The sequence below is a fragment of the Stylophora pistillata genome, chromosome 13 (genome assembly GCF_964205215.1).
Source record: "Stylophora pistillata chromosome 13, jaStyPist1.2, whole genome shotgun sequence".
NCBI classification, from domain to species: Eukaryota; Metazoa; Cnidaria; class Anthozoa; order Scleractinia; family Pocilloporidae; genus Stylophora; species Stylophora pistillata.
In genome coordinates this window covers 16,494,356-16,566,052 of record NC_142531.1, presented here as the reverse complement: position 1 = coordinate 16,566,052, position 71,697 = coordinate 16,494,356, and the positions used below count along the sequence as shown (strand labels likewise).

Sequence of the window (71,697 nt, the reverse complement as noted above, 5' to 3'; positions counted from 1 at the left end):
TTTATGCCATAGCATGCCACCCCTATACAAAGCTTCTGATTGAACCTTTTTCGACAAGAACATTCACAGGATAAAAGGAATTTATGGTGACCAACTTTAGTCCTAGTCACTATCAGTGTAAACAAATCACAGCTACTTGATACCACTTTGGCAAAAATACTGTTCAAAATATCTTAATTTAAAGCTTTTTCTCGTCATTCCCAAATAAGGCCTGACAAAATTCCTAACACATATGACGGCTTAAGAAAGAAAAACACAATTCAGTCTCGTTAATTACTACTGTCAGTTTCGTGTTTCATCGAATTGCGAGACAAGAACGGATAACTCGCAATACACAATCATTTCCGTGATCTACATATCAGATAACATAATATTAATGTTTCTAAGCTGACGAGAATATCTTTTCAAAACAGCTTAAGAATATTTGGACTAATAAAACTGTTCTGAAGCCACAACTAAACAAGCGTCAGTAATTAGTAATCTAAATTTCCCACTTGAGCAAACGATGCGCGACGACAAACCTTTTTTAAAATTTCATTTCTTTCCTTAAGAAAAAGTACAACAAAACTATACAATGTTCACATAAAATGTCTGACCCTTGAAACCGATAATACATAACAAAACAATTGTACAAGAATTACTGATACCTGGTTCCTTCCCATTCAGCTGTGAAGAGGGAACTACTCCTTTCGGCGTAGCTGTTCTTCCCTCCATCTCCTCGCACTCCTTGCTCATCCACTGCCCAAATTTCTGTTCTGTGAAGTTTTGAATTAAAAACTGAAGCGCAACAAACGGTCACTCCAACAGGAGAAAAGACGTTTTCGACCAATTCTTGCATAAACATGGCGCAAAATTCTCACAAAGCCATAATGAAACTGACGAAGCTCAAATGGTACTTTTTCGTTGTTTGTGTCCAAGGTTTTGGGAAATGTTAGGTTAAAAATGTACAAAAAACAACAAGGGAACGTTTGCTCCCTTGTAACACAGGTATTGTGTCCCTTACAGGGACTTTGCAGATGAAATAAAAGTAGTAACGAAAGCTCTCTGGGCTGCTGTAGCCAGCGCCAAAATACTAATGGTGGATGACGTGGATCAGGTGATCAAGTGGCACGGTTTGGATGAGAAAGGACTGAAAACCACTCGTTTCATTCTCAAGTCAAAACAAAAATAACAACATGGCGGACGAATGTGGCAAATCGCATACATTCAGCGAATTACAAATCACTTAGGAACCATTAAGCATCAAATCTTTCGATGTCATTTTCAGAGGCATGACCGCAGACACGTCATGGATGAACGAAACTGCTTAAGAAGGGTTAGGAGTTGGTGGAAATAATTTTGAAGTTTATCTTATGGTCATCCATCGTCATAAATCATATCGATCACTTTACGTACACTTGTTTACCACACTTTAATACTGATCTGAAGAAATACCTCAATGTGTTACACCAAGAAAAAAACACGAGCAATGAAATAATCATACTCTGAAAAAAGTCTTCAGGAGGAAACGGAAACAGAATCTCAACAAGTTTACCTTCGTGCCGAAGTAATTTTCAGGCGCTAACCTAAAGTTATCCTTGCGGTGGTTTTAGATGGCACGGGAAGATATGGAAATAACCGATCAGGAAATTTGCGTTTTAAATCATTTTCAGGGCGAAACTGTTTGCTACCCTTTAGTGCTACTAGAGGGGATAATATGTCCAAACAGCGAAACATCCGGACCCAAAAGAATTCGTCGACTGTCCAACACTAGATCAGATGCTTCCAGTAACCCTGAGTCAGAAATGGGAAATAAGATACAAGCTCTGGATTCAAAATGGATTGGGAAAGAATTGGAAGGTGCTCTAGATGATTTGTCTATACTGATTAAATGTGGTGATCACGAAATGTCATGGCCAGTAGTTAGTAAAGGTTTCAAGGTGGTTGTTCCTCTTAACACTGGAGAAAACTTGATTGTGTTGAAAGTGCCGCATAGAACAGAAATGAATGAACTTAAACTCAAGTTAACATATACACCAGTCACAATATCAAGGTATGCATATAAATCTTTTGATTGTGATCACTTTCTTTATTCTTATGACCCTAAAGTCAAGGATGTTATCATAAAGAGAAGTAAGAAGCTATAGCTAGTCACTCCTAGGAGTCGAAGGTGTAATATTATAGGAAGAAGCAGGACGAGACAAACATAAATGTCAACAGAACGACAGGTCTTTTTTAATCAAGATGGTGGAGATCTCCTCAGGTGCTAGTCACGTGACATATGTACACATAATACACAGGGATACCATACTACAACAAAAGGGTTATTAAGTATTGGTTGTTATGTGCTATAATTTCCTTAGGAGACTTGTTGATGTTAACTATTGTTTCTATGACAGATTTGTTCGTGTGGTTTACATCAAGTGTGCTGATAGTGATGGATCATTTGATGCTCCTGCAAATGTTCCATGTGGTGTAGATTCTGCTATCAAAAGACTTGCTTTTAATTCCCGACTTCTTCAGACATTTACGGCTGAAAGTTCGTACCAGCATGGTCTAGGACGCCAGACATTCTGTATTGAGGAAGATGACACTGGATCACCCAAGGTTCACATATTCACCAGTAAACTGAAGACTTGTGAAGCTCTTGGTATGACAGGGGATCAGCTGTATGCATTTTTTAACAAGGGTAAGGATAGATGGATCCTTTTTTTTAATCAGTTATTATTTAGTTCTTAGTAACCGAGTGGGAGGTCTGTATGGGAGAATCTTGACCGATGTCGCCAGTACAGACCGAATGCAGTGAGGTCTGTACCAGCGACTGAGGTCAAGATTCTCCCATACAGTCTGACCTAGCTCGGGTAATAAGACGTTTATTATATGGCTGTGTCTTATATGCCAATTTTTTATATTCTTTGTACCTTTTTTTCTAGACCGGTCTAGATGCCGGTCTAGATAGGAAAATCTAGACTGCTTTCAATATTGATTTCAGCTAATCAAATTCATGAATTCGGTAGTTCCCAGTCCTTGTGAGACACAGCCATTATAATAAAAGTTTTAAAAGCACGCATCTCTTATACATAGGTTTTTTCGCATGCAGTGACTGTGTTACTGTGTTATAACTTGTCTTGAGGTATATTAAGTCCTTGAATGACCTTCATAGTCATTTTTAACATTATTTTCAGAACTGAAATCATCAAGCCTCTTTGACCCCATGTGTAAGTTTTGGACTTTCATGTCCTGCACCCATTATGAGCCACCTTCCCCACATCTGTTTGATGAGAAGCATGTTACAAAGTACATCAAAGCTCACACAGCTCTTGGAGGGAGTCACCTTGCTCTCTTTGGTACGGGAGGGCTCCACACTTGGGCCCCAAGTATTAAAGAGTTGGTGCCATGTTTTACTGATGGACAGATGATTGACAAATTACAACTCTTTGATGACAGTGGTGGAAGGCAAGTCAAACATAATGTGATAAATCATAGCTCATTATCATTCTCATAATTATTGATTTCTACTAATCAAAGAATTTCTTGGAGAAGAATTAGCAATATATGGGTGAAGTGAGGACCTGTCACTATATATCTTGAGGGGGGGGGGGGTTGGGTGGATGTAGAGAATTTTTTTTTTTTTAAGGGGATCGCATGATTTCTAGGGAGAATGAAGGGGTATCTGTTGCCACTAACAGAGTATCAAGGGGGGATAATTGAAAACTGGCTGCCAATGCGAATAATGGTTGGTTTTTAAGGTAAATAGGAAAAAAAAAAGAAGATGAAGTGAACAGAATTGAACAGAAATACAAAGGTTTAAAATTTAGGCACAGCTAGCCAGCTTAAACAAGACTCACTGAAAACTGAAATGATATATTTTGGGAGTTTTAATCAGTAAATTGAGATCTTTCTTGCCCGAAAGCAGGGTACAACATAACATAATGTTAAAACAGTGGTCATTAATTTGGTCATTTGCATTCAAGACTTATGCATGTATATGTATCTCAGTTAGAAAAATAAATATCTTCTTATTAGGAATTGCTTATAACAATATGCAATTCTTCAAAAGTACCGAAAGCATGTTTTTAGCCTTAGTAATATTTGACTGTTGTATTCTGTTCAGAGGAACTTACTGGGCAAATTATGCCACTGGTTTGGGTGCCTCTATACATGAACTTGGTCACTGCTTTGACCTGGCGCACACACCAAAAGGTATTATGGGAAGGGGATTTGATGATATGAACTGTGTGTTTACCATGTGGAAGCAACCCACATCTCCAGGAAAGGACACTTTAACGACAGAGAAATCAGGTCAGATTTTCTTGAACTATGACAAAACTCTGTCAATATCGCACTGTCTTGTCTAATCAAGTAGCTTACAATAGTTAATTTTCCTGATTTCTGCCTTGACTGCAGTCATTCCTCCTTTTTTATCTTTGTCCCTTCAACTTCCTAGATCTTATTGTTATTTCTCCCCTCTAGCTGCTAGACATTTCCTTGTAAATTAATTATGAGAATTAGGTGTTAGATCAGGATACAAACTTCTACCTGATAAGTTTGAATATTCTTATTACCTGTTTGCTAGAAAACGTATCAACATGATAGGGAGAAGTTTCATGTTGATCACTTCAGAGAGTTAAAGGGTTAAATGAGGGTTACAATTCAACTACATTATCCCTCTAAAATAGAGCTATAAAAGCAGCACTGTTTGTAGTATTCAGTCATTCACATCTGTAAAATTTCCTGTTGACATCAAAAGGACCAAATAGTAGAAAATTTCTCACTACTTTTAATGATTTTTTTATAGTCACCACTAAATTAAATGTTTTTGAAAGTGTTTACCTGCTTAGTCAAAAAATTATATATCTATGAACAGGTTGAAATTGAAATTTTAAATTCTGTTCTCTTGTAAGAATTTAAATCACTCTTAGAAAGTTACTGTGTAGTGTGGATTCAGATGCTGACAATGAAACTTGATACACCAGTGAACATTGCATTGCACCTATGGGTATAACCAAGTGTTTGTTAACCTACAGCTGTTGATACTGCTAAAGAAAAATCTGCTGACCAAGCTATAGCTACTGCTGAAGTATTAGCCACAGGAATCCCAGGTGCTGAGGGTCTTGTGCCCAAATCAATGAGCTGTACTACCAGTTCCTCCAGTGGCAACACTGACCTTGCCACACCCAATGAATGGTCACACGGTGCACACTGGTACAGATCCTCAGCTGTTTTACTCAGATATCACAAGTAAGTTAACAGTGGCTTGGCCTACAACTAGAGATATCATTTTTCCACTAAAGGGAACAATTTTTTTAGGATTTTTGTGACAGATATTTCAAACAGGTAACTTGATTGTGTAATGTTGAAAACTTTATTTGGCATATTTTCTAATAGTATTATGATGACACCTTTTACCTATAATTACTTATTTTTGTAGGTGTTGTGCCTTTTTAAATGTAGCACATTAACCATAATACCATGTAAAATTATGAGTTGATTTCAATAAAAAATAGTTGCAGCCTGTGTGGGAGCATTCTCACAGGGGCATGAAGGGGGAAATGGCACATGTAGTGAAATCCTTTCTTCCACAAGCTGCATTCATGGAACTGTCGAAACATATACTTAATATCCAGACTATCAGGGACTTAAACCTTGAATTATTCAATTTGTCTTAGTGGCAACTTCTCTTCACCTTTTCAAAACATTATTCAGCAAACTCAGTGGTATTAGGATCAGGTGGAGGGCATTATCTTGATGTAAAACCAAATTCTCCTAATCATTTAGAAAGATAATATACAGGAGCCAGAAGGGAGAATCGCTTACTTGATCATGGTAGTCAAAGGGTTACACACAGCAACTGCTTTGCTTTTTCAGATGGTTCTCCACTTCAAATGTGAGAGATAATGACATCCCCTCTAAAAAGCCCATAGTACACTGGTCAAGCACTCTCTGTGGTCCTGTTGGTAATTGTGGGGGCTGTCATCAGAAGAATCAGCTGTCATTCAACAGCGTCAAGTGGCTTGAGTCCCAGGGTGCAGTTCTAGGGGGTTTTATTATTCACGCCGAGGAGTATGTGAATTGTATACAGGTCTTAGGGAGTCAAGAAAAAGCGGAAAGTGGTATGGTTGATGGATGACTAATCCATGAGTGACTGAGAGATCATTTTTCCTTACAATTTCAATATGATAGGCAATACTAAATTTATCCAATACTAAATCATTTCTCAGAACTAACATTATAAGAATTTTATAGCAGACAGTAAGGAGAAATACTAATGAGATCTTGGAAGTGAAAGGGTTAGTTGAAAATGAGGAACACAACACTTTCTTCTACTCTCTAGATCAGCAATTCTTTACTTACAGTTTACAGTTTTTGTTTGTTTTCTTGGAATGATGTAATTAAGTCAACAATCATTTGCTTCTTTTTACATACTCAATCCATGGGTGTCTTTAAGAAATGTGATGATGAGAGAATTAACACTGTTTTAAAGTAAATTAGGGAGAGTTTTCTCCATGTTTGTCTGAACAAAAGATAGCCAAAGCAGTCAAAATTTAGGTGAATAAAGGAGGTAGGTTTCTAAAGAAACTGTGGTGCTGTGTGGGTGGGGGTAACAAGGTAATTTGGTAATATCAACTAAGTTGAAATTGTAAATTGGCTACCATAAAGAGTTAAAAAGCTGACGTTTCGAGTGTTAGCCCTTTGTCATTCACTCTGATGAAGGGCTAATGCTCGAAACGTCAGCTTTTTAACTCTTTATGGTGGCCAATTTACAATTTCAACTTAGTTGATATTACCAAATTACAAAATTTAGGTGGATAATTTGGCATGGTAAGTGGTGAATTCTCCTTGGATTTTCATTCTCTATAGACAGTATGTAATGAAATCCTGTGAATCAGGAATAACAGTGACAGCCAGATTCCAACTGAACTTTTATTGTGTTCCCAAAGCAGGATCTTGAATGCTTTGCTAATTTGCCTTTCTTGCGTTTTAACCCAGGTGAGTGTCAGGAAGTTCTTTCTGAACCCCATGGAACAGATGGCGTGGGTAAGCGGTATATATTCACCATCAACTCTCCAGAGGAATACATCACAGCTGTTGATGTCAGAGCTGGTGGATGGATCGATGCTATTAGATTCCATACAAACTACAAATCCAGTGTTTGGATGGGAGGCATGGGTGGAGATGAATGCTGCCTGAGACCCTCCCCTGGGAGAAACATTCTTGGTTTAATGGGAACAAGTGGAATGTATGTTGGATCGCTTGGAGTACTGCTTAGCAGGTTTGTTTATGTTAACTGATCAAATGTAATAGTTATGTATTACAAAATAAGCTGTGTTATTTCTCTCTTGTCCACCAGTATGGCAAAAGAGTACCATAATGTACCTTTAATTAATGCCGCCTTTTTCTTCATTTTAACGATGAATGAGAAATGGGATATTTTTCTCAGTCAAGGTGGTTCCAAAAAGATGAATTTTGATGCTAGTTGTAATTCAGCAATAAAAGAAAATGGAGGTGACCCTGCTCGTTCTTGAGTTGCAGGCACATAAAGCCCAAGTTACGGTCAGGGTTAGAGTTGCTATGGTAGCCAACGGTGCCAAAAGCATGACCAAAACGTGTTCAAATGCAATTGGGAATTATTTAGAATAATATTATATTAATATGTAATCGACACGTTTCTCATACTACCTGCCTCGATTAGCTTCGCTATATTGTAGGTAGTCTTAATCTAGAAGTTAAATTGTTGTATTTGATCAGCCTTACCTGACAGTGGGCCAGTACCCAATTATCCTCCTGGGTGGAGAGAGGCAATATGAGAGTAAGGTGTTTTACCCAAGAACAAAACATCCGGCCAGCCCTCGAACCCAGACCTCTCAACCCATAGTCCAGCGCACTGACCATCGGGCCATCGCGTCTCTGGGCCACATGTACTAATATTTTTCTTTCCTTTTCAACTCTGCACCGTAATTTTTTAGTGATTTAGATAAGGAAATAACACCAACAGATGAGTTAGACCAACTAGTTATAGAAGCACCCCTCGGGATTCGGCTGATTGAGCTCTGGGATAAGAAATACAGTGAAGTGTACCAACATTGGGAATTCCTACAGCCACACCCACCCAACACGTTCACCCTGTCCAGATCAGATGCCAAGGACCAGGCTTCAACTCTCCTAGTTGAAGATGACCAGGGAAACATCTTTCGCACAGCTTTCGTATACAATTACAATGACTTCATTTGATGCAACGATCTGCAATCTGCGATTGTATTGGTTATAAACTAATAAACTCTTCGATTTGTCAAGGAAATTCACTACGTTGTGAGCAGTGCGTGGAAAAACGTGCCGGTAGTTTTAACTGGAGTAGATAGAGGGAAATTAACAAAAGAGGGGGGCGGTTCTGATCCCGTTTCACGCACAAAGTTTAGAGAAAATCACGCGACAGATGTCATTTCACGCGTCACGAATTTAAAAGGAAAAGCTTCAAATCTCAGCTTACTGCCTTTCTGTTAAATTCATGCTTCTTAAGTTTGGGTTGAATCACGCGTCTGTCGCCAATGGAAAGGTCACGGTGCTTTAATCACTAGAAATCGTGATTGATTGTTCATTCTCAAAATTTACAATGCTGTTCACTTCCTCGATCTACACAAGTAGTAGTCCTAATCCCTCTCTAAAAACCAATTGACATTGATCTTGCGAAATTTTTCATAATAACAATAATAATTATAATAATAATAGTGTATTAGACTGAATGACGCTGGTAATACTATGAAATATCAAATGAAAATTATAAATTTCTAATTGAAGCCATAATTATGGAATTTTCAAAACGGTCGGTACGATAGCGGGGTTCAGTAGAGAGTATGGTGTTTCTTAATGGTATCTTGACATATTAATCAATTTAAACGCCACTTACAAACCGTTAACCGCCTTCTAAATATGGTGACGACTGGTAGATACGAGTCGCAGAGTAGATCACTTTGTCAAGAAGACACAGAGTACGAGAGGCGTGCAGTAGGTGACGACGTGATGTTTGATGGAAAAAAAAAACGTGCAAGAATTACTCTTCCTTTTTAGTGAGCTAGGACACTACGACCCAATTTCTTTGACAAATTTTAATTATTCAAAAATGTTCCGCTAGGGAATGATTCATTTCGACACCAAAAAGACTACGGCCATTTTTTTTTTTAACTGGAAAAGTCTTGAAGCAGTCAAATCTCTGGGTGTGCATATAGACGAAAACCTTTCATGGAATATGCACATTGAAAAAATAGCCAAGAAAATTGCATCGGGCATTGGAGCAATTAAACGTTGTAGGCCTTTTGTTAATCGAACCACGCTTGAGTCCGTTTTCAATGTCTTAGTTCAACCGTACTTTAATTACTGCAGCGAGGTCTGGGGCATTGTAACAAGGGTCTTTCGAATAAGCTCCAAGAGTTGCAAAACCGGGCTGCCCGTATTCTGACCTCCAGTTATGACACAAGCGCTGATCCTCTTTTTGTGCAACTTAACTGGAGACGGGTGGATACTCAGCGACAAATACAAGTGGCCACCATGGTCTATAAATCTATACATGGTCTTGCGCCCGACTATCTTGGTTCTCTTTTCACTAAATATGATCCTCCATATAATCTAAGGAACTCTGAAAACAAACTAGCTGTTCCATTGCCCCGCACCAATTTCCTGAAAAATAGCTTTAGCTATAACGGTGCGGTTATCTGGAATAGCTTGTCCCCTGAATTGCGGCAAGCAAAATCACTTCAATCCTTTCGAAATGGTTGTCGCAATTTCTTCGTCTGAATTGACAAAACGCACACGGCATCTATGTAAAGCAGAATTTATTTACTTTTTTCTATTACACTTTTAAATTTTAGATCATGTTTACATAGATTAAAGTAGATTGTAATTGTAATAATAGATTGTAATATTATTATTTTATCTGGTAGATTTACCGTGTCTAAATAAAAAATAAAGTTCAAAGTTCAAAGGGTAAAATGATAAGGGTAAAACTGTAAGCGTAATACTCAAGATTGTCAAAGGGATTGTTTGAGCCACACAAAAGTTAGAACTACAGAACGTTTGTTCTGTGCGTACTTTGCGTGTAAATTGAAATGTGTGTTGTCATTATCTATCTTGAGTAAACTTACTCTCTAACCCATGAATGACTGTTATGGTAACCTGTACAAGAACTTTTTTCTATTTTTCACTAATTTTTGGGTAAATTTTCGATGGATTATCGAAAGTAACACGGGATTGCCTTGCTTTTTCTTCACTTCGCTTTTTTATTGGTCTAGAAAACCCGCGCAGTTGCAACGGTCACAAACAATCAGATTCAAAACTAGAACCAATCGCGACTTGGCAACTTGCGTTTCCCGCGCTAATAGTTGTTTGTTTTACTTTGAGTTACTCCTCCTTGTTATTTTACTTTGTTCTGATTGCTCGCTTCACCAGACATTTGCACACGACGGATTGCAAGGGAAAGGACAGTCAATATGTTGATGTTGTGTTGTCCGCTCAAACATCCAATTTCCAACAGCCTCAGCCACGCTAAAACCATTCACAAAGATTCCAGTCCAAGTATCGTCATACAAGCTCTGCGAATGTTCTAAACACGAGCTTAAAAATAATCCTGAGTTTGGTGAACGCAGCACTGGCCGCAGTGCATACAGACTCACATTCCTGTATTGCATAATTGCTGCCATTTCGTTGCGTGTGCATTCCGGTGGTCGACAATAAATGCCATGAATGTGTTTGTAGTTCCAGTTACGATCTGGGCTGGGCTTGCTCGGAGAAACGTCTTTGGTAGATCTGCGAAAAAGACTTCGTTTCGTGGTGAAATTATCGCTGTAGTCAGGAACCTGGCAGTTGATTCCGCGAATGTGGATTAGTTGCCACTCATCATAAGCCGATTGAAGAACGAAAAGAGGCGTGCTTATGAAATTGAAAGCGTGCTGGGGGAACAAACATTTCCAACGGATCGACGGTTGAAAACCTCTCGCACAATCTTCGTCAACGCCACCAACGGAGCTATGCACGTCAAACATTTGCTTAAAATGCTTGTTGATCATATTTTCACCACTCAGTGCCGCTACATCAACGAAGTAACCCGAATCGACCAGTGCACGAACATCTATCGATTTAGGAATACGACTACGGACGTAGTCGGCGTTCATCGTTACTGCTAAACTCCCGGCGGAAGTCCCACTGAGGAGTAAGCGCTTTGCATTTCGAAATTCGCTTTGCAGTAATTGATCAATGATCACCTCTAGGATTTTTTTACCACGCATATAAATATATTGTCCGTTTACATTAACTGGGTCTGACCGATAACCAGTAAAGGAAGCTCCATCGCAATAACACAACAAAACTACATTCCAATCGTAGAAATCCGGGTTGGTTTTATCGTTGTCGGAGAGGATTCCCTGCAGTGTTGGAGGATGAGGTGGGAAGAAATTGCTTGATCCCAAACGTGTTTTACTGCGTTGAAGACAGGACTCCTCGTCAAAACACCACGCTCCACCAAAGAAGTGAATAATCCAGTTACTAGCCCCCGCGCCACGTCCTTGTCTGAAGTAATATCCGGGGGGTGATCCGTCCAAGCAGACTGCACCTTGTTTGACAGCGAAAGGCAACATTACTAGCTCGACGTTCTTAGCATACGATCGTCGTTCCTGTTCATGTTTATTAGTCTGGGTCGGAGCGGTATTCGGGATGTAGATGTTAACAAACGCGGTGTTTCGTAATAGGAACGAAATTATCAAAACTGTAACCAAACAGCTAAGACCACTTGAGATAAAAACAGTCCGAAAATGTCCATAGCTTGAAGAATTGTGACTTCTTTGTTGTCTGAGAACGTAACCATCGTTATCAACGGTAGACATACTTTGTGTTTTTAATCCGTGATCTATCGCATGGTGGAAGAAGTTTTGCGCACAAATTTAAAACCAAAACAACTCCTCATTCTTTCGTAAAGAATTTCCTCTCATCCCATCACGCCGATCAGCCAGGCCAGAATTTTCCTATTTCATTTTCAGTTCGATCTATTGAACCGTTCTAAGGCGTTTAAAATGAAAAATGAAAGAAAATTAATTCCTCTTGCCTCGAAACGTCTGAGCAAACAATGGCAGCAGGTTGTGCAGGTGACAACTTCACTTCGTTAATCGCTGGCTACAATTCCCAACAGTCTTCAGTAACACTGCAGTGAACAGATGAAAAATTATGCTCAGTCGCTTTCCTCTAAAGAAATTTTTATACCCATCTTAGATTCAGACTTCAATTAATTTGAAAACAATGGTGACATCAGCTAGATTGTAAGTAGAAGTTTGTAGGGGGTACCTCCCTTTTTCCCCTTAATTTCCCCCTTATTTAGTTTGTTGAAAATTCACATCAGTTGAGGGGGAGTCTAATACATTCAGTAGAACTCCGCTAACTCCAACTCCTATGGGAAACCAAAAATGGTTGGAGTTAGCGGGGACTCGAGTTATCGGGATTGGTGTTTAATTTTGATTAACCTGTTAATCATTTGGGAAGTCTAGCGAAATGTATTACGGTTTTATTAATGTTATCACGTTCGCATCAATCGCGATTAGAGATTGGGGCATGTCAATAAAATATGTTCTGACACTTTGACGTTTATCGACCAAGGTATTTGGTGAAAGTTCGAGTTATCAGAGTAACTTTGAGCCAAGGGAAAGTAAAATGAGTTAAAGTTAACGTGAAGTTTGTGTCAGCCGAGTTTGAATTAGCTGCTTTAACTGACTGACTGATAAAACAGGGTCAAATCCAGGGGGAAATCGGATCTTGTTCGAGTTAGCAGGGGTTGAGTGAACCGAAATCGAGTTAGCGGGGCACTACTGTGAAGGTTTGACTGGAAAGTACAACACCAAGAACTACGAGTACGACAAAAGCATCAAGAACAGTCGGGGATTGAGGAGACTGACACAGATTACGCAAATACGTACAAACGATGACTTAGTTAATTACTCTAACAACAGGTGCGCTTTTTAGTGTTACCACCACTGGAAGTTCGTTTTTCTTCGAATCGGCCCCACCCCCACCCCCCTGCGATATATAATGACAGCCTACATGGTGCCACTACTCCTAGATTCTCTCATAGTGCAATAACAAAATTGACTTTTAGGACTTTGTAAGCGAATTGATATAATTTACTTCAAAAAGCTTTTAATGATCATAATAACGTTAAAAACTACAAAGATAAATAAGAAATACCAGAGGAATTCTGTCACGGACTTAGCACGTGCTCCTTCCAAGCAATCAACTTGCGTCATGGATTCAAGTTTTCCTTGGAAAGTAAATTGCATCATGTTTTCCACCGAAACCCAACTTGGTAGATGGAAAGAATTCAATCAAAAAAGGCTTGCATCGCATGCAGAGGTTTTCCTGTGCGCTTGATTTTATTTAACTTATAGAAAAGGAAATTATTGTAGGCTTTTCTATATCAGAGTTGCTCAGAACGTTTGGAACACTATTTACAATTCTGCATTTTGTGCGTAAACCAATTTTTTTTTCGATTTGACATTTCTAGATCCCATCCCTTTCAGACAAAACGTGATTTCACCAATAACAAATACAATGCACCATTATTCTAAGTTACAGTAAAACTTGCACAAAGCGGACACTTGTGACTCACTGGCGGGGCTAACTTGCGAGGCTCACTCGCGAGAATGTGGCTTATGTTCGCTCAGTACCACGCGGTGTCCGCGAAAGACAGGTTGACTAATTAATACGAAGATTTACTACTAGACAACACACTGAAAACAGTGATACGACGATTTACTACTAGACAACACAGTGAAAAGAGTGAAGAACAATTTCTCGAGTCTGACCAATTCGAGTAGATACATTAGACCTAAATGCCGAAACTAATCGCCTCAGAAGAAAAAATCAATTGTTATACAAATATCTTTTTTATACCAAATCGCGATCGCATAAAATTGAGTCACAAATGTCTCGTGACACTGATCGTAGCGAATTTGATCGCAGCGAAAATCGCCGACATTTCATATACCAGATATCGGCGATTTTACACGCCGATCCAAGCGATCAGCGAAAATCGCAGCGTTGGACAAACCTGGCTACTTAAAACACGATCGGCGAATAAAATCGTCCAGCGTGTCGCTTGATATGAGGTCCGCTTAGCACAGGTTTCACTCTATCTCAGTGTGGCGACTTAATCCATTAAGCTTCATACTTTCATGAGCTGTTCATGTGTTAGTCGTGCCATGAAGATCACCAGTATCATTAGAGAGAAGGGACGATCGAGCCTTTTAGGTTTTTCTTCCCTTTTCTCTTGGTTTCCTTTACACAGCCGGTTTCTTAGGCTCTGATTATACCCAATTCCACCCCCACTCCCCCAACACACACACACACACACACACTGAAGTGTTTGTTGTGCCTAGTAATCCCGCATCGTATTAAACATGTGTACGAACTGTTGTGAGAAGAAAAGTTTTCAAATGGTAATAAAATATTGGAAAAAGGTATTCGTCCTGGCTAAACCCCTGTCCCCTCCGGTTTTCTGAAGGGTAAGCTAAAGCAAAAAAAAATCAGCCCAACACGTATTAAAAATCGTAAATTAAATTGTAACTGGATCGCAAGAGCAGGAGCACTTCCCGGATCTAACGTGGAGATGACACTGATGTACTTTTAAACAGCTTGTAAGAGAACAAACATTTAACAGCTGTAAATGAGACCACAATGTTTTACAATGTGGTCAATATCCAATTTAAAATAGAGCTTTACCCACGTCATCACACTATTTTCTTTCTCGTTGAAGAAGTTTTCCTCGGCGCAGCGGAAGCTTGGGGATTACTTGCTCGAACAGGTTCAAGATATCCTTGAGAGCGTGGTTTCCCCCTATTTGGGCGACTTTCTCGCTCTGGTAAAAGAGGTGTTGGTGGGTTTCTACGTGGGTTAGAAGACAATGATTGAGTTGACGAGCTAGTAACACTAAATGAAGCCTGATCAAGTGGTGGGAGTGGTCCGGTAGGCTTAGATCTACTGCTGCGGGAGCCTGCTACTCGCATCAAAGACGCACTTGAGTCAGTATGTCGCGGTTTACTCCGTGTTTCTTCGGATCTGTGGTTTTGAATACCCACTTTGTGCTCAAAATATCTCCTGTTCCTTTCAGTAGAATGATGATCCGTTCCAGTTTGGCGGGATTTCTGAAAATTTTAAATAAGGGTATCACAATATGTCACACACAACTGGGTGTAAAGGTAAAAATATTGCGGCCATCCGAAAAAAATATAATTATAAACCTTAAAACAAAATGATTTGGGGAAAAAAAAAACACAAATCATCTATTCAGCAGTTCCTCTCCAACGCCACGAAATGTCTTAAGGCAGCGGATAAAAAAAAAATCGGAGTCTGGAAATATTTCCGGTCACTTTTTAATCATAGTATGATAAAACTAGAAGCAAAAGAAAACGCGATTTTCCTTTTTCGTCAATAAATGATGTTAATCAAGAACAGAAGGGTTCCCTTGCCTGTTTAACAAAGACTCTCGTATTATTCTGCTCGGAAAAAATAAGACAATGTTAGGTAGTTCAAGTTCATTTACAACTGATTCATTTCAAGGAGAATGAATCTATGAGACTCAGAATCCCTCATTCGGATACAGGTCTTATTCTAAATAAATCCCTCTTGAGTTCTTGGGGACGTTAAGCAAACCAAGACGGCCTCAGTAACGAGAACGTGGTGAAATACAATATTTAATTGGCAGAAACAAAAGCTCTTACCATACTTTGTTTTGGTACATTTCATAGCTGTCCAATACAACACAATAACGCGAAATCGTCAAAACTGAGATTCAGAACTCAAGGACAAATTAGTTAGGTTTCTATTTGGCACTGAACGCCTTCGTCTCAAGTTCTGCTGAAGTCGAGGTCTGGCGCCGCAAGAGACCGTTAGCACGTCTAGCAATTCACAAAATTCTTGAGAATTAAATAAATCTATTCTCATTCAACGCTTTTCTTGGCATTACGCTCCTGACTTTCTTTGACCCCTTAGAGTGACCAGCATCTAATTTCTCCTTGCAATGTCACCCCTGAATCACACATTAAGGTCAGGAGAATAGAGGAAATGATCAGCGTAAGAGTGACCAGCATCTAATTTCTCCTTACAATATCACCCCTGAATCACACATTAAGGTCATGAGAATTAAGGAAATGATCACCAACTGAAGAAGCTATTGATCGTTAAACAAATTCTCCTCGTCAGCACCTTAGGAAATATGCATAATGATCTTGGGATGTAAAGGGTTAAAGTCAGTTATATTGAGGTATTAACATCGCGTTTTGGTTGAAAACTTAGGGGTGAGTCAATAAACACTGCATATGCTGTCCATGTGAGCACAGTCCGCTATTCTGAAAAATGGAAACAGTTATTCTGCTCTAGGTTAACTTATACTTACCACGTAAGCCGTGCTTTCACTCTGCCGAATATGAGAAGGTTTTGTCACTTCTGTCGTCAAACTACTCCTGGATTCTGAACTTGTTTTTCCCTGATAAAGGCCATCCTCTTGCGATCTCGCTGTAAATGTCTTGTGGAATGTGCTTGCATCGCCTCTCGACTCAGGCTGTCTTTTTGGTTCCTTGCCGTGAGCCGTTCGATTTTTGACATGATGCACTGAGTCTCTTACAGGTTTGTTAGTAACCAAGTCGTTGTTTCTTACCACCGGCTGTCCAAGTATGGGACGAGGTTCACCTGTCTTGCGTTCTGGTCTTTTGAGTGCATTATTCATTGGAACGTTGTCTGGTTCTCTTGGCCGATCATCATATTTCTCAGACTTATGCCTAACATCTCCTCTTGGTACACTGTTATCATCCGGCATAAAATTCACCTTAGCGCTGAAGTTTTCAGGCGTTACCTCTCTACTGTCGAGATCGCCTGGAATGAAATCGTCCCAGGACTTTGAGCTTCTTCTCTTCGATTCGTACACCGGTCTACTAGGGCGACTTTTGGAGCCAATTCTTGCTATTGGCCTTGTTTTGCTCGGAAGAGGTCCAGGTGTCAAGCCATCGAATAGCGCTGAAGGCGAGTTGTTGAGAGGAGGTACTGTCGAAGAAGGACGGCTCTCTGGACTTGCGTCACATACAGCCTGGGAAAGTTAAATTTGTGGCCAATTACAAAAGTGCAATTTTCAATTAGAGCGGATGGGCTTTACCGCGCCAGGGCTCGACACTAGCGGTAGCCAACTAGCCACCGACTAGTAGAAATTCAGTTTTGGCTGATGGTTTTCGATTTCCACTACCCAGTTTGGCTAGTAAACAAACTGAAATTGTCGTGACATCTAAGTTGTCACTAGCCACGTGGATAGTAAGTTGAAAAGTTAGTTTCGAGCCCGGCGCGTTCTACGATTCGTCAAAGATTTCATTTCGATTATGTGTCACATAACCAAAACTGTGGTGATCGTCACAGCCAATCAGAAGAATAGAAAGCTATTAACAGCAGCCACTACATGAAAACTAAGACTAGAGGCAACTAGAATGCCCAGGTCTCGATTGGTTTTAATTTGAAATTTTATTGGTGAAGAAGGTGGCGCGACTTGTCTCGACCAGTAAGAGACCAAAACAAATCAAACCCAGTGCAGTCCAGGATAATTCTCAAAACCCAATTGATTTTTTTTTTAACTGGTTCTAAAAACGTGTGCAACTCTGTCGTCTAACCACATACAACATTTAAGTACTCGCAGCTGGTTCACCTTCTGGCCGTCTGCTATGGCGATCACTGAACCTTCCTTAGCTGTTTGGTTGGCTGGGGTGCTTTGGTTTGGTTTTTTGTTTAGTTTGCTTTATTACCTTGATCATCTTTTAACCGGTATCAACTCGAGTTAAAACACTTGCACATGCATTGGTGGCAATCGCTGTCTATTTTGCTGGCTTGTTCTGGCTTGTTCAAGAAGGGTGCAGGCTCCACATACACGCGTGAGAGGAGCCTGGAGTTGGTATCAATCTAAGGATAATTCCTTTTCCGAGTTCAGTGGCTCACAGTCACTTTGAACAGTTTTCATATTATGTTTGCAACGGCCTTTGAGATAACTATGGTTCAGGTTTAACGACAATAAATCGTAGAGCGCTCTTAAAGTATCACTTAAGTTATACTAAGTGAAATTTCATTCAAATCAGACAGCATTCTGCATGACAGATACCATATTTAGGACTCACCTGATGTAAAATGAGGTTATCAAAGGGAAACAACTCTTGGCAGAACTCACAAGGCAAAAATGTTTCATCTTCTGTCAAGGACAAGAGAGTGATATGACTTGTCAGTTAGGCAAGTAGAGCAATTTTCAATCGAGTGTCGAAAGTAATCCGGATTTGTTCTTTGCTCTGTGACTGGTCCTGAAAACCCGCGCCATCCTCTCAACCAATCAGATGCAAAAATAAAAACAAACGCGACTTGATCGCCCGCGTTTTTTGCGCGCTTCAATCTTTTCACTTTGAGTTTTCATTGGCTGATGATGATGTAAAACCTTTGTTCTGATCGGTCGCTGAGATTATTTTGGTTTTGGTTTTTTCGTCACTCAACTGACAGCTGCTCTAACAATGAACTCATGTAAAAAAGAATCACATACCTGCACGTTTCCTTCCATTCTTGTCAAGCTCTGCGCGGTTGTTTTGTGATTGCCTCTCCTAAACCACAAGAAAATCACCACAGTTATGTAATTCTAAGAAAAATATTGTAAGCAAGTGAAGGTTTATTGGCCTTCTAACAGTTTGAAAGATACCTTCCTGACTAACTAAATAAAAAAAATTACTTTTCATAATTCTTTTAAATAATTATTGCAGGTGGAATGCAATTTTAGCAACTGAAGAAAACAAGCCTGATAAATTCAGGCTTCAACGGGATTCAAACCTATGTCCCTCTAATAGAAGTTGAGCCTTACTACCAACTGAGATACAAAGCCATCTGTTGGGAGCAAGGGTAATATTTGATGGTTCTTCTTTCCCGTGGAGGAACTTGATAACAGCAAGAGAGTCAAGTTTAAATCATGAACTATGTAGCTCTTGTTGCTTAAGTCTTTCCCAGTTTCAGTGGCATTAAACATCTGGGTTACTCCCCCCGTAATGAAATGTTAGCCAGATGCTGGTAAGCCTTGTCAGCAGTTTGTCAGACTTCCCTGACCATTCACTCATTACCACTAGCTTGGGTGGAGAAGAAAGGCAATGTGAGAGTTAAGTGTCTTGGCCAAGAATACAACACAATGACCAGCCAGGGCTGCCCACACCTCTCAACCTGTACTTACCACAGGACCACCAAATCTCTCAACTGCACAGGAATACAAAAAAAAGTAACTCTTTACTCAGCTTGACTCCTCAAGTACAAACAAGCTGATCTTAATTAACGTCATATTATAACATAGCTAGCAGAGCCACGCAATCAAATTCAGTATAAGTGAGCGTGCTCAAAATCCCCATAGTGCACGCTGATAGCGTCAGCAAATCGCTTCGCCAGAAATTTTTTTTACGCGAGAGCGGCCATTGTTAGCGCGGAGAAAAATAACATATTTCGCGACAATAATGGATACAAACAGAGACTCGGCCAACCAGTCCCAAAACGAAGACAATTTTCCGATCTTTTCCCTTTGAAAATTTGAAATAAAACCAATTTCTATTTTGCTTAATATTTCGCTTACCGGGAACAATCACTTTTGATATTGTTGTCCGTTTTTCGCGTCGGATTTAAGGCACAATTCCGCTATGTTATAAAACAATTGGTTCATGTTCAAGAAGCTAGAGTTTCCCTCGGCTATTGCCTCGGGCAACTCTTACGCTTCTTTCGTGCTCTCCAAACTTCCCACGAGTTCCATAACTCGATCGTGCACGCTAAAGCATGAACCAATTGTTAATTAAAAGATTTTCATCTCCGTCATCCAACTTACAAAGAAATTTCTTCTCTCCACCCCAGAATACATGGAGTCATCATGTTGCGGCAGGTTATGCCTGTTCCTCCGGTTGCCGCCAAAATGTGGAGCCACGCCTGCTACTGAATCCAAGGATCTCAGCTGACAACCACTCTATAAACCACAACAAATAAATACCTTTACACCATAACATCAGTATGCATATTCTTCGTACTGTTCTCTATAAATTTCCTAAGGTGCTGACAAGGGGAGAGTTTGTTTCACAATCAAGAGCTTCATTAGTTGGTGATCATTTCCTTTATTCTTGTCACCTTCATGTGTGATTCAGGGGCAACTTTGCAAGTAAAAATTAGATGCTAATCACTCTTAGGGATCAAAAGGACATTCATTTTGATTCCCAAAAAATGCATATCATTGGCCAGCTGGCAAAGAAAAAGTTGAACTTATTTTATCAGTAATATGTAATTAACATGTGTTTATTAATTTTCGGAGTGTTTTTTTAAATTTCTGGAGTGAAAAAATTCAACGATTAATTGTCATAGGGTCCCAAAATTAAGATTATTAATTGCAAAGGACTTCATATGCGATTATTAGTCGCAAAAAGTGTTTTATTGTGATTAATAATCATGGAAAGTACGGTTATTAATCACGATTAAATCATTAATAGTCATGTTTGACAAGCTTTTAGACTTAATAATCGCGCATCGTTCGGTTAATAACCGCATCTGACAACAAATGTTCTTATTCATCGTTATTCATCTACTCCTCTCCAAAGAAAGTTCAAGCCGAACTTTTGTAGACGGCCACCATTATGACCAAAAATTCAAAATTTAGTATTTCTTCACACATGGCTTTTTAATAATTATCCTTTATTTTCAGGTTCATGGTGCAAGGAGAAAATAAAGTCTCCCGCTGAAATTAGTCGGAGGAGTGGCGGAGGAGAGCTTTGAGGAAGATGTCTTATCCTGTGTTACTTACACGAAGATGTTACCATTGTACATCTTGTCTTTCCAACATGACGTTGTTTACCACCCCATAAGATGTGGGAACTTTGCACATGTGTAGGTCGTGAAGTGTTCTGTTGTAAACTTATGTATTGAGGGTCCCAATATTGGCGACGAGGATTTTTCGGGAGTATTAAGGAGAGAAAAGCGAGCATTATGCCTGCAGAAGAAGCAGAGCAAGGCCAAGAAGCGGCACAAGCCATTCGTGTCGTCACAGAGACGAAAAACCTTCGAATACAGCCATTCGTCGTTCCGGACGGAACAAATCACGTTGGCAAGGCGTGGGAAGAATGGCCAGAAGGAATGGAGCGAGAATTCCGATACTTTCGAATTACAGAAGCCGTCGACAATAAAGATGCCATAATTATTTACGGAGGGAAGGAGATAGCCCGACTAGAGAGAGAAAAGCCTACCGGACCCAGAAATGGAAGACGTTTACTTGAAGCTGCGTACGAAGTTGAACGACTGTAAGTAAGTAAGTAACTTTATTTAACCACATATCGCATATGAGCGATAGCTCGTTTAAATGCAAATGTTGCCCTCTGAACATCCACCCATCCCACCCCAGGGGAGGACATCCATCACACAGTAATCTCGTGCGTGGGAAATTCACGTCTCCTACCCCAAACCCTGCAGGAGACGGGGCTTACGGTTTATTCGTCCTTATCTGAGAAGACTAGAATATCTATCCATTTCTTGATATTATAGAAAGGCAGCAAATTCTCCTCAGTTATTTTAAGACCCTGACTGTTGGTCCGGCCGGGGCTTGAACCCTCGACCTCCCGCACAACAGTCCGGCGCTCTACCAATTGAGCTAACCAGGAGGCGGTATAGCTGACCAGGAGGTATTTATTTTCGAAAATGAGGCCACATGTTGGCGAAACCACATGTACATACGCGGCGAGATTGCGAGAGAAAGCCAAGGAATGCGAATTTGGAGCCACATTTGACAAGAGAATCTTGGAGCACATCGACAACAAGAAGTTGATTGAAAAAGCTATCAGCAAAACGTGGGACCTGACGCGATTCCTGACCGAAGCAAGTCAGACGGAGGATATCGCAAAGCAAATGAGAGACAAGGGGAGTGGACAGAGGAATGCTGACGATATTTCCCGTGTTTATGCTGAACAGAGAAAACTCAAGCAAGAGCATGGCGAGGGACTCGATCGGACTCCGCGACCTGGCAAGAAACATAAATGTCAATTCTGCGGAATGACTGGAGTCCATGAGAAAGGAAAAGATTGCCCTGCAATCGGAAAGAAATGCCACAAGTGCCATAAATGGAATCACTTTTCCTCTGTGTGCAAATCTGGGGATACGCGTAACTACATGGCCAGAAAACAGAAGCCAGGCAGAGCGGGGAAAAGAAGAATTAAGAAGTTAACCACCGACAATGTTGAAGCCACAAGCCGGGATGACGAATTTTTTAGTCAGGCAGCAGAACACCTGGCACGAGCCGTGAAAATTAGACAGATTGGTAAGGATGGCGGTAATTATCGAACAGTTGTAGTAAGATTGAATGATGTTGATATGGTAATGGAGACTGATAACGGTGCTGATGTTAACATCATGGACAAACACCAATTCAAGGCATTCATCCATAGAAAGAATGATAAGCCTGCCCTAACAGACAGTAATGTCAAGCTGCGGACTGTTCAACACATACAGCCACTTATTTCAAGGTATTGGTAAGATGGAAGACATGAAGAATGGCAGCGAAATCCTAGGTCGATTCCATATGAAACCTGAAGCAGTTCCAGTTGCACAGAAACCTAGACAGGTACCATATTTTCTTCAAGAACCACTAAAGAAATGGTTGGAGCAAGGCGTAAATGAAGATATCTTTACCAATTTGGCAAGGGTGGTCTCAAACCGACACCAGAGAAAGTACAAGCCATCCATGAGTGCCTAGCCCCCGCATCAAAGGCAGAAGTAAGAAGTTTCTTCGGCATGACTGGGTGTCTCTCCAAGTTTATACCCCCGGTATGCTTTGCTCATGAAACCATTGAGAGAGTTGACACATAAGGACACTAAGTTCCACTGGGGACCTGAAGAGGACAATGCTTTTGAAGAATTGAAGGCTAACATCTCTAACAAATACACAATGGCATTCTTTAACCCAAAGTTGCCAATCATGGTGAGAGTCGAGGCTAGTTAAAATGAGGGACTATCGGGCGGCCTTTTCCAACAATCCACCAGGGGCTGGCAACCAGTGCATTTCATAAGCCGCAGACTGACTGATGTGGAAAGAAGGTACAGTCAAACAGAGTAGGATGCATTATGTGTGAAATGGGCTAAAGATCGATTTTCTATCTACCTACTTTAGGCACCTAGGTTCACGATTGTAACAGCACATAAACCACTCCCACCACTGTTCAATAAACCTACTGCAGAGCTTCCACCCCGCAGAGAGAAATGGGTCTTGGACATGCAAGATGTGGACTTTGAAATGAAATATGAGCCTGGAAGAGACGAAGCTGACCCTCTACCAATCATTGGTAACAACAGCACTGAGAAGATTCTGAAGGCAACTATAGAAACAGAGCATGCAGTTGTGCATGCTCTGTTAAAAGAGGAAACGTGTCGAGATACTGCACTGCGGAAGCTGAGCACTACCATCAAGAAATGGAACTGGGAAACAAGCAAGAAGGATGTTGATCTAGCTCTATTCTATCTAATCAAGGATGAGCTATATGAAGCACAAGGCCTGATATTTAGGATGGAAAGAATTGTTCTACCAACAAAATTATAGCAGAAAATCAAAACAGCTCACGAGTTAGGACATCTTGGTATAATGAGGATGAAACAAATGCTCAGAGCCAAATACTGGTTTCCCGGTGGGAATGGTATGATTAACCAAATGGTGGGACATTGCTATGATTGTCAAGTCACCACACAAGACCGCAGACAGGAGCCTATCAGACCATCAGCGTTCCCGAAAGAACCATGGGAAGAAATTTCAGTTGATTTTGGAGGACCCTGTATGGATGGTCACTACAATTTGGTAGTTCTGGATCAGAGAACCCGATACCCGAGGTGGAAGTAGTGCTCTCAACGGTGATAAAACCAACCAAGGAAAAATTAAAGAAAATGGCCGTTTTCACACTAGAGACGGATTATCCGTCTTAGTGTGAAAGCGGGACGGTGTTCATTTTGGACGGATAATCCGTCCGATCATCCGTCTACATAGACGGATTTTGAAGACGAATTATCCGTCAAAGACGGATATAGTCCTCTCATTTTGCCCTGAAAAGCCTGGAACTAGAAAGAACGCACTAAGTTCTGGGAAGGAAAACAGGGCGTCTAAAGTGGCGAAAAGGAAAGCAGGAAAGAAACTAAAAAAGAACACGTGGAATGAAGTCTTCCTTTTTGCCACCGTTTTGTCTTCTTTGGAAGACAGAGACAAACCCTGGACATTTATTCTAGAAACCTTAGCCCTGAAGAAGACTGCAAACGAACGTATTTTTATTAAGATACTGGAGGAGTTTGATGATGTATTGGCGAAAGTAGGTAAAGAGAAAGACGAGAACTACCGGTTTACTGTGGCACAACTTAGAGCAAAGTACAAGTGGTTAAAAAAGGAATGGAGGAGGATAGACACGCTGCCATATTGTGGAATTGTAACCGCGCCAAAGAAAAAACCCGCGCTCTATCCGTCTAATGTGAATTCAAGACGAAGATATTCAACAGTTGATCTGTCTCGAATTCAGACCAAGACGGAAAATGGAGCAGACGGATTATCCATCTCTAGTGTGAAAATGGCCAATCTTCACTCATCATGGCATACCAAAACAAATACAATCCGACAATGGTCCGCTATTTAATTCAAAAGACTTTGCGACCTTTGCAGAAGAAGAAGGATTTCAACATCAGAGTGACACCTCTGCATCCCAGAGCTAATGGACAAGTTGAGTGCTTCATGCAGATTCTTAATAAAACAGAACAAATTGCCCATCTTCAAGTGAGGACTGGACTTGACAGAAACATGGCTGTCCATGACGTGTTGGTGGCCCACAGGGACACATCACACCCAGCTATTGGCGTAACCCCTTATTAAGCAATGTCTAACAGGCCAATCCGGACAAAATTGAGCCATACAACACTGAAAGAAAGGAGTGAGCAAGATGATGACTTGATCGATGAGAAAGACAAGCTCTACAAGGAGAAGATGAGACACGGTGGTACAAATACCAGGGAGTACACCTTTATCGTGGATGACTATGTCCTGTTGAAACAGAAGGTCAACAAAATGGTCAACTGCATATGAACCTATCCTCTATACAATTATCAGAATTAGTGGATCTACAATCACGACAAGGCGAGTTACAGATGGTCGAAAAATTTGCAGAGATTCGAGCCATTTTAAATTGGTCAATGCCCTTATGCATGAAGAAGGTGGAAAAGGAGAACATTGTGAAGACTGGAGGGAGACTCTACTTATGAACACTGGCAGCGCTGACCAACCATCATAGGAATCGATACAATCTCAAGGGGAGCAGTTACAACCCCAAGATAGCCTTGAGCAGAGAGATTCCCTTGATGAGAATGTTCTAAACTAACCACCTAAAGATGCCAATCTACAATTGAAGGATTATCAACCACTGGCTATGACACCGGCAAAAGAGACTCTAAGACCGGAACAAGACATGGCTAGACCAACAAAACACAGGCCTAGACCAGCACAAAACGTGCCCATAGTAGAATCATCGTCTAGACTGAGAAGGGAGCGGTGCAGACCTGCTTATTTGACTGATTACGTCACATAAATGTTAAATGAAACAGTTAGCTTTAAGAGGACTCTTGACAAGTGCAATAGACATTCAAGAGACATTCATGGTCAATGAGTGATATTTTCATTGAGTGATATTTCATTGGTGCTATTATACTAACCTACTAATCTAATGTGTTAAGTTCAGGAACTTTGGCCACGAACTATTGCCATTGAACTATTATTATTCCATTAACTTAGGGCTTGCATGCTGGCATCCTTAAAAAAAAGGGAGATGTCATATCCTGCGTTACTTACACGAAGATGTTACCATTGTACATCTTGTCTTTCCTACATGACATTCTTTACCACCCCATAAAATACGGGAACTTTGCACATGTGTAGACCGTAGTATATTCTCGGAATGTATTAAACAGCTCGTGGTCGTGAAGTGTTCTGTTGTAAGCTCATGTATTGACGGTCCCAACAGAAGAAAAGTTTCTGGACCTATTCCTGCAGAGTCCTGCCAGCTAAGCAACAGAGTCGAATGTGTCTCACAAGCTAAATACTACTTTCATAACAATTTTGCTCTTATATGTATCCATGGAGTGTTTTCTTACCTGATGAAGTATAAGGGATTCCACTGCAAATAAGTTACCACAAAACTCACAAGGCAGCTGTGTTTTATCTAAATTATCTAAACAAAGAATGAATTCAACACAGACTACAGTTCATAATATATTCTCTTACAAACTACTGTCAACAATGTTCATGAACTATGAATGATACTGGTATGGCACTGATATAATAATCAAAACCATTATCAAAACAGTCAAACCTGCAATAAGTGGCACCTTATCAAGCAGTCACCCTGATTTAGTGGTCAGGTTAAAAACTTCCCCCAATTTTTTCCCTAATTACAACTTTAATTTTCATTACAATTAAGTGGTCACCTCTACTGAGCAGTCATCCTCACCCTTTTAATAGTGAGTCTCAATGGTCTGTTTGCATTATTGTCTTTCATCCATACCCATTGGTCATTTAAAGCACTATTGTTCAAATGAAACTTGAACAATCTTGGAGTAAAATTCATACCTGTTTATCTCCTGAAATCAATGTTAGTAGTGTTTTAAATGAGTGAGTTTTTATACATTAAGTGGTCGGTTATGGCATAAAATAGTGTTTTTTAGGCCCCTATTCTGTGGAATCTGTTTTAAGTGGTCAACCTGGATTTTAAGACAGCTTAAAAGCTGTCATCCCTCCATCCCCAAGGGTAACTCAGGGCTCCACACTAACTTTTCAACTTACTAGCCAATTGGCTAGCCTGTGACAACGCAATGTTACAACAATTTCAGCTTGTTTACTAGCCAAACTGGCTAATGGAAATTGAAAACCACTAGCCAAAATTGAATTTCTACTTGTCTGTGGTTAGTAAGCTACCATTAGTGTCGAGCCCTGGTGACTGCCTTATACAGGTTTGACTGTAGTTACTTAATGCTATCATACACTTACAAAAATACTTGTTCGTTATATAGTTAATATTCTTCATAGAGATACATTAATGTTTAAATCATATTACGAAGCACCGCCCTTACCATTTCCTGATTCAGGCAGTAATGTAGACTTTGTGTGTGGAACATGCTGATCAACCTCTGCCGAAGACATCCACTCACTGTCGTCATGAACATATCCAAACTCATCAGCTTGAAAAGCTGCTGCAAGAATCTCATCATCATCAATGTCCACTGCATACTCATCATTAAACTCATCAAAATCTTGAAAGTTGCGATGATCAGCTTCTGGTTTTTGGGGAACTCTTCCTTTACTGGCTCCTCGAGAAATAACACCACGTTTTCCAATCATACCTTTTCCATCAACACCATAGTGGGCTGCACCACCAGGATAATTCATGTGGGCATCATTAAAAGGTGGAGTTCCAAGTCCTGTGTAAAGGATCTGTTCAAACCCATTTATGGCAGCAGCAAATGGATTAAATCCAAAATACTCTGCCTCTGGAGAGTCTATTTCACCCATCCCATGAAAGATATCAATTGGTACGCCACTGAAGATTTCATGTCTTGGCTTGGACTGTGGTGGCTGTTTACTCTCTTCTTTTATTGGGTATTGACAACCACTGTTTTCATGCTCTGCTAAGTCTTTCATTTGAATAAACCTGTCACATGCATCACACTTTTGGGTTCTGCTGCCACAGTATTCCACATGAGAACTCATTTTATTGAATGGAAGACTCAACTCACAATATTCGCACTCCACTTCACGATTTAGACAGTCTTTCTCCTGTCAATTTGATAAAAAAGTGGCTAGTTGGTTACTGTTGATGATGACGATGATGAAATTTTATTTATGTGTCTGTTAGGGATCTAGCTCTTGACTAGCAAGGTGCTAATTGGTGACACAGTATAGTTATACAATAAACATCTTAAAATGTACTAATTAATACACTAATTATATGATAACTTACTATAATAAAACATTATACAATAAAAATTATCTTAAAATGTACTAATTAATACACTAATTATATGGTAACTTAAGCTATAATAAAACATTACACAATAAAAATTATCTTAAAATGTACTAATTGATACACTAATTATACAGAAGTGTCGTTAGTGTCCAGCCCTGATATTGTAATATCTGGGTCACTCACATACGGGAGTTTAAGGGTTAACAGTCACTTTACTTTGTTTACCAAGTTGTCATGTGACAAGAAAAAAAAGTGCAAAGTTGTACTTGCTGTTTCATATACCAGTAAGTCAAAGGTTCAAAGCTAAATCAATTCTAAAGTTTCCATTTGGTATCCTTAAATCATAAAAATGGTTGTCGGAAAAAAATTTAATAACTGCATGGCCAGGGAAAAATTCCAAATGCACTTTGGGCAAATATTACACAACAAACCATATCCTGACCACAATGTTCATCATCATATTGCACAACTAGAAACATAACCGTCAGTGTTACTGTGGGTTGCCCAAATGGGTGATTTCTGCTACAGATTTAGTCAAAAAATTGTTTTACTGTTCTGATAGTGAAACATGGACTGGAAATACTTTAAGTTGTCCCTGAGGCTACATAATTATACTAACAATTTTCAGACTCTTGAAACGCAATGGAATAAACAGAGGATAAACTAGTGTGGAATAGTTTTAAACATACCTTGTGCTCATCAAGATTCATTTTCTCCACAAGCTCACCACATTCACATTGTTCCTGTGAAACAACTACATGTTAATAATTTGAATATATCAACAAAGTTGAAATGGTAAATTGGCCACCATTATGATTATAAAAGCTGATGTTTCGAGCATTACCCCTTCGTCGGAACGAATAGAGGAATTGTGGGTTGTGTGTGCTTTTAAAGGCAGAAAATGGAGCTACGTTATTGGTGGGAACATGGCAACGAGAAAAACATGAATAAATTAGTGGAATGAAAAGCGTTTGTTGATACCCGTGGGATTTAGACTGCCAGTTTGAAAGATGAGCTTTTGTTCAAGAGTTTTACAGCTTTCTGTGATAAGTTAAGTTAAAAAAGTTATCTCAAACTACAAAATACTGTTCCCAGGCAACCATCACTTGGCAACATTCCTGGTTCAATACCAATCCAAATTTTTAACAGTTAAAGCACTCCCAATGCAACAACCATTTCCCTAGAATTACCAGACAGTTCTGGTCTAGAGAAGATCCACTCATTTTACCATGGAGGTTAAGGTCATTCCTCAAGAATAAAGTTGTAGTCTGAACTATTGTTTTGAAACTTTCTTGGAACGTTTCCTACCAATCTCTGTTTTGGCAAATTCCAATAAAAAATAAAGGTCACTATATAGGCCAATCTTACCCCATTTATACCTGAACTGTTAACAATCATGCACCTCATATCACATCAGTTCTTGGATTGCATTCATGTCTTTTTACTAATTGCGTGATGTTATACACACTGCAGGGTGTACGGTGTAATAATGACCTAAGATAACGTAACGCTTATTCAGGAAGTTACAATGCAAATATAAAAAATACATCCTGAAAAGGGAAAATCGTGAGGTTAGCTCTGTATAAAAACAATTTCCCTGACTAAAAACATACAAAAGATAAAATTTAATTAATAGCTACTAATTCAATAATCAGCTTCACTTGATCTCCCAAGATCTCATGCATAATTCTCCTTACCTTCTGCCAAACATTAACTAAATGATGTCAGTTTGGAGAATTTGGTCCTTTGATCAACTTAAAACACCTAATTATTTAATAATATTTTTCTTTATTCTCATCTCTTGTCTACTTGATTTTGTATTGATATTGTAAGGAGAAATTCTGTCTTGGTCACTCGTAGGAGTGAAAAGGTTAAGCTTGAGAAACAAGAAACATTCAGTACCTTATGATGACCACTCAGTTTGGTTAATTAATGGTCAATTTGCCACCACAACAAACTCGCCACCACAAATCTCATCACCACTTGAAGTCAAATAATGCCTTGGGTGGCGATTTGATTTAAATGTTACATGCAGCCTCTCAGGCGATATTAGCTTTCATTTAAAGTAAGTTTCACACCAGAGGCTTATACACGTAACGTTTAAGTCAAATCGTCAGTAGTGGCGATTCGACTTCGAGTGGTGGCAAGTTTTGTGGTAGCGTGTTTGCTATGGTGGCGAATTGACTGGATACCCCCAACACAATACACACCTGGGCATGGTATTCTTCAAAATGTTCCTCTTGCTGCGAGATGGGTATTGGCTCTCCACATTCTTTGCATAACATCAGATTCCTCTGACAATGAGTGACGTGCATCACAAAGTTGATAGCTGGGATGTCACGTTTACTATTTAAATCAATGATAAAAGTTAATCATGTTCAATATCATTCCTCATCTCAGTGCCAATTGACAAGGAATATAGTTTTAGAGACAAAGTCTTGAAGCCAAACTTGCAAAATTCTGTTTCACATTTTGATATAGTAAGCAAAATATGACAAAATCATGACTTTTTTTAAAAAGTCATTTTGTATCGTTCTGTCTCTTAACACTCTCACTCCCAAGATTTTACTAGTAAATATATCTTATTAACCAAGCGCGAGGGCCGTACTGGGAGAATATTAGCCTGAGGTCTTGACAGTACGGACCGAGCGCAGCGAGGTCCGTACAAAAAATACCGAGGGCCGATATTCTTCCAGTACGGTCCCGAGCAAGCTTGGTTAATAAGAGATTTATTATACGACTGAAATTCAAAGGGACACAAGTGCGGTATCATTCAGGACCATTCAGGACAGTGCCTGGTCCAATACTGAGAGAATATTGACCGGCAATAGAGCATTTTGATAGGTTGATTTTAGTTATTGGCCCTCTGACTGCCCGAGTCGTGTAATAATTCTTATTACTGTATGTCTTACAATTCTTTATGTATTGGTTTGGAGAATTTGGTATTGGATCGACTAACAGTCCCCTTATCGATATTTTTCTTAATTCATATCACTTGTCCACCTACGATTGTTTAAGGAGAAATTCCGTTTTGGTCACTCTGATGGGAGTTAAGGGGTTAATTCACTCACTATTCTCTGCCTAACAAGCATGCCATTTTACACAATGCTTTTTGTTCCAATTGTATCATAAAATAAAGGCAAACACCAGTTCCTACTCGACAGGGAAGGATTTGGCTTCCACTAAAAACTCATACGAACTGCTTTGCAGCCTGAATCTAATAAAAACTAAGAATAAAAAAGAAATGGCTAATTCATGATTGAATCTAATCACTTCTGCTTGGACAAAGGTTCAACAAAACCCCGACAGTGTAATATTACATAACAGACAGGTCAAACATCAATGAGAGCTAAATTAGCCACAAAGGAATGCAATATTCTTTTCCAAAATTTTGTGGACAAAAATTGGTGGTGAAAATGATATATTTTGTCTCAATACCATAACAGGAAAAAATGCTGTTTTGACTTTACATAAAACTTCTAAACGAAGAATAGTTTACCACAGTGAACAGGCAGATGTGATCCTTCTGGATCAGTGACCACGGAATGAAAATGCAAATGTATTAATCATAAATCGATAACGTGAAATTCTACAACCTCTTCCATCACGACTTCTTCAATTTAAAGACAAAAGAAACAACGAATGCCATATGCAAAAGAAATAATAAAGAACATGAGATCACCAAAAACAACCTTTAACCGGCCAAAAACAGGGAAATTTATTAATAACAAGTGTGATTCGGTTGCTTCAAAACGCTTCCGCTTTCGATCACCTTTAAGACAGTCTTACCGATCACTGAGGAAAGATGATAAAAAGAGACTCGTGCTTTTGACAAACAATCAATCGCCGAAGAAGCAGCCTCAAAAGGTTTTGTTTGAAGACAAAAAAATAATAAATGACACAGCAGTTTTTCAAATTACGTGCTACAGAACTACAATTTGAAGTGACAGAATTGTGCTAACCCCTTAACATTGTCTTTCTCCGAAATCCTACTAGTGATGATCTTCATATAGTAAACTGCGCAAGGGACTTACCAGTTGGAACAGTATTCCGTTTTCACTTCTTCCTCCTCGTCCATCTTCACAGCCGCGAAAATTTAATTTAGTCTGAGAAAAATCGTCCGGTGATTTGAATACCTTCTCGTGCTCTCCGCAACATTTAAAAAGGATTCCAACATTTGTTTATAGCAACATTACGATGGGAATCAACCGATCTTTCACTTTCAGAGGGGTTCAAAGGGACTAATACGACTTATCGGTGGTTTCCCTCTTCCGCCTGTATCCACAACACTTTCGATTTGACTCAATGGGGAATCACCGCTGGCTTGAAGAAAATACCGACATGGGCTCACATAAGGCTCCCGCCGCGCCGACGTCGCGCCAAGTTCTTAGACTGGTGAGGGGGGGACCATTATTTTTCTGGAGGGAGTATGAGAAATACTGAAAAAAAATTGTTTGCGAGGTCAGAAAAGACAAAATAAATTGTTTGAAAACACGATAGGGTAAAAAAATGTTTGCAGAGAAGTCAGGTAAGATATTAAAAAATATTATCAAAGTATATCGATAAAATAAGTGGCTATAGCACTATTGATTACATTCTTCGTAAAATAGCTCAATAAGGCAATGGTAATATTTAGCGCAATCTAGAAGAACACTGAAAAAAAATGGAAAATATAGTTTGCACAAAGATTATGTTGGAAAAAAATGTTTGCGGAGACGTATATGTCTAAAAAAATGTTTGCAGAGGAAAATTTCTCATGTCCCCCAGAAAAATATTGGTCTGTCCCTAGATGGATTTGGGATGGAGGGGGAGGGAGTAAGGAGAGGGCTGCATTAGTGATGCAGTATAAGGGGCCTAGTCTTCGAGAGTTCCAGCAAGCGAACGAAGCAGGTCGCTTCCACGTCAATGAGAGCCTGTTAGCATACTTTCTGTTTCGCAACGGCCAAGGGACCGTGCCAGCCGGTTTTAATCACCTAGGCAGGTTGGATGATTTTAGTTGTGTCACGATAAAATTTCCTGATTCCCTCCCCCACCCCCCCCCCCCTCCTCTCCTTAAGCTCTGTAATATTCTTACCACTGCCCCTCATTCCTCTCCTTTGTATACTCTCTGGGCGAAGATTGATCCCCACTCCATCCCTACTCAGGAAATCACGTGGTCCTTGCTCGCAAAAACCTCCACCTTCTCCCCCTAACCCAGTACTCTGTTCAGGGGCAAATACCTCTTCAGTCCAAATGAGGGATCACTTTTCGGGGGCTTGGGACCTTGGGTACAACCAAACTCAATCCTGATAAATTCTGCCGACACTTATGCATGGCCTCGTTCCTCTACGCTCTTTCGCGGATGCGAAGATGTCGGCTAAAAAAATAATCGGGGACCCCTATTTTTTAACAAAATAAACTTGCGATAAAACATTTCTTAAAATTACTTTAAGATGAAAAAATTGCTAAAAGACGACGACGTTTCGACTTTGGCTAAGTGTCATTATCAATGCAGTAAATGGTTTGAACCCGGGGGTAACATGTGAAGGTGTAGTCTGATCGTCCGGGTGAGTGTAGTCCTGAGAAGGACTGTTGTCGGTGGCAGTGACTGACGTTTCGACAACCTGTGCGGAAGTCATCATCAGAGTCAAGTGAATGATTGTTGTCAGTAGAATGTTCTTATTCCAGTTCGTGTGAAATGATCGGTTGGTTTTGCCGTGATGTTATTGGCTGTAAGACTCAAGTGACGTAAGTCGGTCGTGATTGGTCTGTTTCGGTCTGTCGGTAAAGTTGGGTTGTTCTTTTTCGGTCGTTTGTGATGTTTATGTCGTGAATGAGTCGTTTGTATGGGGCGGGTAGTTGTTGACATCTGTTTAGGGGAGTCTGTTCTAAGTTAGTAAACCAGCTTTCCAGAGTCAGTCGTTGAAAATAGTCAGTGCTGTAGGTTAGGCATTGCGCAGAGTCCCAGTCAATGTTGTGGTTGGTAAGTCGATGGTGTTCAGCAATGTGATTGCTGACATCACCTTTCCTCGTCGCCCGTCTGTGTTCAGTCAGTCTTGTTGTGAGGTTTCTGCCAGTCTCACCGATGTAGGAGGCTTGGCAGTCGGAACAATTGATCTTATAAATCGTTCCCTGTCTGTTCCTCGGTTCGTCTTTGTCTGAGACTGTTCAGATACCTGACGACTACAAACTAGTGTCATTTGATGTGAAATCACTGTTCACAAGTATTCCACTTCAATTAGCATTACAATGCACTGAGACTGCAATCCGACAATCTACCGAACCACTACCGCTACCGACAGACGACATCATGGACTTGCTAAACATTTGCCTAACGTCTACTTACTTTCAGTACAACGGTAAACACTACAAACAGTTACACGGCACTGCCATGGGGTCTCCAGTTTCTGTTGTTATAGCAGAAATTATGATGCAGAACATCGAGGAACGCGCCCTTTCGACTTGCCGACAAACGATACCGCTTTGGTTACGTTACGTTGACGACACATTCACCGCCGTTCGACACGACGAAATTGACGCATTCCACAACCACCTTAACGAACAAAACACTGACATACAGTTTACCAGAGAAGTCGAAGAAAATGGCAAACTTCCTTTTCTAGACTGTCTGGTAAGCCACAACGACAACTCATTACGAACGACAGTTTACAGGAAACCGACACACACCGACAGACTACTAGACGAGTCATCCTACAACCCTACATAATATTATAATAATAATAATAATAATAATAATAATAATAATAATAATAATAATATACGTTAATTGAAGCTCCCCCTTAGGGGCTTTTCAGCCACAATGTAGACTAACTAAGAGCTTAAAAATCCCCACTGGCAGGAGGCAGTCCAGTGGGCTATTTACAGAGCGCAGCCGAGGAGTTGAACTAGGGGCAACCGAGAACAAATCCAATGAGTGGCAGGGTGGAGGACTTGAACCCGGGACACCGGATTACAAGTCCAGCACCCTAACCACTCGGCCACGCCGCCTCCTCACACAAAGCCACAACTATCAGAACTCTAACACGACGCGCACAACTAGTATGTGACTCGACAGACAGCTTATCCGACGAGAACAAATACCTTCACCGTGTGTTTACGAAGAACAACTACAACAACGACTTCATCCGACGAAACACTCACCGACCCACTACCATTACCGAAACAAACGACACCGCAACCCCTACGACTACAGCAACCATACCGTACATAAAAGGCATGTCTGAAAACATCTCGCGCATCTTACTACCCTTCAATATCCGCGTCGCCCACAAACCCATCACCACACTACGTCAGTTACTAACCAACGTTAAAGACAAAGACGAACCGAGGAACAGACAGGGAACGATTTATAAGATCGATTGTTCCGACTGCCAAGCCTCCTACATCGGTGAGACTGGCAGAAACCTCACAACAAGACTGACTGAACACAGACGGGCGACGAGGAAAGGTGATGTCAGCAATCACATTGCTGAACACCATCGACTTACCAACCACAACATTGACTGGGACTCTGCGCAATGCCTAACCTACAGCACTGACTATTTTCAACGACTGACTCTGGAAAGCTGGTTTACTAACTTAGAACAGACTCCCCTAAACAGATGTCAACAACTACCCGCCCCATACAAACGACTCATTCACGACATAAACATCACAAACGACCGAAAAAGAACAACCCAACTTTACCGACAGACCGAAACAGACCAATCACGACCGACTTACGTCACTTGAGTCTTACAGCCAATAACATCACGGCAAAACCAACCGATCATTTCACACGAACTGGAATAAGAACATTCTACTGACAACAATCATTCACTTGACTCTGATGATGACTTCCGCACAGGTTGTCGAAACGTCAGTCACTGCCACCGACAACAGTCCTTCTCAGGACTACACTCACCCGGACGATCAGACTACACCTTCACATGTCATTATCAAGTCAAAATATGTTTGTGAGTTCCAGTCTATAAATACTTAAAAAACAATAGCTGATTAAAAGCTGTAACGTGAGAAAAAGATGATTAAAAATATTAAACAAAAAGTTTCGCACGTATGGAGTCCGCGTGGATATTTAAATTTAGGCTTAAGCTTCTTGATGAAGAGCATTTCAAATACTAAACAATCAAATTTGCCTTGGCACTTTCCTTAAACTGTGAATTGGTGAATTGTTCTCAAGTTGGGTAGGCCTTATTTTGAAACAAAGCACTACATACTTCGTTTGGCTGAATATCGATTTATTTTAGAGAAAATCGATAACAACTGAATTTCGCCAAAATGCCGCTTTTGAAGCTCAAAATTTCAGACGAATCTTGGAGTGTCGCGCCACGAATTGACAACACTTGGCCCGATAAAAAGTACAAATTCTTAAAAAACAACATCAGTACCCATGTTGACAGCAATTTGAGCAATTCTTGATTGTTTATTTTCACAGTCTAGTTAAATTTATCCGACCTTCATCTTACAAGATTAAAAATAGGTCAAAAGTAACCCGTTATTTAACTATGTGGGTAAATAAAATAAACGACTGAAAATCTGGCTTTTGGAAGGCGGAGTGTGGTTCTTTTCGATTTCCAAAGGATTTTTTCGGGTAATGATTCTGTGCGATTTAATCAAATTTTAAAGTTGGATAAAATGAGCTGATTTGATGGTGCCGTCAGTTATTCGAAAATGTACACATTCACACGCAAACTCGATTGTTTCGCATTTTACATCCAGCCTACAGCTTATTTAAAATAATATCATCTTACTGTCCATACTGAAATATCACAAAAGAGGATTGCAGTCCTAACGTGACTGTTGCATTGCTCCCTCAATAGAGATATAACAACTTGGCAGGATAGTCAACACCTCCTGATAATGATTGTTTACAAAACGCATCACGGGGTTTCTCTATTTCCATTTCGTTGAAATACTTCAGGTAAGAGATCTTTGTTTAAATCGAAGTCTACAACCGAACCGTAAACAAAATGTAAGCGGAATATAAGTAGTTCAGAAACATGTTTCACGTGTGCGGAATAACGCTAATTAATTCAAAATTAGGTCTACTGAAATAAAACGCAAAAATAAAACATTGGACTGTGAAGCACGTGGCTACAGGAACTAAGGTTGAGCGTTACATATACGAAACAGGAGCAAACAATTATCTAACTCCAATCATGATTCAATGTATCATAATTTAATGTTTCATGGTACTTGGATGGATGAAGCCTATTTTAGGACAAAAAAGAGCAAAAGATCTGCAAAGGGCATAGCGCATCTTCATCACTACAGATGCGCAACGGAGATAAGAATAGTGTTTGAATATTTGTTTACTTAAAAGAAGTTTTATAAGGGTCAAACCTGAAAAACCACGACTTTCGCTGAAATGTTTGTACCAGCCAACGTTCAACAGCTTTATACCTGTACTGTTTCTTCCCCAGAGGCAACTGTGCCTTGTTAAGTTACTCGTGCCGGTAGTAAGACTACGACCCAGGTAGCACACGTTCACATTATTCACACTCATCTTTTCCCGGCAGTAGTCCAAAAAAACTCACGCCTGGAAATGAAACCATTTCTGCGTATCTCAGAACTCAAGAAACGCTTCGAGTAATCATTGCACCAGCTGATACAGCAGACTCGAGTGCGAGTCGGTATACCTACATCAGTCAAATACGGTACTTGCATTTTGGAAAAGGTGGCTTTGAAAAATTAAATGAACTAGTTACTTATTTAGTATTCTTTCCCAAGAAGGTAGCCAAGTAAGCAGTGATCTATCCCCCCTCAAATATGGTCGGGTTCAAAGTCATCTATGCATTATATGGCGAAATATCATAGAGCGTAGCTGATGCGCAATGACAAATTTAACATAGGCCTATTGTCTGGTCAGACCAGTGAATGTTCACACCCAGTAGGAAAAGACTGACATCTAGATTTAACCCTTTGCATACTAAGTGAACACATATGTCCAGATAATACCGTTACTACTTTTGATACTTGTTTCTTGTCGAACTTAAAGGCCCATTTTCAACCGAGATGCCTTGCGCGCCCGGATCATTTTTCATATATGAAAAATACGCTATTTTCCTCGTAGTTGCGGAATCGCTTTGATATCTTCTTCCATCTTAATAATTAGGGCTTTCAAAGTTCCATCTTGAATCATGTGCGAACAAGAAACTATCGTAGTATCCATATCAGTACATAGTTTTTAATTCTTACATGTATGACGGTGAAAAACGTCATTTGAAAAGTTGATGCCGCCGAAGAAGCGGTCTAGAGGAAGGCCGAGTCTGCCCGGCTCTGCAAAGGTTATTCGACTTCGAGAGTCTGTGTATGATTTATGGAGGTAAAGGAAAACAACCATGGGTTTCGGTAACACTACAGACAATGCTTTTGCAGAAATGTTATTGCATTGTTCCTACGATGGAACTAGAGACTCCGGGGAGATTTTTTCGAGGTGAGAATAATTATTTGACTGATTTTTACTTGAGATCCTGAGATATGTATGTAAGCGATCTCATTTGTACAAGTCATTATTCTATAATTGAAATGCGTAAAGTAAGTCCGTTTTGGCCAATATTGGTTATTTGTTTATATTTTTATCTAGTGTTGAAGCCGAACAATTTCCTTCAACATCAAGTAAGCTTTGTACATGTTTTATACACAGACTCGATTTATGATTTTTCAGTCGCAAATATTTAGCTGCAAATTTGTTTACTGTGTTCTTCACCGAATCTTTGTTTTTCTTTTTAATAGTGTTTGTGAATGACTATCAGAGTTCGCCATTTAACAATAGCGCGATTCCAAAACAAAAACAAACGATTGCAAAGGATCTCGGATGAAAATGGGCCTTTAAGACACAACATTATGTAAGTGTGTAAATTGTACCGGCTCGTTGATGTGAAACCTATTGCAACCTAAAACGCCCACAACGATTCCTGATTTTCATTGCAGTGAACCGTTCGTATGGCAACAAATCCCAAAGTCCAGCATTGTGCTCCAAGAGCAACACCAAAAACATGTCGATCTTTTAAGATAAGAAATTGCTAAAAAAAATCAAAAGTTTGCGTTCAAATCGCACCTCAGGGCCAGATCTTGGAGTTTGGAAAGAAAATTCCTTCTCACTTTATCTGCCAGCCCTTCTTTCTCCATTTGATGAAAGCCAGTGTCGCGAACACAACCGTTGCCTTGTTCATGCCCGAAAAGAGTTCTGGGTAATTTCGCGCCATAACTCGAAAAGGCAACTACTATCATTTCCATTTCAAAGAATTATTAGAATCGTGTCGGACCATCCAGTCCTACCAGCAAAATATCGCATCGATTGAAATTCTTACCGGTCAAAACTTGGCCACATAGCCTTGGTAGGTCCTGGAAGCCATCCACAGATGGGCCCGAGAGACAACTTCACTTGTGAACTCGCCAAGCTGGCAGTAAAGCATCGTTGGCGGTCCACTCTACATTAAACCATCTCTCACCTCTGTTTTCCTTCAGAGACTTGCCTCTACCCACAACCCAGCTTAATGATGCCGTCGTGAGGGCTTCTATAGAGGGAAAATGGCTCGAAAAACACTTATAAACAGCCACAAAAGCGAGAAACCGAGTCGATTTGAAGGCATCCAAACACGAACTGTTGATCGACAGAGCTGAATAATGAAATGCTACGTGAGCGGGTATGCGGTCAAAAACGTGGGCTCAAGTGTCCTAGGTCTAAAATTTTGGGAAATTTGCAGAAAATAAAAAGGGCTGACCTTTAAAACCGAGGAACTCTGTTTTCGTCGAAGGCACTTTCCTATTTCCAAAGGTCGAAAGGAGAAAATTAATTTTTGAAAACTTTTAAGGGGTGTACCAAATTTTTGGAGGTTGTTCTGTAAAAGAAAAGCGGTCAGGAAAACGACGCCACGGAGCAAAAGAACAGGAAATCAACCATGCGAACGACTCAAAATCCGGAAGCCATACTTCGTGTTTCCGCAGCAAAACCTGGCGCATGCGTAGACGTTATTCAGCTCTGTCCTGTTGATCTAGGTCATGTGACCCCAAGGTCTGAGCCCATGGTGTCTCAAAACCGCAAATAGTGTAACGGAAGATCCATATAAGGAACAACGAAGTGAGGTTAAGTTTGTATCGCCAAATTACAACTGAATAAATATGGTCTATTTCGTATTCAAAGGGTTAAATAACCGGCTTTCATAGTTTATGAATTAAATGACGTCGACCTCAAGTAACAACGTGTTACTTAACACAAAAGGATTTGAAATTTAGTTAAGATATTTTCTTTGTCAAATAAGATATTGAAGCAATGGACTTAACCTATGGGATGTTGAGAGAACTATTTGTAAATCACAAGCAGAAGCTGACTGATTTTACAAACCTCCGACATTCCAAGTGGTTATTGCGCCGTGAAACTGATAGCAAGTGAGTTCTATTGCCCATACAAAGTAAACTTAAAACAAAAGGCAATAGGGACTTTAAGCAGTCAGGACGGCAACGCCACGGAAGACGTCGATTAAAAAATGAGTTTCTACTTTTAGTTAGAATTTCGAAAATGGCTGCATGTGTTTACAGTCTCATAGGGCGCCAGACCTCAAACTCATAACGCATAAAGGTGGCGTTGAGTTCCAAATGTAAATTAAAGTAATTTGCCACTGCGGTTTCGCTTCGCAGACGACGCAAATTTTGGTGATTTCACGTTGTTGTTTTGCAAAGGACGGCTACGAAATGTACAAAGTTTTAAAACGCACGTGATGGGCTATTGTTCTGCCAATTAGATCTATTGTTTTTCCATGTTCTCGTTGCCGTAGCTGTCGTGGTTTGCTTAAAGTCCCTAATATGTTTCAGTTTTTATGGGTTAACTATAGCAATAAACGACAAGCTTTCAACCAATCAAAGCGATCGTAGTATCTCAGATATTTATAAAATATATTACTTCGTACCATTACGTCTCTGACTAGGCTCAATTGTACAGCGCTTACAATTCGTTAGAACAGAGTCATTTGGAAGTTCTGACACGTTTTCCACTCCTCTTTGCCAGATCCCCTCGTAACATCTGTAGGTTGTCCTTGTATCGTAAGGAATGACTATTGAGTAAGTACGTAAACATTGCAACATCACAATTTCATTTCTATTTCCTAAATTTCAATTTACAGAATGGCTGACGCCATTGATTTTAGGGATTCGTTGTAATTTTGATACTTTTTTTCGTTTGTTTTTTTTTTTTTACATTTTGGCCAGTTTAAGTTTAAACGACGAAGACTCTGTCGACTTTTAAAATTCCATTGCTAAGTAACAATAACTTGTAGAAGAATAGACGTTGTAAGCTCTAAGCTTGGCTATCATCAACTATCACGCCAAAGAAATCTCGAACTCATGAAAAAATTTCTATTGATTGTCGAAAGTAAGCCAGGATTGCATTGGTTTTGCTTAACTTCACTCTGTAATTGGTCCAGAACACTCGCGTTTCTCTCTCAACCAATCAGATGTAAACTTAAAACCACTCACGACTTGTCGCCCGCGTTTTCCCGCGCTTTAGGCAGTTTGCTTATTTTCCCCCTGATTTCTCATGGATTCTTTAACTTGTTTTCTTCCTTTGATTGGCCGTTGTGATTATAATGGTTTGGCTTTACGATACTCAGTTGAGAAGTGCTTTCATCTAATTCCCAAGGAATAATTATGTGCATAACTTAGACATGTTGACCAGTAGTCAACGCGGGCGAGGAAGAAACCCAGTAACAGCGAAACTCGCTAACTGAGTCGTCATTACATGTAGTAGCGTTATTCTTGTTTTTCTTAATCCACAGTAAGGAAGTGGCGCGGTACATCCTAATATAACTTTCACAAATGAGTGCGTTTTTACTTCATATCAATAGGACATGCGCACGAAACGCTGACAGTTTTGTTAATCACAGCTCCGTTTTGCCTTAAACACCTGCAATTCACCAGCCAGCCGATAAATGCACTACCTAAAATATATTCCTTTTATCTGCTGTCGGTTTAGAGCAGTTTAAACCTCCACCGCACCACTTTACTGGTTAATATCCTTGTGTGACCATAATTAGAAAGTTTGCCTCCAGTCTCCATTGCTCTGCTCTTTATCTCAGTATTCGTAACCAGGCTTCTGCTTGGATACCAATTCCCGGCCTCGAGGCTGTGTGATAACAGACACATCAAGAATGAATTTTCCTCCGGTATTCCGGTGGCTAGTTATATGGTAATACTTCTTTACAGGGCTCCGCACTAACGGTAGCCAACTAGCCACAGACTAATAGAAATTCGGTTTCGGCTAATGGTTGATTTCCACTAGCCAGTTTGGCTAGTAAGCAAACTGAAATTGTTGTAACATCTAAGTTGTCACTAGCTACTTGGCTAGTTAGTTGAAAAGTTAGTGTCGAGCCCTGCTTTACCTGTTTTCGCAAGGATATCCTACACGCTAACTTTGAAAACTTATGACTTATTGAAGATTCATTCATTTTGGCAGTCCACACAGTTTAGTACAACACTACAAAACCAACCCTTCCACCAAACTTCCTGCAGCTGTCTTTTTGTTGTTTTTTTTTTTGCTTTTCGTTTTAAGGCCGTCGTAAAGGTGGGGCAAATACAGCCACTAGGCCAAAGAGTGAACATCCGCTTTCAGCAGTCAAACGATTAACTCTTCACTTCCATGAGTGACCAAGGCAGAATTTCATTTTAAAATATCAATAAAATATCAAGCTGGCAAGTGAGGAGAATAGAGAAAAATATAAATTAGCCGATTATTAGTTGATCCATATATCTCAAGAATTGTAAGGCAGACAGTAGAGAGAATTAATAATGAGATCTTGGTAGCGAAAGAGTTCAAGGGCTGAGCCTTTCCGTAAGATTACAAGGGTATGAGGAACCGAAAAGGAACGTGAGAAAAACCTCTTCTCAGGATTGTGTTAACAAAAATAACCAACCAAATCGGGCGATATCCGATGTTTTGACGACGTGTTGTAAAACACTTGCATGTTTTCACGTTTTGGACATAAAAATGTTTCTTACCTTTATAAAAACATTGGTTGGAACCAATTTCTGGGCATGCTCATCCCAGCTAGCCTGAAAGCGAGGCAGATTGAAATGCAGCTTGGGAAGAGTCACAAAGCCAGCGTAAAGAGGATACAAACTAAACTTGAGCCTATGATCACCAGTTGGCAGCAGTCGGAATTGAATCTGGAGAAGAAATATATAGTTAACAACTATTCACCAAAGGATATTCGCAATTTGAGTAGCCGGTCAGAATCCACCACATCGCCCCTTACATGAGATATGTTTTACTTGTTGCGAGTAGGCTGAACTAACCTGTCTATGACCTGAATACACGAAAGCGTCACTTGGCTCCACTGTCACTTCTACTTCCTGGACTTGAGGCGTCCTATTGCGGACGAGATAGCTTACAAAAAGTGGAGTCTGTACGCAGCCGTATGCAGGTAACTCTAAAAAAAAAAAAACATAAGTACCTTGAAGAAGAAAGTTTTTTTGGTTGAGTCCGTATGAGGAATCACACCTCAAGCCCTCGAATGCTCTTACTGTTTTATTTGTCCTTCGCTTGTGACTAGACAAAATAAACGTTTCTTTACTTCTTTACAACCGAGCTTTCCCGCTTTACCCTTTACCCATCTCTCAAAAATTTTAAAAGCCTGCAAAAGTGCAGGAAGAGTGCTTTCACACAACTATATCGACCTCATCGCGATTATAATAATTTACCAGGATTTTCACAAGGTTTTATAAACTGCTCAATTTGGTTCTCCCTGTTACATGAGTGTAGAACTGATAGTTGTAACACGTTTGGACGACGTAGTCTCTAGAACAGTTGTACGATACTATCACGTAAACAGCGCGAAGCATAAACAAACCTTTTTGTGTATGGTTCGATTTTGACGCGTGGCATATTGCCTTATGAATAACATTGCTGGCGACCTACCTGCCTGTATCGCAAAAGGAACACTTTCTACTGTTACAGAAGGAAAAGTAAGCTCTGTGACCACAACTGGAAACTTATCAGTCGCCGAAGTTCTAGAGAATAAAAAACACGAAAGGAATGAATCAAGCAACAAAAGTACTTAGACATATTCCCAAAAATGAGGTTCAGTTTACTATTGAGATGGCATCAATGGGAATATTAAGTATTGGTAAAAACCGAAAAAACAAAGTAATAAAATGAGCCAATTAGAACAAAGGATATTTCAAAAGGAGCCCATGAGAACTCAAAGTAAAAATAGGCGTGGGAAAACGCGGTTGACCAAGTCGCGATTGGTTCTAATTTGCGTCTCATGATTGGTCGAGAAAGAGAGAGAGAGAGAGTGGCGCAACTTTCCTAAGCTAATCACAAAGCGAAGGAAAGCAAGACCACTACAGTTTGGTATTACATTCGGCACTCAACCAAGTATTGCTTTAATTCTCTCTTTTGCCTTAGACTCCCTCAAGTGTAATCATGAACTCACCGTCTCCACTGGAGGGCAAGACTCCCAATGTTTACGACCTTCATTTTACTGACACCCTCTTTCACAGCTAAGCAGTAGCATTCCGACGCACTTTCGCCCTGCTGCAAAGAGACTGGGACCAACATACGTGGAATTAGAAGAAGAAATAGACCGAGTATCCTGTAAAGACTCAACAGCTAGTAAGTCGGGAATAATCGCCAGTTTTTATCAGGAATATTAAAACCTACAGTTTGAAGATCAGATAGCTGGGGCACATAACGCAAAGGTTTATGTTACGTTATAAAGAGGGACCTTAAAAGCCCCTCAAAAAGGTTTTCCCATGCAGTTTCCCTCCATTGGGGAGGGAAACGCTCAATCTTGTCTAGCTTCCCCAAATACTCGGCGATTAGTTGAAAAGAAGCTCGATATACTCTAACGACGAGAATCGCACGCGGAGTTTTTCGGATAACGACGCAAGTAGAAGTAACCTTAACTAATTCAGATCAGTAATAGTAATAATAATAATAGTAAGGTTTTTATGAGCGCATTTCAGGATCTCAATGCGCTTACATAGCATAATAAAAATAAAATATAACAAAGACAGGCAATCCTTACTCCCTTGTAACTGTGATCCCATCTCTTCGCCAACAATGTTCACTTCTGGAGACTGAAATCAAACAAAAAATCAGTAGTCCAGAATGTCTGCTTCTGCTTCGTAGCTCAGTTAGTTGTAGCGCCCAACTATATAGGAGGTATCGGTTTCTCGTCAATCCCCAATAAAGCCGGAATTTCTCAGATTACTCTTTCTTTAATGAATTAAATTGCAGTTATCTGAGGAAGATCAATTTGAGACATGCCATCTTATCCAAAGGTCGAAATATAGTTCATGTCATATCGTTTTCGCGAGATTCCGGGCGTGTTCCGAACGTGTTCACTTAAAGATGCTTTTCTCACGGGGGTGGGGGGGCCACGGGGGGGAAACACGCACTCAAGCCTTTATATACATATATTATATAGATAGATATTTAACATATTCATTTCGAAAAAATACTAGGTGAGCTTTCGCGCGGAAACGTAACATCTTCACACATGTAAATAATAGGTTATCTTCACACGTGAAAATAAAATGTTACTATGGTTAAAATAAATTGCGCCTTTCCTAGCGAAAGTGACATGGATTGTTTTTTCATTTGTTTTTGTGTAATAAAAATAGCTTCATATGGCCGCTCGGAGATACAAAAAATACTTCACGAGTGAAATATTTTTTTTCGAATTATCGCTTGACTCACGTGTGAAATATTTTTCAACACGAGAAGAGAAATTTGGTACCTCCAAGCGGACATATAATATCCTCTATCTATGCAACACCTTACATTCCCAGCGCAACTCAGTGGGTACTAGGTGAAGTCAGGGATCCTCTCCTCTGCGTAATCGGAGACTTCACCCCGACCCACCCCACCCCGCTAATTTCTTGTAGCGGTAAAGCTCATGCTCCCCTGATCCATCAACTTGATATCTCCTCGACTATATTTCTAAAGAAAAACAAACAGTATTTTTGCGAACATATATGGTTTATGGCCTCACCATATTTAATGTCGTGGCAACCATGGTAACAGGCCAAGGTGAAGTGCATTTGATTCCAGCTAACAAGAGGAATGGTTCCTCTTCGAACAGCTGATCTAGCCTTTCCAACTAAGAAAAGACGCAAAAAATCATTTGAGCTTATTACAATGCACTGATATTATCCAAGAGAAAGTGCAACGAAACTTAGTTCCCTGTCACTAACTAACCGGACCTTAGCCCTTCACTCCCAAGAGTGATTAACATGTAACTTCTCCCTAAAATATCCATACACAATCCATCAAACAGGCAATGAGAATACTCAAACTTATCAGCTCAAAGTTTCTATCTTCATCTATCACCGAATTCTCGTAACTAATTTACATGGAAATGTTTAGCAGCTTGAGGGGAGAATTAACAACCCGAAGTTACGCTGCGGAAAAAAAAAACAATTTGACGCTATTCGACAATTCAAAACACAAAGCACCTTCAGTCAAAGGCGTGATGATCAGAAAATGTTTCTTGACGAATAAGACAGGGTTTATTCTGGCAGACCTGTGATGCGTTTCAAATTATTCACGGATTTATAATAGCTTCATCACTGGTCAAATTTGTGAAAAGATCGCATGAAAAAAGAAATGGATTTACAAGTTTAGCCATAACTTGCCCCTACTTTCAGTGAAAGAAAACCTTTGAGATAAGAGCGAGAGACCGTTTGTTTAGATGAAAAAAGCACAAGTTTGATCGACTCGAAGGGACGTAAAATTTCATCGTAAAAGGTGCTTACTTTCACTTACCTTAAGGTTTGTTAGCGACAATGAGATTTCAAATGGCATAACAGTCTTGATAGCAACACTTTCCTCCTATAAAGCGTATAAATCGAGAGAGTAGAGAAAGATGAGAGCAAGAAACCACTCAGTACTCGGGATTTTGTATTTACCAATAGAGCAATGTTCAACCGCTCTGTGATTGGTCCAAAACATTCCCGCCACTTTCTCAATCAATCAGTTGCAATCAAAAAACTAATCACGTTTTTCCGCCCTTTCTCCCCGCTGTTTTTACTTTCTAAGTTCTCATTGGATCCCAAAGGTATTTTTCTTTCTTCTGATTGGTCTTTGTGGTAACACTTTTCTTTTGGTTTTACTATACTCAATCGAAAAACGCACTATTTTATAGATAAAAGTGCAACAACATGAGAAAGCAAACAAGCATTAAAAGTAAACGTGGGAAAGTTATCGCCGTTTGTAATTTGGTTCAGTCCTGTTCTTGCTGTTAATTTTAATACTAAAAGAAAGCTTCACCTTTTCTTTGAGACAAAAACAAAAGTTCTCACCTTAGCACAAGTACAGGTGACTGGCGAAGAATTGGGTTCTACTTGGACATCTACGGTATAAGTAATCTGGATTTGGAAAAAAAAAAAACAAGCAAACGATGAAGGGGATTGGGCATGAAAAAAATAGGAATCTTTTTAAACAAAATAAGAAGTCTTAACTTAAAACTCAATCTTCAGAAAGTTAGAACATAGGAAAATTGCGTTTCCAAAGGTATTATAATCGAAACCTTTCAACTATGCACTGAACTGAACGCATAATCTGCAGAACATGAGTAATATTTTAGCGTTTTTCTGGCGAACGGAAGTCAGCGCGAGTGAAAAAAACCGGGGCGAAAAAAAACGCGTTCATCCCCTCGCGCTTGCCTCTGTTCACCCTTACAAGGTGAAAATAGTACGCCTGTTCCGTAGGCTACGTAGTGCTGGACAATTTGACTTGAGTTTTCTGTACAGACGCCTTAAGATTTGTGATTAAATTTGTGCTATTACAGTTGGCTGAGGTACCATACCTTTGCTGTTACAGTCCGCGAACCTACTTGGGAACATTTAATGAAGTACGACCTCTCGATCTAGAACGTAAAGACGAAAGGGACACATGAACGATATAAAAGACGAGAATTGCGATTTATTGGCGTCAAAGCTTAATTTTTCTGCACACCAGAAAAACGAAGTAAACGTAATTCTTCATCCAACAGCATTAAGAGGAAAACAGATAATGCGCGTATCGAGTACAAAGATCCTGCGATCTTGTACGGTTATTTCGACAGTTGGTTGCTTTGTACTGCAAAAAATAACCTGTTTGACGAGTTGGTTATGATTACGTGAAATGGTTCAAATGAGAAAAAGAATGGACGACATTTTCGTATAAATAAAGCAACTGGATAACACCAAAACGTCTAAAAATATTTATGGTCAGCGTGAGCATTGAGGTTTGCAGAAGTTAAAATCCGTATTCATGCGCGGCCATATATCATCTTCTTTATAACCCCTAATACCTTATCAGTAATTCCATCCACAGTAAACTCCAAAAAGTTCGTTGCACCCCTCTCAACCTTATCTGCCACGGGTACCTCTGAGTAAATCAAAGCGCCTAGAAATATAATTGACAGGCACTTGACATTGGGAACGACTGAGAAATCCACATAAAAATGTTCAGAAAGCAATTGCAATGGTTTTACTTTACTTCGCTGTGTGATTGGTCCAGAAATCTCGCGCCATTCTCTCCATCAATCAATGCAAAACTTCGATTTACTTGGAGTTCTGATTGGGTCTTACAAGGTATTTTCTTTCTTCTGATTGGAGGTTGAGATTACTCTGATGTTGGTTTCACGTCACTTAATCAAAAACGATTTAGTACTCTAACCTTCCGACAAAGGGAAACTTACGTGTCTTCCAACAAGGGGAAGGATTGCGTGTCTTCATCAACATATTCGGGTAAACGTTTTTGTTTGAAAACACCCACCTCTTTCGGGAGATTCCGGCTCGTCCTGGAATCCAAGCCAGACTCTAAAAGAAGGTACATATTGTTGTAGTTGTAACGCGGGAAAGAGGAGTCAAATATTGAGAAATCGACGAAAACATCCATTTCGTACTGTATACGAAAATGAGAGAAAGGCAAATAAAAGGCGTGAAAGCCTTACTTTCAAAAAATAGACTGGTTCAACTTTAAGAAAAAGAAAACAAAAAACACTATCAAGGTATACCTGAGGTCTTTCACTGGCGTTTCTTCCAAACTCTCAACAACCAGTTGAAGTTCATAAAACTCGTTCACCAGGGCTGGTGGTTCATGCTTGAGTGTAATATTAACCCTAGGCTTGCGCGATTCAATCCTTGAAAAGAGAGATGGCAAAGGGAACTTGTATCAACATGGAATTCAACCCTACTGGAGTCGTGATTATTCATTTGATGAATTACTTTCCGAAGAACTCTCAAAGCCAATTGATAAAAAGCCTATGAGCAATTACTATACACTGAAACGAATAGCGATCTTCGCGTGAGCTGACTGGCTAACGCGAAAGTAGCCTGATAGAGTAAGATTTTGGACCGCTGGTTTTCAGCATGTTTGGTATATACTAAGACAATAATTCACCTCCACGTCGGCGAATTATTGTTCAAATAGACTCCTCTCAGTAGCGACCAAACCTGAGAAGGAGGTAACTTACTGAAAATTATGCAAGACTTACTTAATTTTTGAGATGATCTTCAAATCATCCCAGTCAAACTGATCCTCCTTGCTGGCAGATTTTAAACCGTATGACACGAAGGGAGGGCTTAAGTTACCAGTCTCCCCTCCCCAGCCACTCCACACCAGTACGGCACACCGAGACTCGCGAGAACCCAGCTCCAGAGCAACAGAGGTGACCTGGGAACCACAACGAAGAAAGCTTCAATGAAATCTCTATTAAAGCGGTCTACCCTGGAAAGTTTTCCGTCAAAGTTTTCCTGTAACACCACCGAGAGACCAGGGTTGAGCCCTCGTTGGGATCACTAAGTAGTGTTCTTTGGCAAAATTATTTATTCTTATAGGAATGATAGAATGCTTGAAAGGGGGTATCCTACATTGGACTAGCAGTCTATCTTGTGGGGGGGGGGGGGGAAGGGAGCAGCAATACTCAGTTGATAGCCTCTAGAAAGAGACCATAAGCTTATCCTCTTTTGGCTACTAGTCTCGTAGGCTGACTTCAACATTACCCTTTCATACCCATACATTATTGATAAGAGCGAAAGACTAGTAAAGCGAAGTATTTATTTTCTTACCTGAAGTAGTTTTCCAACATCTTCGGGCTGGGGCACTAGTTGAAATGGTATCACTTTGGTCTTTGCTGGAAGAAGATACAGTCCACCCTCCCCTTGAGGGGATCCTGCCTCCACAACACACTGTTGGTTATAAAACTAAGACGCAAGATAAAAGAAAATTGAGATAGGCCAGCAAAAATGTAACCGAATTAGCAGCCAGAGTGTCACGATACCAGTTAGCTGAGGTAGTTACCTTGCTTTTGGCTTCAAGACACTATCAAAAAGTGCTCTATCGGTGTTTTATAACTAAAAATACGGCATCGGAAGAGTAAACTGTGCTTTCATAATTCGATGACACATAGTAACCCTAGCCTTTCACACATGGGAACATTTTACTTGCCTGATTGCTAAAGAAAACGGCAATCTTCGAGAAACGGATGGGAAAAGGGCAAGAAACCCTGAAAGATAAAAACACATAGCAATAGGAAATGTTCAGACTTATATTCAGAGCGATTTGCGATAGCAAACTGGAATTGCAATGGTTTTTCTTCGCTACGTTCTATGATTGGTCTAGACGATTCGCGCCTACCAATCTCACGCGTTTTCCCGCGCCTCAGGCAGTTTGTTGATACTTTGCGTTCTCACTGTGATATCTTCCTTTGTCCTGATTGGCTATAAATGAAAAAGCGCTCTTGTAGTATCATTGAATCGTTGCCATGGTTAACAGAGCTAACAGCTTCAGTGCAGAAAGTTTTGAACCAAGGTTGTGGTTTGCGGTTCCTAATAGCTTCTTCTCAACCACATCTCCTTACTTTGATAATTTATAAAGCAGACAGTTAACGATAGTTAAGAGAATGGAACACTGAGGAATATCGTTTGATAGAACACGAAATTCTCAGGACTCATCAACAAAGGAATGAATTGTCTTTGGTTAGGAGAATTAATTAGCCTTTGAGATTATGCGAGTTCAGGCTGTATGTAATTTTGGTTTAAGCGACTCTCATAAAACATTACAAACCTCAAATAAATTTGAAGAAGGATGGTTGAATCTGCTGTAGTTGAAACTGAATCGAATACTGCCTTGCATTCCACTGAGGAGAGAACAAAACATGATGGAAACAGAGATATCAAAATGTCAGACGATTCTTTGCCAAAGACAAATGAATTAATTAATATTTGGAATCTCAAATTTTCACCTCTCTTCCTCATTTCGAGCCTAGGTTCAATGGGTATTGTGGAAAAAAGTATTTTTTTGTCCTTAAGATTTTGGTTCGTGTATTTCATAGGAAAATTCATTACCTGACGAGGGAATTGCACGTTAAATTGCACGCGAAAACCGATATCATATGAATCGCGAAGCGATGCGTGTGTTATCGGTTTTCGCGTGCAAGTTAACGCGGAATTCACGAGTCGGGTAATGGATTTTCCTTGAATCGCAAAATTAAATAAAAAAAAAAAAAAAAAGAAAACAACAGTAATGTTATTTGTTTTATATCCTGAGCGCGAAACAAGAGATGAGAAAGAAAATCACTTAGCCTCGTTTTCAACGCGCAATTCTACGCTAAATATCTCGCTTCGTTAATTCAATTATTTGATTCTATAGCAATAGTGCGATTCTATAGGAAAACACGATAGAGTTTCTATTGCTAAATTCAGTTTTCCGTGTCCTTAGATGAATAGAAAATAAAAAAAATACACAAGCATGTTGACATTTTCCTACCAAATGGTGCTATCTGTTCCATCTGTATTGTAAACACTTGAGGTGCCTGTGGCGTCACTTTGAGTGTTTTCCATAGCTCTTTGGCTTCCTCCACTGAATCAAAGTCACAGCCTGGCTCGGGTTCAGGACATTCATTCTGTTTGAAATTCCAATATTAAAATAATGATACAGTAATGAGTTAAATAATCTTGACATTAAGTCTGCTTTCTATCCGCGGGAAACCTGAATTATATTTTTTACCACGACGATTTAGCTTGAACTGGGTAAGGAATAAACTCTAAGAAAAACTTTCATATATAAACTTAGCTTTTGCCTTACGTGTCAGTTTTCATCTTTTTGATGGTTTGTAACTTTGAAAGAATACAACAGAAAGACTTACCAAGGCCAGTTGAACACTTTTACGGGGTTGAATTATATAATCATTGGCTATCCAAAAATAGGTGTCATTTCGTCACTAGCAGTTTCCACGGCAACGCTTTCAAAGGCTTATTCAGACGCATTTTTTAGCTTGTGGCTTAAGTAATTCGAAAACTAACCCGGTGACCCCGTGATTTTTTTCAGTGATTGCTTTTGGCACTTGAAAAGGAAAATGCACAAAGATTTTTAAAAAATTCTACGGCGCGGAATTTCAGGAAATCTAGAAAAGAGGCAATTTTCACACATCGCAAATTTCCTTTTTTTTTCTGATGATTCCTTTCGACGTTATTATCATGTTGGAACAATAAAAAGAAGGGGTTACCGGACTTGTTTTCATGCAATGGCTTTCGCGAGTCTAGCAATTTCCACGCGCGTTCTCGCGCATTTAAAAATCTGGATTCAAAAAGATCGACATTTGCTCATGATCTGTTTTAGCTACCGCTGACAATTGCGTGTGCTCGCGCGAGCGCCTACGCTCTGATGTTTACAGACGTAAATTCGCGTTTACTGCTAAGAAAATCATTAAACAGCTGTCAAAGACAGCCTCTCGGGCTCATCTTAAAAATCCTACACGCGACTTCTGGCTACATCATATCATTTTCCTTGAAGTTTTAAAGTCTTGTTCCACTTCAGATAGATTATCCTTCATTTGAGTTCTTTTTTCGCCGTCGTTAGTTTTCAGATCGATTGAATATTTCTCTTAGATGTGAAGTAAAGCAACCTTTACTACTCCGAAAATCATCTTCTTTATCTTAGTTTCTATCTCCTGCATTCCCTGTGGCCGCTCAACACATCAAATACACGCTCTTAGGTAAACTTCTCACAAAAGTAAAAAAAAAATCCACGCGCCGCCATCTTTGTTTTGAATTTTAAGGTGGCTCGTACCAGTTTCCTCGCGCGGGGAACAGGTTACTCTTGCGTGACGTGCGCGAGAGAAACGTGTGAAAGAAGCGCGAGATCAAAAGATGAAAATTCAAAACAAAGATGGCGGCGCGTGGAATTTTTTTCTACTTTTGTGAGAAGTTTACCTAAGAGCTTGTATTTGATGTATTGAGCGGCTACTGTGAATGCAGGAGATAGAAACGAAGATAAATAAGACGACTTTTGGAGAAGTAAAGGTTGCTTTACTTCACATTTAAAAGAAGTATTCAACCGATATGAAATCTTGCGACGGCGAAAAAAGATAAACTCAAGTGAAGGATAATCTACCTAAAGTGGAAGACTTTGAAACTTAAAGGAAAATAATATGATATAGCCAGAAGTCGTGGTAGGATTTTTAAGATGAGCCCGGGAGGCTGTCTTTGACAGCTGTTTGATGATTTTCTTAATTAGCAGTAAACGTCTGTAAACATCAGATCGTAGGCGCGCGCGCGAGCACACGCAATTGTCAGCGGTAGCTATAACAGATCACGAGGAAATGCCGCTCTTATAGAATCCAGATTTTTAAATGCGCGAGAACGCGCGCGGAAATTGCTAAACTCACGAAAGCTATTGCATGAAAACAAGTCCGGTGACCCCTTCTTTTTATTGTTCCAATATGATAATAACGTCGAAAGGAATCCTCAGAATCATCGACCTTTCAACTCTCGTTGAAATTTAAAACTTAACTAAATAACTTTATAATCTTTTTAATTATCTACTGTAAATAACTATCATCTACATATGTAAATGAATGTGACTTTTAAATTTTTTTAGTGTCCCCCATTAGCTTATAGCTAAAAACATAGACACTTAAATAAAGTTTTTCTTTCATTTTTTCATTCATCAGAAAAAAAAAATAGAAAATTCTACGGAAGGAAATTTGCGATGTCTGAAAATTGCCTTTTTTCTAGATTTTCTGAAATTCCACTCCGTAGAATTTTTTAAATATCTTTGTGCATTTTCCTTTTCAAGTGCCAAAAGCAATCACTAAAAAAAATCATGGGGTCACCGGGTTAGTTTTAGAATTATTTAAGCCACAAGCTAAAAAATGCGTCTGAATAAGCCTTTGAAAGCGTTGCCATGGAAACTGCTAGTGACGAAATGACACCTATTTTTGGATAACCAATGATTATATAATTCAACCCCGTAAAAGTGTTCAACTGGCCTTGGTCAGTCTTTCTGTTGTATTCTTTCAAAGTTACAAACCATCAAAAAGACGAAAACCGGTACGAGCCACCTTAATCTTTTGATCTCGCGCTTCTTTCGCACGTTTCTCTCGCGCGTCACGCAAGAGTGACTTTTCTCCGCGCGAGGAAACTGGTACTAGCCACCTAAAGGCCGTGCAAAGTTTTCACGGTTCACAACAAACCAGAAATATTTTTCACTAAATTCAGTTGCATTTCGTCTCATGCTTGTCCTGTAGCAAGCGCTCGGAGACAACGCGAGTGGAACAAAGGCGAAAGACCAGTCACGCGGGAAGAAAGTTCTTATTCCCGCGCGTTCAGCCGCGCGCGTGCTTTCTCAGTCTAAATCACCCGCGACTGGTTTCAGAGTTGTAAAAACAGAGAAATTAGCTTAAACTTGATCTACGATGAAAATTCCCCCACAGGCCCTCTTTAAGCGACTATTTGAAGTAAGTCCTTACCGACATAACGTGAATGAGATTAGTTTGACATCTTGTTTTTTCTTCGGGTGAATTTTCAACATCTGATATTTTCTTGAATCAAGGACTTCTACCAATTACACAACAACACTCATATTTCGTAAGATGCTGTACTTAATCATCTACAATACAGTAAATTTGACTAAGAAAATTTCTGCACAGCTTAATACAACTACAAATATTAATATTCTTCTTTATAATCCAACAAGCATTTTTGCACGCGCTCCATTGGTCAAAACGCATCACGGGACCGAACATCCCCCAACTAAAACTTGGGGATATCCGACGAAATAACCCCAAGTGATATTTCCCAATCTTCAAACCTTACGTCCAATACCAAAAACTCTGCCCTTAAAATTTAATTTAAGATGAGAAACGTTGTGTGGTTGTTACAGAAGAAGGAACATACTTTTTTGCTCATAAAATCGTATCAAAGAACACTGAAAAGTGAACATCCCACGCCGTAAACGGTAAGCTGTTCGAAAACATTTTTCGCGCACGTCGAAAAATATTTGGAGAATAAAAACCACAGTAGCCTCCACTTGGCACGAAGATATGCTCGTACATTTGTCCTCGAGCAAAATCTGTTCCTCGAAGCTCACAGTTTTCCTTGAGCTTCGCTCTCGGAAAACCGGTCGCATCTCGGATCAGGTAATGTCCGCAGATAAATATCCGTGCGTATTTTCGCGTCAAATGGAGGCTCTTGTTTAATATACAACTCCCTAAAAATCGTTAAATTGTGTAAATTTTGGCAACCTAACTAGTTAGCTACCTTAAGTACCTTATGTTTTAAAGGCACTTTTCATTCTCTCGGCCTTACTTGGAAATCGCCTTAAGCAGGATCTTATTCAAAGATTGCCGTTGCACTATTCCTCTTAAATCTAGCACCACATAGTTAAATAATTCAAGGCTGGGCGCTTATCAACTATTCTTACCTACAGGGTTGGCGCCCATTCAAAGTGTGCGGTTAATCGAATAAATATGGTAAAATTAGCTATGGTTTAACCAAACACAATCGAAATACGCTCAACTAGCTGTTTAACTGTTCAGTTCGCCAAGACAAAATGCTACATTTAGTTATTTGAATGAAAAGCAGGATTTTTAAGGATACATCTTCCCATCAATTCCAGCGAAAGGGTGATATATTCTTCCACATTGCCAACCAAGTATGCACACCTACAATAAGAGTAAGGAGGACTAAGAATGTATGAATAAAGAAATAAATCTAAAACTTGAACTTGCAAAAGAAACACTGTTTTGAATGTTCTAGCCCCAAAATTGCTATTCATAAACAACCCCTTGCAATAATTAAACGTCAAACAAGAAGACAAACTTTGATTTTAGGCACTCAGGAGTCAAACTAAACAGACGTGGAATTATTTTGTTTGTCCGAGTTGTGTCTGCGATGTAAATGAACCAACCTTCCACCGACCTCAACAGAGTATCACCGATTCTAATGATAGCAGGCTTTTCGATCGCGTCGTAAAACCAAAACCAAAGTTAATACGACAGCCAATCACAGTAAAGGGGAATTTCACAAGGAACCAATCATAGCTTAGAGTGAAAACAAGTAAACTACCTAAAGCGCGGGAAAACGCGAGTGACCAAAGCGCGATTGATTTCAGTTTTGCGTCAAATTAGTTGATAGGATGGTGCGAGTTTTCTGGACCAATCATAGTGCGAACTAATGCAAAACTAATGCAATCCTGGCTAATTTTCCAAACTCAATTGAAAATTATTTCACCTTGGGTTCGCGGGGAGTACAAATCTTGTCGCACTAACCACAAAAAAACTTTACCTCAGTGATGTGATTAAAACTGAAGTAAGAAGTGACCACCACTTTTCTCTGCGGTAATCCCACGTGACTTTTCCCAACAACCTAAAATAGCCACACAATGACAGTAGTGACAAACTCAACTACTATTAATATTAAACGTCGTGTAATATTCTAACTTAGGAGCGACTCCAAAAGACAATTCAGTAATTATCCTCAATAACTTACATAAGCCCTCTACAATCTATATCTTAGCATACCACTGACATAAATTCACATTTGTCTCCAAATCTCCTCGAAATGAACAATCTTCCACAGTAGCTCTCTCTTGGTACAGCTTTCCAAACAGACGGTCACTCCCGACAACAACAACAACAACAACAACAACAACAACAACTATTACTACACGACCGAGTCTCATAAACATCTACAAGGTATTACAGAACATTCCAGACGCTTACAACATAACTACTTGGGTAGTATTACATCATAACTACAAACCCTAACAGAATCTTCCAGAAAGTTCTATAGAAAATTCATACATGTAAGTCAGCATAACTGCTAGGCATTCTAGTTATTTTTACAGTCGCTATCCATAACAACTTGCGTAAGCTTAGTCAGAGGAATTGGTAGGTGGAGGGGAGAGTTAACCATCAGATCTTAAGAGTTAAAGGGTTAACAATGCTAATGAACAACCTAAAGAGCAGGAAGAAGAAAGAAAAACTTAATCACAATAGGATTTAGTTCAGCACCTTACTAAAAGACACGATGGCTGGAGTTTCTAGATCAATCATATGGAGTGGTGAAAGCTCCAATGCAATACTGGACCACTATTGATTCTAAACTAAAACTTTCCCTCATGCTACACTCACAATAAGGCTTTACTGTAATCCCTAGCATGGTAGTACTCCTCGCCCATTTGAACCACTGCAAAATTAAAAGAGAAACGTCTCGTTGTTGTTCACTGAGTAAAGTTTCTGTCAGGTTATTATAATTACGGTGTGGTCCATTTGATAGATAATGCCCATGGTTGTCATTAGAAGCCGTTAACCAGCAGTAACTTGCTGCCTGTAACACCATTATGCGCCAGCTTCTTTGTGAATTATGATCAGGGTCAGAAAAAAATATATTTAAACTGATTCTAACGTCATTGTCTGGTTAAAAGGCTACTCAAATATGCCCCACGATGCTGGAAATCATGTTTCAGAGAATTTCAATATTCAAATTTTTCTGCAAGAGCATGCACCAAGCCCCCCTAAATAGGCATGTTTCTTTGCATGCTTTGCAACACACCTTGGTTGCTATGCAAGTATAATTCATAAGCTCAATTCAGATCTATTACATGTTCTAATGACAACGCTGAATACCCCCAAATTTTCCATAATGAAGAATCAAAGGAGGATCAAGAGTTTGTTCGAACAAAACAGATCAAGTTAATTATAACCTGGAAGATTGGTTATGAATGTAGAAAATGAACTAGGGCCCGTTTTTCGAAAGGTCCAGTAACTTAATGGGCCAAAAGCCATATTTTAAAATGAAAATTTAGAGAATTGAGAATAGTTCCTGGCTCCCCAACCAGTCCATTTTGTTTCTTTAGCTGACATTTTATTATATCATTTTCAAACTTTTTGAAACTCCAATGATCTTGAATGAAACAGAACAGCTTTCGAGGCCTGTTAAGTTACTAGGGCCCTCCAAGAAATGCCCCCTTACCTATCTTTTTGTAAAACAAGGGTAAAAGGAAAGTGACACGGTAAATGTGGTGCAGAGGTCTCATCAATTCCCATAAAACTTGCCTTTGTAAACAACACTAATCAAATGGAATTCATGAAATCAAAACATAACTTTTAAAGGCACTAGCTACACCATTACAAGAAAACAAAAGCAGAGCTTTTAGTTGCATCTTGTAAACTTTTAAAGTAAAAAAGGTAAAGGTGAAGCCTGCTTATGAGCCAAGTGGCCCATTGGGCTGGTACTCAACTCCAGTTTCCGTAGTATGAAGCAGCTAGGAGTATTTCTACTCCTCCCTAGATGTAACACTAGTCCATCACAGAGTTACCCCCAGCAATAAATTCGCTGGTACCCATTTCATTCTCCTGGGTGAAGAGAGGCACTGTGAGAGTAAAGTGTCTTGCCCAAGAACACAACACAATGTCCCAGGCCAGGGCTCAAACCCGGACCACTCAACCGGAGTAGAGCACGCTAACCATGAGGCCAGCACACCTCTCAACTTACTCAGGTATCTTTTCATCCTAGGTGACTTGTACTTTTTAAACTGTGCCACTGCACTACTGAGAAGGGGAATTATAATCCACTGCAAGAAAAAAAGAGTAGCCAATATTACCTCAACCAAATATACAAAGCAAGTTATCATAAATAAAGAGATATATGGTAACGCTATTTCCCAAAAAGGTTCATAAAATTTTCAAGAAAGTATGTGCGTTCTCATTGCTTGATAAGTGTGTTTAGACAAGAGTCCCTGAACATGGTTGTAATATTACCCTTCTCTCTGGTTAATGATCAAAATTACTATAGTAACAGACCATTACATACTGGAATTTTGAAGCCCTTGCAAGGAGCAACTTTTATTAGCAGATCCCCTACTTCATAATTTATTGTCAAAGATTTGATAATCTGGTGCTAGGCCATGGATGCACTTGTGTACATGCAAAAATGTACAGTTCTATCTCAACCTGCATTTTACCTAAATTTTTTGGCACAACTTAAATCATCTCTAACCCAACTTATCTCTGACATTTCCCTGGCCTTAATATTTCCCAAAATGAAAGTTTGCAATGTTGCATAACCTCCACCCACATTTCACGGGCCAGGATCTTCCAAACACTAGAGTGCACTTACTGAATGGTCCACCTGTATTTCTTGAGATTGTAAGGCTATAATTCCAGCCTTTTCTAACACTAGAGTGCACTTACTGAATGGTCCACCTGTATTTCTTGAGATTGTAAGGCTATAATTCCAGCCTTTTCTAACACTAGAGTGCACTTACTGAATGGTCCACCTGTATTTCTTGAGATTGTAAGGCTATAATTCCAGCCTTTTCTATTCCTGCATCTGGTGGTTCTGTTCCTACAAATACGATAAACTCTTTATATCCTCAAAGCATAAGTGACCAATACAGAATTTTTCCTCGCAGAATCAATACAATATCAGTACACTAGTGACGAGAGTAAGGAAAAATATCAATAAATATATCGTATTAACCAAGCGCGAGGGCCGTACTGGGAGAATATTGGCCCGAAGTCTTGACAGTATGGACCTCGCTGCGCTCGGTCCATACAAAAAAGACCGAGGGCCGATGTTCTTCCAGTACGGTCCCGAGCAAGCTTGGTTAATAAGAGATTTATTATACGACTGAAGTTCAAAGGGACACAAGTGTGGTATCATTCGGGACCATTCGGGACAGTGCCCGGTCCAATACTTAGAGAATATTGGACCAGTAATAGAGCATTTTGATTGGTTGATTTTAGTTATTGGCCCTCTGACTGCCCGAGTTGTGTAATAAAGGGATTTATTACACGACTCGGGCAGTAAGAGGGCCAATAACTAAAATCAACAAATCAAAATGCTCTATTGCCGGTCAATATTCTCTCAGTATTGGACTGGGCACTGTCCCAAATGATACCGCACTTGCGTCCCTTTCAACTTCAGTCGTATAATAAATCTCTTATTAACCAAGCTTGCTCGGGACCGTACTGGAAGACTATCGGCCCTCGGTCTTTTTTGTACGGAACGAGCGCAGCGAGGTCCATACTGTCAAGACCTCAGGCCGATATTCTCCCAGTAGGGCCCTCGCGCTTGGTTAATAAGATATATATATTAGTTGATCCAGTACCAAATCCTCCCAACTAACAATCATCACAAGAATTATAAAGTAGACAGTAAAGAGAATTAGTCATGAGAACTTGGGACTGAAAGGATTAAACCACTGGTTCTACAAATGATAGGAATGCATCTCTACAGATCAAGTTTTACATAAGATTGCCAAAGTTTAAGAAAACTTTTTCCCACAGTTTTTTAATACATAAAATGTTTTCTCTTATATGATGGAATGAAAAGGAGGCTTTTCATTGAAAATGTGATTTGAAAAGAAGGTAACTCTGATTTTCTACACCCCTTCACTCCCTAGATCTCATTAGTAATTCTCTTTGTTGTCTGCCATACAATATAATTCTTATGCTGTTAGTTCTGAGAAATTGGTAACAGATTAACTAATCATCCCCCAATTGATACTTCCCTCATGCCCAGTTCCCCTCAATTGTCTGGTGGTAATTGATAATTGTAAGAAGAAAGTCTGTCTTGGTCACTCATGAATGTTAAAGTTTAACAGCTTGGGTGTTTACTCTATAAAGCACTTCACCAGACAAGAACTTTTTCAGTTACCTTGAAACCCTTGCCTCCAAGGTCTATGACCATAGAAGTCAAGATTTCCAGCATTTTCTAAGGGATTCATATTAAGTGGAGTGGTGCTCTAGACATGAATCAAAAATAGATACAAATGTGTTAATCAGAAAGTAACTCATCAAACTGGGTGAACAATAGAATTTAATTACTGACAGATAACAAATGACCTTGTTGGGTGGTGCTAGATCAATTATTGGTTGGGTGTATTCTGAAGCGACTCTATGACCCTCTCCTACCACTGGTTTACATTCAACCTTACCCAGACTACAAGGGAGGGTTGAAGTAAGGCACTTAACACAATATTACCAAGTGAAACCTTTTTAGCCTCTCCCCTTAACAATGTTGAATTTTGTGCTCTTTTTAAACTTTACCAAGAGGTGACCACTGTTTGGTTTTACCAATACTGCTGGGAGGGGTGGAGGGGGGTTTGGTGTACATGCCTGAATTGGTAAAAACAAGGTCTTTTGTAATACATTTGGATCATAGGATATGTTTTTGATAACTCTCCCAAGGAGATTTCGCCTCTACAGTCAGTCACTCTTTTCCAGGATTTTCCACACATGTACATGTAGCCCAACCTACAGAGTGGAAAATCCTTGGGAAATAAATTGCACTTCAAAATTTATTGATAGTTCTAATCTTCAACATAAGCTTGACTAATAACTTTCAACAAAAAAGGAAAAACGTAATGTTTGTTTTAAAATTGCTGTTCCTTCAGAACTTTCTCCGCAATCCTCAGACATGACAATTTCACTTACATGACATAAGCCCTGGCAAAGCTGTCTCCTGACAATGGCATTGTTCGCTGCTTGTTGGTAGTAAAACCCTGGGTGTTGAGTCTGTAATTAAATAGCAGGTTAGCCTTAACCAGAATGCGAGACTACGGCTGATTCAAACACTCTAATCAGTCACTAATCAAGATTTAACAACTTTTTTGGGTACATCTACATCAACCCTATATATTACTTGCCTCTTTCAGTTTATGATCAAATTTAATCAGTCAGGAGGAAAGATCATCAAGATAGGCAAGAGGTGACAAAAAATTATCATCAAAACAGAAAATCACTCCCTTGCAAATTCTTTCAGATCACATATAATTATCATTAGCAATATAGGATAATGGGAGATGATTTTCAATTCTAAATAACAATACTCAAAGCAAATGCTGTGTTGTGTCAATATACCGATTGACTTAGAGGCCAACCCACCAGTGAGGGATAAGGGAATGCTCATGCAGAATTTCTGTTAGTGTTTACACATGACATCATCTACATGTACCATCAGAACACTTGCCAAAATTTGTGAGAATTTAAATAATGATCTCCATTTTTTGTGATACACATATTGTTGTTTGGGGTTTAATGAATACATATTTCATTCATGCATACACAGATCGTCTACATTATTACCTGTAGGGCAGTCAACCCATTCCTGATGGCTTCATCAAACAGTTCTCCAAATAAACTGAACCTGTATTTACATAGCTTGTTAATAATTAAGCCTCTGTGGTTCTCTATCATATCGCATATTGCACTAAATAAATTTGATAACTGGGAATTCAACACTGAACTGACGAAAAAGAATCCTTGAAAATCTATTTTTCATCACTTCAGCTCCATTAAGTTGAACAGTTAGGTCAAAACTTTCATTCAAACTTTACCTAATGTTATCAAAAAACTAGAGGATGCTAGATCCTGGTCACAGATTTGGTTTCTTTGAAAGTGAAAAAAGTTCTTGAACACAAATCAAATAGGCCCCACCACATCAAAGCTTGTCATTAAGTCTCCATAGTATGAAGAAACTACAGGTTATCTCCCAGGATTTGATTCTACATGTATTTACAGGAAAGGCAGATTAACACCCTCCTCTCTTCCCTGGATTTACAGGAAAGGCAGATTAACACCCTTCCCCCTCCCCCTGGATTTACAGGAAAGGCAGATGAACACCCCTCCCCCTCCCCCTGGATTTACAGGAAAGGCAGATGAACACCCTCCCCTTCCCCCTGGATTTACAGGAAAGACAGATTAACACCTTCCCCCTTCCCTCTGGATTTAAAGGAAAGGCAGATTAACACCCTCCCCCCTCCCCCTAGATTTTATAGCTGTACATGTGTAAGCTTATAGGAAAATAACAAATTGACCCACTAGTCAAGAGCAAGGAGACTTAAGCAAAGGGTCTATGGTTTAAGGTGGCTATGCGCTAAGTGAAAAAGTACTCACTGTTTAGAGAGCCAGGCTGAGTGTTCAAAGGCTAAGTCAGGGCAGCCAACCTTTTCCTTGAACAAATCCACATGCCTTCTGAATTGAGATATGGCATCTAATGGGGCTGAAGCTTGGAAACTTAGACGACAAATCTGTCAGATGATTGATAAAAAATGACCACTGTGATCATGAATATCATTGTCACTGTCAATTTGTTAAATATACTATCTAGAGTTCTAAAATGTATAAAAAAAACAAACCTTGTAATTAATAAATCCTGCAACAACTTTGATCTCTAGCATATTCATATCCACTGTCTTGATTTCTCCAAGAAGACTGTAAGCCTGCCTGTAGTGCCTGAGGTTAAAATGAACAATGTCTTACATCAATCAGTTGATGTCTAGTAACTGTTTAATAATGTAATTAAATTGGGAGTTAAAGGTGTAATGTCCCCAAGGCAAGAAGATTGAAAATTTTTGGGGAAGAAATTTGAAGCAGGAGTTGCCAATTTTGGTAAACTGTGTTGTGGCTGTCATGTGGCAAGGTAGAACAACCTTTCTTCTTCACTGTGGGTGGTCTAAATTTAAAGTGAGAGATGCAAAACTACAAAATACTCCATCATTTTCTTTTAAAAAAATTTGTTCCTTCTCCCCCATTGTTCTAACTCTTAAACCTTGGGACATCTCATGAACATCCTACAACAAGTACTGGCTCGTGCTACTCATATTTCCGAGACAAACAGTGTGGTCTGCTGCACATTATGTTGTGTAATATTTTCACAGTGTGTCCTTTTTGAAATTTTTCATTTCTTTTTTTTTTTTTTGTTTTATTCTTTTCTTTTAAATTTTTTTCCATTAACCATTTAACACTAAGTTAGGCTAACAGCCTTGAAAGTTCCTTTTCCTTCCTGACCCCTTATCTGAAAAAAAGGGGTAAACATTTTGGTCTGCCTTTTGGCAAACTTATTGTTGTCACTGCAAGATCAATAAAAAAATAAATGCAGACAAACTTACTTGATAGCAGAGTGAGGGTCCTGTCTTAGCTCATTGAAGAAGGCAACCTTGAATTGGTGTCGTACTAACAACAGCTAGGACAACAGTAGAGAAGCAAAAGAAGACACCTATGAATTGTGGCCATGTGCAGATAGAAATGTGTCTAGGAATGTCTTAGGTGGGCACAAAACAGACATCAACAGAGAAACACTTCAAGGCAACTCTTAAGGAGAGGAATTACATGAACCCAGCTTCCTAAACACACCACCACCACTGCCACAAAGCTGATATTAAAACACTTTTTCTGTTTATAATTCTAGCCAATTCTTTCCCTCAGCCTTCAAATGAATGTACCGGTACTTCCATAGTTTGGCAAGTAATTCATGGCAGTCTCCATATAGACTCCCTGTTACCCAGTCTCCATATAGACTCCCTGTTACCCATTCTCCCTGTGTACCCTGTGTACCCTGTGTACCCGTGTGTACCCTGTGTACCCTGTGTACCCGTGTGTACCCTGTGTACTCGTGTGTACCCTGTGAACCCTGTGTACCCGTGTGTACCCTGTGTACCCGTGTGTACCCTGTGTACCCGTGTGTACCCTGTGTACCCGTGTGTACCCTGTGTACCCGTGTGTACCCTGTGTACCCTGTGTACCCGTGTGTACCCATGTGTACCCTGTGTACCCTGTGTACCCTGTGTACCCGTGTACCCTGTGTACCCGTGTGTACCCTGTGTACCCGTGTGTACCTTGTGTACCCTGTGTACCCGTGTGTACCCTGTGTACCCTGTGTACCCGTGTGTACACAGGGTACACGTGTGTACCCTGTGTACCCTGTGTACCCGTGTGTACCCGTGTGTACCCTGTGTACCCTGTGTACCCTGTGTACCCGTGTGTACACAGGGTACACATGGTACACAGGGTACACGGGGTACACAGGGTACACAGAGTACACATGGGTACACAGGGTATACAGGGTACACAGGGTACACAGGGTACACACGGGTACACAGGGTACACAGGGTACACAGGGTACACAGGGTACACAGGGTACACAGGGTACACAGGGTACACAGGGTACACAGGGTACACACGGGTACACAGGGTACACAGGGTACACAGGGTACACACGGGTACACACGGGTACACAGGGTACACAGGGTACACAGGGTACACAGGGTACACACGGGTACACAGGGTACACAGGGTACACACGGGTACACAGGGTACACAGGGTACACAGGGTACACAGGGTACACAGGGTACACAGGGTACACAGGGAGAATGGGTAACAGGGAGTCTATATGGAGACTGGGTAACAGGGAGTCTATATGGAGACTGCCATGAATTACTTGCCCATAGTTTGAGCAGATTATCCATTACTTTAAATTTTGGCATAAAATAATAGTTTTAGCTACATGAAGTTCTCACCTGATGAGTTCCTTTGTTAAGAAATTCCTATGATCATAAAGGGAATGGAAACATTAAGTGTCACTTCATTCCTAACATTGATAAAACTTTACCACTCCTTTCTGCTACTACATAAACTTATTTTGTTGCTAATTCTGGTCACCAAAAGGTATTATGTAGAAACATTGCAATGCACTACCAGGCAAGACTGCTTCAAGCATGTATATGACCCAGAAGTTTGGCACTCTTTTCTACTAGGCAGAGAATATCTACTCCTACTTTTCTGTCCTTGATCCAAGGAGAGAAAGTTACTTAGTAGGGGAAGTGTCCTACCAAAAAACCCAATTGCTTTATACCTGGTTTTAAGTTGTACTAAAGGCAGTTTAATCAAAGAGTCCAAAATGAAAACCAGAGAGCTATCTTTTCCCCTCTTAAGTGACTTATTGAAAATTTAATGCAAGACCCTCAGAAACTGTGGCTTCATCTTCAATCTGTTTCATCCATCTACATTTACAAGACAAAGTAAACAGTGACAATTGAAAATAAACTTTAGACCAGGACCACTCAACAGAAGACACAGTTTATTACGTTCGCTACTGCAGCTGCCTATTTTCTGTAGCATGAAGTAAATAAGGGCTTTTTGGCCCCTCCTGGTCCTTCTTCCCTTTCTCCCACATTCTTAGGATTCCAATCTCACCTTGTGAGCTTTAACTCTCCTACATTCTCCATGGTAATAACTCTGTGCTAAATCATAAAAAGCATTCTCCAGTCTTACAACAAAAGAAAAGAAAGAGAATATTCATCTCATAAGTTTCACACTTCAACCCTTTTTATTTTATAAGCTGTATGAATTTTATTTCCAATGACTGAATAAGATATTAAATTTTAGCAAGATCATTTAATCAGACCAAAACCCAAACCAATAGAGAGGATGTTCACTCGCTTAGGAAAGCCTTGAGAAATGCATATGACTTTTTACCACAATTAGCAGTAATGTCACAATCTAATTGGCCAACTCGCCATTGTTATTAATAACAGTATGGACAACACTGCTAATGTCAACGAGTCATGCAACATGTCATGTACTAGAAGAATCATTTTATTTGAGGTTGATATAATGATTGTGGTAAAAAACAAATTGAACAGTGGTTAAGTGTGGTCTGTACTCTTATCAACAATATCTGTCATCAGAGTGATCAGAATTTTTTGTGGACTCACCTGGCTCCACAACATTTTGACCACCGTGATGAGGAATGTTGTTGTTGATAAAAGTATAGACCACACCAAACCACTGTTGATTTGTTAAATGGAATGGAATGCTCTGCCAGCTGAACTACGTGATATTCAATCATTTTCCACTTTTAAATGTAAGCTGAAAACTTATTTATTTCGTGCAGCTTTCTCAAAGTACCCTGTCTGACAATTACTTTTATTAGTATTACTAACTAAGTTCCTTATTAAGATCCTTATTCCTAATTAAGATCCTTGTTATGGACATTCCATATTATTCTTATTTTCAACATACATTGTCAATATTAATGTACATGTAATTAGTTTTATAAATTTGAATTTACTGTAGTATTCTAAGTTGTTAAGCGCTGTTGATCATTGAATGAAAATAGCGCTCTAGAAGTTATTAAATTAAATTAAATTAAATTAACAATCATTGGTAACCTCTGATTTCCTGCAAACTTATTAACTCATGCATAAATTTTCCAATTTCTTTCAGCCTCACTGTTACTTTTTCCTTATACTTCTAACTAAAAACTAGTCTTAATTGTGTCCTGTTTTGTTATTTTTCTTGTATGGCTAAACTAAATACACTAGTCTAACAAAAATATAAAACTCTCACCAAATATTAATATCTTTTCCCATATTTGACAAAAGTTGGGCTTGTTGCATAGCCAATGAAAACCAATCTCATGAAAATTAATCTAAAATAATCAATTTTGTACAGATACCTGATTGTGTAGCCAATCAAGTGATCTGTATGTGGAAGGACAAACAATGATTTGGCTGATAGGTCACATGCACTGCACAGTGTTGCTGCTCTTTCTAGTGCTTGTAAATCATCACCTGTGATGTATAAAGAAAGCAAGAATTTCCTTCATGAAAGGTACAGTAACTCAAAACCTCTTGGTATAGAAATAAATAAAGTAAAATATATTTTCTGATTTGTTTATTGAAGGCCATTAACTGGTCCAGCTTGTTAAAATATGGTTAAAAATTTTTTCTATGATATTTGTTGCAAAGCAAAAAAACATAAACAAACAAACCCGCAAATAAATAATATATAAACAAAGGAGTTATTTAGTTGTCTAGGTCAGTCCATATTGGGAAAAAACTCTCACTTGATTTGATTATGGACTGAAGTCTTGCTTAATACTCAAGACTTCAGACACAGTTTTTTACCCAAAGGAATGCCTGATCCAATAAATGATATATATTTCTCTTCTGGCGGATTTTTAAGATTTACCTTGCAGTTGCTTGTTACTAGCATAAATAACATGATCACCACAGTTAGGGAGTAGTTCAGTTGTAGGGAGGCACAGAGGCACAGAGGCACAGAGGCACAGAGGCACAGAGGCACAGAGGCACAGAGGCACAGAGACACAGAGGCACAGAGGCACAGAGGCACAGAGGCACAGAGGAAGAACAGAGACAGAAGTAAAAACAGATAGATACCGTAGGTGCAGATACAATGTATGAGATTGTAATGCAACTTTCAGAAAATTAAAGGAAAACACTTGTAGAAAAGGAACTCCTAGTAATATAAACTGTATAGGAGTTAAACCTATGATCTTCTGAGTTGTCACAAGTTTTTTTATCGCTCAGTCCGGTAGTAGAGTGATGAACACTTATCAGAAGGTGGTGAATTTGACTACTGCTGGGTGCAGTTAAAATTATTTTTTTCCATGTATGTCTGTCATTCACTGAATGACAACATCTTATCAATACATATGCATTTATGTATAAAACAGTTCTCATTGCCAATGATCATAATTAATCTTTACCTGGAGGAAGGGGAGCATTTTTTTGGATAAGAACCACAGCAACCTTGGTGTTCTGGTCTTGGAGGTTGGTCCTGCTCAGATATTAACAGATTGCTTTATATGGTTTAATGTGCAGGATTGAAGTTATAAAATCCAGAGTTATTCATATGAACTGTACAAGGTCTATTCTATGATTCAACCGCCTCTTAGTTAGCTCAATAAATAGAACATGGACTGTTGTGCGGGAGATCGAGGGTTCGAGTCCCGGCCAGACCAACACTCAGGGTCTTAAAATAATTGAGGAGAATTTGCTGTCTTTCTATAACATCAAGAAATGGTTAGATATTCTAGTCTTCTCAGATGGGGATGAATAAGAACCACAGCAACCTTGGTGTTCTGGTCTTGGAGGTTGGTCCTGCTCAGATATTAACAGATTGCTTTATATGGTTTAATGCACAGGATTGAAGTTATAAAATCCAGAGTTGTTCATATGAACTGTACAAGGTCTATTCTATGATTCAACCGCCTCTTAGTTAGCTCAATAAATAGAACATGGACTGTTGTGCGGGAGATCGAGGGTTCGAGTCCCGGCCAGACCAACACTCAGGGTCTTAAAATAATTGAGGAGAATTTGCTGTCTTTCTATAACATCAAGAAATGGTTAGATATTCTAGTCTTCTCAGATGGGGATGAATAAATGGAGGTCCCGTCTCCTGCAAGGTTGGGGTAGGAGACATTAAATTCCCACACACGAGATTACTGTGTGATGGATGTCCTCCCCTGGGGTGGGATGGGTGGGATATTGGGCACACTTAACTTAGAGCCTCGCTCTGTTGTGCGACCCTCACCATACTCTGGTGAAAGTGATTAAATAAATATTCTTTAAGCACTTGATGAACTGATAAGTATGAAAGTGGCTGTGCTGGAATTTTGTTATGCTCTATTATAACTTGTATCGGATTGTAGCTTGGCAGATAAGGGGTTTTCCAGAGTGTCTGCAGCATATACAGTGCACCCTTCTTATCTAATAATCAAACCACGCTTGTCACATTTATTTAACAATTTTCAGCCATGTCATTAACCATGATTAACCCTTTAACTTCCATGAGTGACCAAGACAGAATTTCTCAATATAATATTAATACAATTTTAAACAGACAAGGGAATATAGAAAAGTATATATCAGGGGAATTATTATTTGATCCAGTACCAAATTCTCTGAACTAAGATCATAAGAATTGTATAGAAAGCAGTTGGGAGAATGTTAATGAGATCATGGAAGTTAAAGGGGTGAAATTCACTATTGTAGAGGAGTAAGATATCATACTCATTCTCTAATTATTACCTGACTCTTTCTAGTTTTGAAGCACATTCAGTTTGCCTGTCTTTCCACTGAGCATCATCCCAATCCAACTCATAAAACATCACCACCACGGCAGGGGAGAGATAAAGATGTTTGTACATCCACTTTGTCTTTAAGATACCCTTTGGCAAGTACCACTCGTAGGTAGAACGCTATAAGAGAGGAAGACTCTGTAACAAAAAGCTGGCATATACTTGAGTAGGCAGAGGTTTTGGAAAAGCTAACTACCAGTGGTCTACTGTTACTCTATGAGATCTTTCACTACTACATATATCTGAAAGGATTTTCAATGACAGGGGCCCCACATACTGCAACATTATCTGACCATCATGAAAAATGTTGAAATGTTTTGTTAGGAACAAACAAGTGCTTTGTTAAAAAATAAAACCCAAGAGCATAACGGATTTGAGATATACATTCATTGGCAATTTTTTTTCTGATGCATCAACTGGAGAACTTTCTTCTGGGAGTTCAATGTCGTTTTAGTGAAGCTAATTAAAGCGACCTCGATAGGGCAGTCTGCCAACAAGAGAATGCTTCAAGAGAGCTTCCACCCTATTGGAAGAAGTTAAATGTAAACAAGGAAGACAGGTAAAACTTTAAGAATATAATACAAGGCCACTTATTTACGTCTCGTCCAGTCGCATCCTTTTGTGTTCTGCCTCGTTCTTCAAAGCATGCATGCCAACACGGTAGACGTCAAAAATAAGGATTTAACGTAATCAAGGGATTTAAGGGCAATTAAACTTAACAGAAATATATGGTTTAGCTCACCTTTGATTTTGCTTTGGGAAATTCGTGATCAATGGGCAGAAGTCGAAAAGATAATGGAACTCTCTCAGGATGCCTGTTCACAGAAAAAGACTCCCAGATAGCTTTGTGCAAAGGTTTCTGACTAACATCAAGTCCCATAAGAGCTATGAGACCCAAAGGATGGGTAGAAAGTTCTGTTGGAAACTCGCTAGCGGCCGCCATCTTTGTTTAGATAAAAAATGTAGCCTGGCCTTCTGAATTGTCCACATCTTCTTTGACTCACACTGTTCATTAGACGCAAATTTCGTCATGTGCTTCTTTCCAAATTCAAGATTTCCAGTGAATCCTGACCATCAAATTAGCGGAATGTATCGCCTCCCTCGTTTAAACAATTTCCAGCGATTTTATCCGTGAAACTACAAATTTAAAGCAATCACAACTTAAAGAAAAAAACCGAACTCTGTGAAAAAACGCTCCGCCGATTTCTACAGCCTCTCTTATCTCACCTCTGCCCTGTTCCATTTGTTTTCCTCATCCCTCCCCACCCCCTTCCCATCACTTCCACAGCACAGGTTAGACCGTATGAATTCGATATTTTTCCAACTTCCATAATTCCGTCTGATTTGGGCGAAGGCAAAGACAAGAACCTATCAAGAAAGGCTTGCTGTACTTTGCGAAACGAAACCAAACGAAACGAAACCAACAAAACGAAACCAAACAAAACGAAACCAACAAAACGAAACCAAACAAAACGAAACCAAACAAACGCAAACATTTTATCCAGAGAGTTCGAATTTACAGAAGAGCTCGTTTCTCCTGATCACGTCTTCAGTAAGAAAGGGTTTGTTACTGTTGGCACTAAACTTAAGATGCGTTTCGTTACTGTTACAAATGAATTAAGCATATTTCGCGTGTTGACGCCAAGTTATGTATAACCGCACAATTGCTAACAAAGTAACATCCAGTTTGGTTACAATGAA

General features: G+C 39.6%; 5 protein-coding genes across 6 annotated transcripts in view; 1 reads left to right on the top strand and 4 right to left on the bottom strand.

Moving 5' to 3' along the window:
• LOC111339942 (E3 ubiquitin-protein ligase RNF10) overlaps positions 1-1,063 on the bottom strand; it is a 13,574-nt gene extending 12,511 nt beyond the window's left edge. Inside the window, exon 1 of the mRNA XM_022946677.2 lies at positions 648-1,063. Coding sequence (XP_022802412.2) covers positions 648-735 — 88 coding nt within the window. The 5' untranslated portion in view covers positions 736-1,063. The remainder of the gene's footprint in view (positions 1-647) is intronic.
• A 106-nt stretch (positions 1,064-1,169) lies between these two features.
• LOC111339943 (uncharacterized) lies at positions 1,170-9,963 on the top strand. The gene is made up of 8 exons (XM_022946678.2): positions 1,170-2,032; positions 2,379-2,668; positions 3,165-3,435; positions 4,094-4,281; positions 5,007-5,220; positions 5,848-6,092; positions 6,970-7,252; positions 7,947-9,963. Exons 1-8 carry the CDS (start codon positions 1,593-1,595, stop codon positions 8,209-8,211), a joined length of 2,196 nt encoding a protein of 731 aa, XP_022802413.2. The 5' UTR covers positions 1,170-1,592; the 3' UTR covers positions 8,212-9,963.
• Positions 9,792-13,019, bottom strand: LOC111339941 (uncharacterized). Its single transcript, XM_022946676.2, has one exon. It carries the CDS (start codon positions 11,847-11,849, stop codon positions 10,413-10,415), a length of 1,437 nt encoding a protein of 478 aa, XP_022802411.2. The 5' UTR covers positions 11,850-13,019; the 3' UTR covers positions 9,792-10,412.
• A 113-nt stretch (positions 13,020-13,132) lies between these two features.
• LOC111339940 (uncharacterized) lies at positions 13,133-32,367 on the bottom strand. 2 transcript variants are annotated; one of them, XM_088743918.1, is made up of 11 exons: positions 32,090-32,367; positions 30,266-30,401; positions 28,745-28,798; positions 27,163-27,865; positions 26,188-26,264; positions 19,874-20,008; positions 18,566-18,623; positions 18,156-18,226; positions 16,403-17,089; positions 15,477-15,503; positions 13,133-15,152 (listed from the first exon to the last, which is right to left on the bottom strand). In XM_088743918.1, the coding sequence occupies exons 1-11, from the start codon at positions 32,131-32,133 to the stop codon at positions 14,739-14,741; spliced, it is 2,406 nt and encodes an 801-aa protein (XP_088600044.1). In that variant the 5' UTR covers positions 32,134-32,367; the 3' UTR covers positions 13,133-14,738. The 2 variants fall into 2 exon arrangements, with proteins under 2 accessions (XP_088600044.1, XP_022802410.2); XM_022946675.2 differs by lacking the exon at positions 15,477-15,503 and having other exon boundaries at positions 32,090-32,364.
• A 9,291-nt stretch (positions 32,368-41,658) lies between these two features.
• LOC111339951 (trafficking protein particle complex subunit 11) lies at positions 41,659-71,029 on the bottom strand. The gene is made up of 36 exons (XM_088743025.1): positions 70,739-71,029; positions 69,947-70,116; positions 68,623-68,693; positions 67,570-67,684; positions 66,306-66,378; positions 65,630-65,656; positions 64,222-64,295; positions 63,469-63,565; positions 63,227-63,360; positions 62,417-62,477; positions 61,766-61,846; positions 60,987-61,074; positions 59,593-59,672; positions 58,821-58,899; positions 57,458-57,512; positions 56,610-56,690; positions 55,923-55,987; positions 54,794-54,855; positions 51,811-51,946; positions 51,109-51,181; positions 50,491-50,548; positions 50,112-50,246; positions 49,538-49,716; positions 49,058-49,183; positions 48,817-48,860; positions 48,350-48,444; positions 47,864-47,923; positions 47,358-47,423; positions 46,822-46,887; positions 46,049-46,156; positions 45,080-45,131; positions 44,486-44,597; positions 43,966-44,057; positions 43,344-43,477; positions 43,047-43,214; positions 41,659-42,174 (listed from the first exon to the last, which is right to left on the bottom strand). The coding sequence occupies exons 1-36, from the start codon at positions 70,937-70,939 to the stop codon at positions 42,124-42,126; spliced, it is 3,369 nt and encodes a 1,122-aa protein (XP_088599151.1). The 5' UTR covers positions 70,940-71,029; the 3' UTR covers positions 41,659-42,123.
• Positions 71,030-71,697: the final 668 nt, after the last annotated feature.

Coding starts and splice junctions, on each gene's coding strand:
- LOC111339943 (XM_022946678.2), top strand. CDS start 1,593: ATGGCACGGGAAGATATGGAAATAACCGATCAGGAAATTTGCGTTTTA. Junction 2,669..3,164: donor GTATGCATTTTTTAACAAGG/GTAAGGATAGAT, acceptor CATTATTTTCAG/AACTGAAATCATCAAGCCTC. Junction 4,282..5,006: donor TTTAACGACAGAGAAATCAG/GTCAGATTTTCT, acceptor GTTAACCTACAG/CTGTTGATACTGCTAAAGAA.
- LOC111339941 (XM_022946676.2), bottom strand. CDS start 11,849: ATGTCTACCGTTGATAACGATGGTTACGTTCTCAGACAACAAAGAAGT.
- LOC111339940 (XM_088743918.1), bottom strand. CDS start 32,133: ATGGACGAGGAGGAAGAAGTGAAAACGGAATACTGTTCCAACTG. Junction 27,866..28,744: donor TGAATCTTGATGAGCACAAG/GTATGTTTAAAA, acceptor TCAAATTGACAG/GAGAAAGACTGTCTAAATCG. Junction 20,009..26,187: donor AATCCCTTATACTTCATCAG/GTAAGAAAACAC, acceptor TGTGGTTTATAG/AGTGGTTGTCAGCTGAGATC.
- LOC111339951 (XM_088743025.1), bottom strand. CDS start 70,939: ATGGCGGCCGCTAGCGAGTTTCCAACAGAACTTTCTACCCATCCTTTG. Junction 61,847..62,416: donor ATGGGTTGACTGCCCTACAG/GTAATAATGTAG, acceptor ATTTAATTACAG/ACTCAACACCCAGGGTTTTA. Junction 42,175..43,046: donor CAACCAATGTTTTTATAAAG/GTAAGAAACATT, acceptor GTTATCACACAG/CCTCGAGGCCGGGAATTGGT.